At 44.3% G+C, this 71,851-nt stretch overlaps 2 protein-coding genes across 3 annotated transcripts; both read left to right on the top strand.

The window, feature by feature from the left end:
• Positions 1 to 15,138: 15,138 nt before the first annotated feature.
• On the top strand, positions 15,139 to 45,097 carry cox10 (cytochrome c oxidase assembly factor heme A:farnesyltransferase COX10). 2 transcript variants are annotated; one of them, XM_084567977.1, is made up of 7 exons: positions 15,139 to 15,241; positions 16,074 to 16,216; positions 16,355 to 16,721; positions 17,521 to 17,645; positions 36,876 to 36,946; positions 41,218 to 41,450; positions 44,010 to 45,097. In XM_084567977.1, exons 1-7 carry the CDS (start codon positions 15,211 to 15,213, stop codon positions 44,450 to 44,452), a joined length of 1,413 nt encoding a protein of 470 aa, XP_084424103.1. In that variant the 5' UTR covers positions 15,139 to 15,210; the 3' UTR covers positions 44,453 to 45,097. The 2 variants fall into 2 exon arrangements, with proteins under 2 accessions (XP_084424103.1, XP_084424102.1); XM_084567976.1 differs by lacking the exon at positions 15,139 to 15,241 and adding an exon at positions 15,266 to 15,398.
• Positions 45,098 to 49,024: 3,927 nt separating this feature from the next.
• Positions 49,025 to 68,202, top strand: hs3st3b1b (heparan sulfate (glucosamine) 3-O-sulfotransferase 3B1b). Its single transcript, XM_084567975.1, has 2 exons — positions 49,025 to 49,839; positions 64,101 to 68,202. The coding sequence occupies exons 1-2, from the start codon at positions 49,268 to 49,270 to the stop codon at positions 64,717 to 64,719; spliced, it is 1,191 nt and encodes a 396-aa protein (XP_084424101.1). The 5' UTR covers positions 49,025 to 49,267; the 3' UTR covers positions 64,720 to 68,202.
• The last annotated feature ends 3,649 nt before the right edge of the window (positions 68,203 to 71,851 follow it).

The following is a 71,851-nucleotide window of genomic DNA, read 5'->3' as shown; positions in this document are numbered from 1 at the left end:
ACATTCATTTCGTGTTGGCAATATATAGAAATGCTCTTGGCTCACGAGAATCCCGTGTTTTTTTGGTTTAATCAGCAACACTCAAGCCAGACTCAATAATAAAAGGATTAAAGGTGCATTAATTGAATATTTTGGCCTCTTTGAAGCAACTACAAATGTGTCACTGGCACCTTAAAGGGGAACTACCATTTTTTTACAACCTGGACCTTATTTCTGGCATAAAATACGATTGTTTACTCATCTACATAACTTTGTTGTTATTTGGAGTCGTTTGTCAGATATTTAGATCAGCGTATATCCATATAGTGGGAGTGACTGGGGCACCGAAACGCAGTCTCTAAACTCGTTCATTTCACCAATATTTTGTTATGATATGCTAGTGCTATTCCCCGTTGAGTCCGGAGTTACCTGTTATCATCATCTGGGGTCTGTAGATTGACCTGCTAACCTCTGACCTGGATGATGTCATCTCTGAGCACTGTTTGTTTACCTGTAATTTGCTACTCCTAGTTTTTTGCAATATGGCTGAATATTTTTTCCGATTCTGAGGTTGTGGACGACGACTTTGTTTATGATGGACGTCCTTACCGTTTTGAGCCAGAGTATACGGATGAGGAGCTCGTTGAAAGGAGGATGCGGAGGCAGAGAGAGGAACAGCTGGCCAAAGAACAACAAACCGCTGTACGTGAATAGATAACAGGTAACTCTGGACTCAACGGGGAATAGCACTAGTGTACCATAACAAAATATTGGTGAAATGAACGCGTTTCGCTACAGATAATGCGTTATTTAGAGGCTGCGTTTCGGTGCCCCATTCACTCCCACTATATGAATATACGCAGATGTAAATATCTTTCGAAGGACTCCAAATAACAACAAAGTTATATGGGTGAGTAAATGATCGTATTTTATGCCAGAAATAAGGTCCAGGTTGTAAATAACAGTAGTTCCCCTTTAACACCTTATTTACTCATCCAGCAAACACAAAGCAACCCCAGCGTTCATTCGCAGTCACATTTCTGGCCACTTGATGAAACATGATCCAACATTCACTCTCCTCGCAGCTCAGTCTGGTCTCCATCGACCCCTGAAGAAAAAGAAGAAGAATGCATTTGTTGAGACGGCAAATCTCCACCATGTTCCTAAAAATGGTCTCTGGCTTCACCCGTCTGCTGTCTGATACCGAGCAAAGAGCACGATGTTGCATTTTGGATGAGAACTAAATAAAACCGTGGCTGATTCAGCAGTGATACGGAAATGACAACGTTTGTGAAAACAAAAAGACACACTGAAAGACGCTGAAACATCAGAGATGAGTTGAACTTCATAGATGGGCAGAATTTTGAAAAAAATTGTTGCTAATCAATTTTGGCTTTGCTTGAGAGTATATGCAGTAAGGTGAGATTCTTTATTGTACATTCAGTGCATGCAACAGAACTCAGGTGCACTACCAGAAACAGCCTCAGTAAGTATAGCCAAATGAATAAATAGGCAAATAAATGCATTTAAAACACACACTCAGAGCCAATATAAGCATTAAGAATGACATGTTGTCTTAGGGAATAAGAGTAAATAGATAGATAGACAGCACTTAAGCCGAGCTTCACCAGATGAATGACTTTAAATGAGAGGGGGGGCCTAAACAACTAGAAAAGAATTCAAAGAGCCATTCTGGGCTTGTCAATATTTTACTTTAAAGCAGGTCTCCTCCCTTTAAGGCAATAAGACTTAATGAAAGCATGAAGGTACCAGCGTGGGAGGATGCTTCAGTACTGGCCAACTCCTTAAAACATTCTTACTTTAACATAACTGCCTCCCAGAATCCTCGCTGCCTTCTCTAAACCTCTCCAGCAAAGACTCCTCCGACGCCCTAATGATGAGAGCGAGTCTAGCGACGCTAGCTGGGATTCCAGCAGCAGTCAGAGAGTGTATTGCCCAATTTAAAAATGCTTATACACGCTCCGGCGGCACCCATTCGTGGACCATTCGCAGGGTTTGCCCTCGGTTGCACCGTGTATATGCATTTTCTCCACCCGGTCCTGCAGGTCCTCCAAAAATCTAAATACCTTAGTTTAAATTCTTCTTCTTTCTGTAATATGCATTGTCTAAATCTCCACGTTTCGTTCTCAAGGCTGCGAGGTGCAGCCTTGGGATTTTTGCTTTTAGCCTTGAATGTCGGCCAATAAACGCTTTGCTTATGGAAGAAACTCTCAAAAGGATCCAGCGATGGGAAGTGTCGGTATTTGTTGATGGGAGTGGAGTCTATAGTTTCCCCAAAATATGAATCTTCAGCAAGGAGAAAGGATGTTAATAGATATGCATATCATATCATATCGCAGTCATAATGAGAGACCCATGGGAAAAACAAATGAATGTGTTCCCATACATCTGTAGCTGGAGAGCCCTGATGGGCCATGTGTAATTAGAAACACTTGTCATGAAGACAGGGGGGAAGGGGCGGCGGAAGAAAGCCCCTGTCCTGTCTGACTGACAATCCTCGCTCTGAGCAGCAGAGGTCAAAACACACATCAACAAAATATGAGTGGTCGTTTCTGGCTTGCTCGTCCGCTCCCAGAGGGGTTGTGTGCTGGCCACTAAAGGTCCTGAGGGTGAAATTTCCCACGCGGCCCCGCCGTTCGGAGAGGAAATGAGTACGCGCCGTGCCTCGGCCTCGATGGTCTGGACGCGGACAAATCTAATTTGTCTCGTTAAACAGCCGTGGCGAATTCAGAATTTTATCAGCAAATGTAATTTCGTGGCAGGAAATACAGGTTTCTTAGATTAGAATTAAATCACTAAAGGCAGGTGCTATCAGGCCGCACGGACAATTTGATTTGGCGTATTTAAGCGGCGCGGCGGAGATTTAAGAGTTAAGAAGCTGACTGGGGCGCAACGGCGCACGCCGCCATAGATTCATGTTTCCAATTTTAGACGGCAAAAGCGTGACTCGGAATAGCAATCAGCGGCTCGTCGTTCTTCTTGTTTTGAGAGATTATGACGAATGTTCAGCATTATTCTTTCTCAGATCTAAAGGACGCGGACTGCGAAGCGGCCCAGTATCGCATGCGGGAACAAATGGGGGGATCCATTATAAATCCGCAGCCCCATTTTTATTCATTACGACGGGAGCGTGAGCCAGGGAGTCCGCAGGTGTTCTCAACCTGCCGGCGGAAGATTTGACGATCGGCAAAAAGAGCAACAGAAGCCCTAGATTATCAGAAGTGTCTGGATCCTGCAGGAGCCGGAGACAGTGTGCCAGTTGGGGAATTAAAACACTGGGACGCTGGGAAAGAAAGAAAAAAAAAAAAAAGATAGCTTCCCAACCTGGCTACCACATCTAGAGCACACGTGTTTCTCATCGAGGGGTCAAAGCATGTTTTCCATTTTAGTTTAAATCAAATTAGTCCTACAGAATTTACTGGCTCTTCAAAGTGAACAAGCTCCTAAGTCTGGAGCGATTTTGACTGCACAACACAGCTGCGCGCACACATTTCTATCATGTGCACGCGAGCAGGAGGTGCACTCTGCAAGTGTCTTCATGTGGCACGACGCACATTTACAATACAGCTTATATATGCTATTGTGTGCGCCGCCCTAATGTTCGTCTTGCGACTTGACGACGTGCTGAATTTTGGGAAGGCAGACACATTTCTTCTCTTGTCGCCATCTGGATTTGTGGACTTTCCCCCCTCTTTCTTTGCCTAATTCACAACTCGGAGACGGCATCCACTTGCGAGCGTTGTTTCTGCGGGCTGTGCTTGCAGTTAAATATATATTTACTGCACGGGAGACCGTCACAACAGCTCTCAAGTCCTATAAAGTATCTGTTTTTTTTTTTTTTTGAGCACGGAATGTCCATCCACTCCTCTCGTCTTCCTCCAGTTCAAGTCGCAGATGATGACTATTCCACCTGTTCGATTCGTTACGCCGTGGCTTATCGTTGCATTCAGTCATTCATTCATTCATTTTCTGTAACCACTTGTCCTGTGAAGGGTCGCAAGGGGTCTGGAGCCTATCCCAGCTGTCCTCGGGCGAGAGGCGGGGTACACCCTGGACAGGTCGCCAGTCCATCACAGGGCTAATGCAGAGAGACAGACAACCATTCACACTCACACCTACGGCCAAAAAAGACCTGACGAGCATGTCTTTGGACAATGGGACGAAGCCCGAGTACCCAGAGAGAACCCACACAGACGCAGGGAGAACATGCAAACTCCACACAAAAAGGCCTCAGATGAACTTGAACCCAGAACCTTCTTGCTGCGAGGCATCAGTGCTAACCACCACCCCACTGTGCCGCCCGCAAATAAACATATTAAACAATTTCCTAAGGATTTCTCTCAAATCTGCCTCGTCTGACTGGAGGCGGTCAGTTTAAGGGACGTTTGAGAAAAACAAGACGACAGCGTGTCTGTTTTCTGCAAAAACCTACGGGCGCTTGACTGATGCCGCGACATGTACACGCTACACGTCGCCGCCGGTGTGTTTTTCTCCCCCTTTCGCTGAAAGACCTGCTTGATATTCCCAAGCAGCAGAGTAAACATTTGGCATAAGGAAGCACTTGATTCAAGCAGGACGATTCAAGTCAGACACCGGATGGGAGAGGGGACACGAGAGAGGCCCCTTTTTGAAAGCAACCGGCCCCTAGGTCAAGTTTCAAACAACCCGCCCCATCATCCTCAAGCACACACACACACACTCGTCCGGTGTACTGGCACACTTCAAATGCGCAAACAAGCCAGCTCGCGCAAAAAAAATAACAAAACACGGAAAGCAGCGTGTAAAATGTCTTTAGTGCGGAGACGTGTTCCTCATAACGTCAGGCAATTGGTAGTTTATTGTGAAAACGAAGGAATTCGGGCTAATGAAAGCTTTAAAGGTCTGTAAACGAGGCGAGCTCAGTGGTCCCTTGACACTAAGGACCTTGAGGGAGATCGGCCGATGCGCCTCTTCTAATCGTGCAATGCTAGATGAAGGGTTACGCGCTGAAGTGCATGAAATCCAGAGTGGAGCAGAAATAGCGTCTGAAAGCAAAGCGGTGGCAAATTTGTTCAGTTTGTTTCCCTCAGATGAAGTGGCGCTGCTTTGCCCGAGGTTTAATTACTCACTTGGAACACAGGAAAACACATTTAACCGGTTTCATAAAAAACATCCTTTATGACAAATGAATTAATTGTAAACTGAATAATTCAGTTTAACCCGGTGATCAGAGGTGGAAATTTGTGACAAATGTCCAAATTATGTATGCCAAATACACCGATCATGCATAACATTATGACCACCTTCCTAATATTGTGTAGGTCTCCCTTGTGCATCCAAAACAGTTGTGACTCATCAGAGAATGGACATGGGCCTACTGAGGGTGTCCTGTGGTGTCTGGCAACAGAGTGTTATTAGTGGGGGCCTTTGGGTCCTATGTGTTGAGGGGAGGGGCCTCTGTGGATCATCCCACAGATACTTGATCAGTTTGGGATCTAGTGAATTTGAAGGCCAGGGCAACACCTCGTGCTGTTTTTCACGCTTTTTTTTTTTAGTTGTTCCTAAACTGTTTTTGTGTGTGTGCCTGTGTCAGGCTGAATCCCGCTGGTCATTGCTAGTTGGTGGGGGTGCCTGATCTGGTCTAGGTGGGTGCTACATGTCTAAGTAACATCCACATGAATGCCAGGTCCAAAAGTTTCCCAGCAGAACATTGTATTGTCACAAAATGGCTGACGTTATTTGTTTCTCCTGTCAGGTTTTAATGGCTGATCGGTGTAATAAGAAACAAATGTGGCTTGGAGACGCCTGCAGTTGTCTTCTTTGCCCATCTGGCTATGCAGCACTTACCTCAAAGTACGGTATAATCTTCCTGCTGCCTCTTATGAGCCGCAGGAAAAGTCTGTTTCGAGTTAAATCATCTTCATACAACCCTAGCAAACAAGATGCACCATCAGTGGCAGGTTGGAAGACAATAACACTCATTAGCTGACTGGGACTAGTGTTCTGCTAATAATCTGAATCTGAACAGCCCAGTCAGAATAAAAATACCTCATATGACCACGTCGGTCAGAGCAGACTGTCAGACTCTGGTTGGAATAAATCCATTATCTCTGAGCAAGACTGTCCAACCGGTGACGGGCTTCCAGGAGGGACAGAAACGTGGACGTAATGAAACGAGCGATTTCAAACAAGTGATTGAAAAGAAGAGCAAAACTGGAATCCATGTGGGCAGCAACCTCCATGTTTCTCTGGTGAATGAATTCTAAAGACAAAACTTCTATTTCCTCTTGTTATATTTCCAATAAAATTAAGGCTCTGCAGCGGGCTGAGCAGCTTACATCACACTCTGCTACGATCTGACTGATGTGATGTTTGGGACATGTAAACACACATCCGATCCTTTTATTTAGCGTCCACGTAAACTGTGAAGCCGGAATCTCTAATCAGGCGAAATGCTGTCCGTATAAACGCGGCCCGTCTCAGCCACTTGAAGGGAAGCAACTGTTTAGTCCTCCTTTCATTTGACAGACATGTCAACAGTTGAGTGGGGATCTCCACTCCAAAAATTCAAATCAGTCCGAAGGAATGTTGCGCATGTAAGTGCAGGCAACGTGAAACTGGAAATCAAAGAACCGAGACGTAAATCTGTTTCCAAGATGTCAAGCTAGTCTTCAGCGGCGCTGTCAGCCTTTAGATGGAAAGCGGATTGATGGCTGGTCTGCGTTTCCTCGGCTGAATAAAGATGCAGGTGAGCGCAGGCCCTGCGAGAAGATTCACGCCCCAGTTTATGTGAATTTGTTTAGTGGGAACGGCGTCCCGTCGGGGTGATGCCGCTGGGATTCATGCACACGGAACACTGAGCTTAAAGCTTCACGGAGCCGCAGCCGCAGAAACAGATCGCTGGATGGATTCAGACGCAGTCAAATTCTACATTTCTTCGATCTAAAGAAATAAATCAAATTTAGGTCTGATTGATTCTTTAAATGTGTTGCTATTGGTCGTAATTTTCAGGTCGCCCTCGACAGCGCTGTGTAATTATGAAATGGACTTGTCTGTCTCCTTTATAGCCCACCGAGAGCTGTCGTAAACGTGCGAGGTGTTCCACTGTAAATCTGGCAGGCTGCGGTGTGGTGTGCGGCTCGGCCATTTATTACAAACGGCAGAAGAGAAATTAGGAGGAGAGGGAGAGAGGGCACACCGTGAAAGCTGATTTCAACCACCTGTGCTCCCGACTCCCTTGAAAGTTCTCCCTCGGCGGCGGCGGCGGTGGCGCGCGCGGTGAGCAGATAATTCCCCGCTATGCAAATGTTTTTGGTCGGGGAAGAAATTATTGATCATAGATCAGAGAAATGTGGCGCCGTGCGGGAAATACAGAGGAGCGGCGGGCGAGGAGGGCCGGGGCAGGCCTAAATGAGAAAAGCGAAAATGAATTATGCAAGCCCCTCGCACGTCCACCTTTTCCTCATTATGTGGAGCCATCTGAGTGGTAATTAAATTCATGCACTGATAGGATTCCCTCGTTTTCTGCCACCGCGCTTTTCTTGTGCACTTTGTCATTCTGGCACTTTCCGAAGAGGGGAGGGGCGGCCGCGTTGCAGGGCATGAAGCCCAAGAAAAGAATCATAATTTACTTTCTTTACACTTTTAAAATGTAATTTCTTAATAGATTTGCCGCCGAAGAATGCAATCTGGAGTGTAATGCACTGGAATTATTTACTTTCTTCACAGGCGGATCACAAAGTATATAATGAAAGCCTCATTCCAATGCATTTAATGAGTTGTGGGTTATAATTAGTTCTGTTTAATTGGTTATAATTTAATTAATAGTAAATTTGATTGTGATTGCCGTAATTGAAGACCGTAATCCAATCTGGCTTCTCGCCTTCTCCATATGGGGGTTGGGGAAGTGATGAGCAGACCACCACTTGTGCGGTACAGCCGACCCAGGCTGTTACTACTGTAACGTGTGGAACAGCTCTGTCGCCGCAGATAAGGCAGGCATCCGGGAATGTTCCATTTTTTATTTTTTTTTTCTTGTGCCTTACAAGACCCCTCAGACCACAGCTGCCAAGGCTCTGTCATGGAAGCAGCCATGCACGCTGACCTGCAGCCAGGAAGGTCCTCCTCCGGCCTTGAGACGGATCACGTGGTCGCACAAGACTCGCTGGTTCCCGCTGAGAATAGAACATGTTCTCAGACAGCAAGCGGCGGTTCGTAGTCGTTGCAGAAAACCGCGTGACACGGAGTTGTGGAAGGTTAACTATGCAGAACGTTTAAGATAATTTATAGGATCGGGATAAAGTCACTACCAAGTTGAAACTGAAAAGATAGAGAGGAAATCTAACAAAGACGAGAACCAACCGATGACTCACATATTTAAAGCATTTCATGTTCATTATTATACATAACTGAGCATAAACAATAGCTTTATGATTACTTATTGATCTTTTTTATTACTTTCCTTTATGTAAATTTGAATTAAGTTTACAGAAAATTCCTGGTGTCTGGACTGGGATCACTTTTAATTCATGGTTTATGATTAGATCAATCAGGAATCAGCTTTTGAGCCAGTCAATGTGACTCGGGACAGACCGTCAATGGAAATGTGTGTTTTTATATGTCTGAAGAATGTCCGTTATTGAGTTTATGGTATATTTAATCTCTAATTGTATCCGTTATAGACAAAGATTTTCCAAACTTCACTCATATCTATTTAAATCAATGTATTTTTAATATGAGGAGTTTCAGAAAACAAGCCCCGTTGACCTAGGTCGTTCCTGTTATTCCCAACGATTCCCAGACTTCCAGCTTCAGCGGCAAATCTGCATCTGATGGTAAAAAATTGCATTAAAACCCAGCATTATTTCAGCGGGGAGGAAGAGACAGTCCATTTTGCAAATTGACTCCTTCAGGAGACTGCGGTCTTGCAATATCCTCGCCTCCCCCATGTACTCCTCTGCTGGGAGACGCGCACAAAGCCGGAAAGCGGGAAAGCGGGTCCCGCGAAGACGGGACTTGGATTTATGATGCGGAGGCAAGTGCGACTGAACAAGGGCCTATTCCCATCTGGGCTGGGAGCCACTGCTGCACTTGGAGATTTATGACAATGGATGACACAGCTGATTACTCTTGGTTACTGAAGAGAATTGGACGCGGACCAGCTTCGGGGATGTTCAGTGTGTTTGTGTTTATGAGAGTCGAACCGCGGGAACGCGAGATTTGTTTGCGGCCCGCGTCGGCCTTGATCTTCACCGAGTGTCCTCCACCGTTTCCCATGGACAACCAGGCAGCATTGACATGTAAAGTATTAAAGGGAGCAGGAGAATGAAGGGATAAATAAATAACACACCCAGACTAATGGAGAAAACACATTGAGTGTTGCGCGCGCTGTCTCGGGACGTGGAGAAATGTGGAGACTTTGCCGTGACCCCTTAAACCGCATGCACTGTGGACTTTTCCTTATTCCTCTTGACAAATTTGTGGGCTCGGAGTTACACTGTGGCCAAATCCTGGACTTTGAGAGTCAGGCCAAACCAAACAGAGGCCGCACAATGGCTGAGGAGTTGTTATGACCCCTCTGACCCTGTCTGGAGCACGCTTCTGGACAAAGTACACCAGCGAGCCGCGGTCTGTCACCTAGTCCGATGCCACGGGAAGTAGCTCTCCGCTTGCCAGGCACCTCAATCCCACCAAGATAATAAAGTCAAATGAAAGACTCGCTTTTGCTTTCGTTCTCGCCCGTTCGGTAAATCAGCGAGAGGCCAAGTTCAAGTGAAGACATTTGCTTGTTTTCCTTGTAGTTAATGCGATGTTCAGAAGCGTTCCTCCTCAACTCTGAGTTTATTATTAAACTTGGGTGACACATTTATTTTTGTCCCTTCAACGCCGGCCGCCCGTGCATGACAGTAAAGACAAAGGGCAGACGCGCACATTGCCTGACATCAACTTCGAATGAGTGTGGTTTTCTCACAAACCGCTCGCCCCTCCCAAAGCCTGCTGCTAGGCCTTTCGGGAGGCGTCGAGTCCATTCCTCGGGTCTCATTCCTCGTAGATTTTTTTGGGAGAAAGAGGTTGCTCTTTTCGTGATTGATGAGCCGTGGCCAATTAGAAGCTTAGCCCCGGAGGCCCACAAAGACACCCGTGATCTCAGACATAAACACCGGTGGCTTGAGAATACCTGTTGTCCGTGGAAAGAGATCGGGGCAGCTGGAGCGGGCGGCCTGCTCTTCTCTGGAGGTTTTGGATGCTTCGCCGGTTCAAAATACCCTAAAAAAAACAAGCAGCGGAGAATCTGTCCCACGGGGGAAATTCCATGGGTGATGTCAGTATTCCAGCGTGGTGCCATCCCAGTGGGGGTGTGGTGGTGAATGGCTGCTCTGTCTGACACCGTGTGGTTGACGAGCAACGGGGCGCCAGCCGAGGGCTCGTTAGACAAACTATGACAACAAAATGTTGCCCTTGAAAATCAATTATAAACAGCAGAGTGTCTCTGCATCTGTTTCTGCTTGGAGTTATGCAGCGCTGTCTGGCTCTTTGTGTTTTTTTTCAGTTTTTTTTTTTTTTCTGACTCCACTGCCGTTCATATGGTCATCCCTGTGGGATTAGTGATGGCACTAAAACCTCTGGGACAGTGCTTGTAAATCAGAGCAGATGAACTGAGGCGATGACAGGTCCAGGAGGCCTCTGTTATTTGACTAGGCCATTTATTGGGGCTTCATGGGAGGAGCGTGTGGCATTATAGGCTGTTAGTGTGCTCCCCTGTGTGAGATGCGTAAAACTGGAGTAAAAAAAAATTATTTGGCCGTTCCGTGAGTGCCATATGTAGGCAGCAGGCGGTTAGCGAGGAGTAACAGAACCCTTTCTTATTAACGTCTATTAATGACCTTTCAGCACTTTGCTTACACAACCCAGGGCCCACGCTACCTTCAATTGATTCAACATGTCACCCTTTCACCGCTAAGTGCCAAGGAGCTGTGTTTTTAATAGAACGCCGGGTAAATTCCTGGACCCTTGAAATTGCCAAAGAGACCCTTCTTCTTCCTGCTGCCTCGCTAACTTCAGAGCAAACCAGACGCCCAGAGATGCTAACACTCTGCTAGCCCATCAATCTTCCTGACAACTGCTCCCCACTTCAGAATTATTTGTGTTTCTTCTCCTCAAATGTAAATTATGAAAGCTAACAAAGGAATTTAAGTGTTCATCGTTTATTTTGTAAAGAGAAACCACACTCCCGTGTTTATGTGTTATTACTCTCATCAGTCATGCTTCACATACAGTGCAGTATTGTTCTGTAAATGTTTTTTTTCTTATTCCGGGTTCATTTACTGCAGCCATCCCCAGCCTAAACACGTTAAAAGCCTGCCATGATTTCCCTCCGACTTGCATTTTACGACCGCTCCGAATACACAAAAATTCCTGGAGCATAAGGTGGAGTGCAGCCTGCTGACATCAGCCTGCTTTCACCCTGATAAACTATGTCATCACCCTGACAAAGCCAGCCCAGATTCCTTTTGTTTCCCTGTTTCTCTCTTGAGAGGATGTTTACGGCTATTTCATTTTTTTTTTTTTTTTACAAAGAAGCAGTGAAAGCAGTGTGATATAAAGCCCTCATACCGAGACCACCACCAGAGCTTGAATAACAGTAAAGAGCCTTTTGAAAGACCTCTTTGGCTTGAGCAGACCTCACAAACTCCTCCTATTGTTTTCGCCATTGTTCCACTCCATTTTGCCCATCTGTTCTCCAGGTCCTGTCTTCTGGACTACCTTATGGGCAGAAGGCATTAAAGGCTTGTTTAGCTTTGTCTTTACTCATTGGAGTGCATCGTGCTATTATCTAAACTAGTGGAGCTTCCTGACTTCAAGAGCACAGGTCACAATCTTGTGTACAACTGTGTCAATCTCTCAGTATTTAACCAGAAATCCTTAATAACAAATAGTGTCTTCCACTTTAAACAGAGGATTCAGTGTTGGTGTAATAGTCAAAGTTTGAACAGTTTTGGGGCATGTTAACAAATATATGTTGGAATCATCGGAGATTCCAATATATATTTGTTAACATGCCCCAAAACATCCATCACAATAGAACTTTTTGACATGGGAAAAGTGTTTTTGCCCAACTTCATTGACAAGATTCAATTCATTCGTTGTGAGAAGAGGACGACTGAGACGGAGCTGCATTTCCAGCGTCCATATCAAATCTGGGTTTGTTCATCTTTTCAGACACCAGTTGTTTTGCTACCAAACCTCGTTGTAAGTGAAACCCATGAAAAGTAACTCGTCTAAAGTCGACTAATATGTGGTGTAAGTTGAGTCGACGTTGACTAGTCGATGACGTCACACAAAAACACAGTAGAAAGTAATACTTAACAATGAAATCTATGCTCTTGACCTGAATACAGATTGTAGGGTCTTACACAGGAAAGGAAGCTACGGAGGCTTTTCTGCAAGGTAACTGAAGCTTGAACACTGGCTACTGTCGGCCATAGCCCACTCTCGCTCGGCAAGTTCTCAGCTACAGCATAACTTCAGACTTTCGCGTGGTGCATTCACTGACATCAAGGAGAAAAAACAAGCTGCAAAACCACTAATAGAAAACAACAGAACTGAACATAAACACATGAGCTTATCAATACTGTGCACAGCAGATGTGTATAGCCTATATAAATCGGCACCATCAATAACGTGTTGTAAGATAGGATAATGTAGTAAAAAAAAAGCGGTATATTTCCAAAGCCTTTTCCATGTATAGCAGCTAAAGGTCTAATAACTTTGACAATGAAATTCATCAGCAAACAGTTGATGTGCAGCCTCCTTCTCTCTGTTGCCACAAGATGCTTAGTGAAGTTGTTAATTGACTGCTGTCGAGATGTTTTGGATTGTTCCTCTGCTAGCGTTAGCAGATGCCTTTGTAGATGAGTGTTTATTGCAGTAGTGCATTTCTTGTATTTTAGGACTGACTTACATTTTCTGCATGTCACTGTAGAACGGGCTTCATCTTTCGTGAAGCACTTCCTCACACTTGATGAACCACTGCTAGTTTGCTGCAACTACCCACTGGGCTCCTCACCTGTCTACTTGGAGGCGTCTGTGCTGTTATTGTCACGTGATCGGCGACTAGTCAACTTCCTGCTTAAACTGTCATGGTACAGGCGTAAAGTCCATCCCCTGCCTATTAGGCACTTATATTTTCTACCTATTGTCAAAGGTTTACACCGACCTGAAAATTCTCTCCAATCAAGCCAGTTGATTCCAGTTGAGACAACATGAGGTATTTTATTCTTATCTGGCTGATATTCAGTTTATTATTTGAATACTAGTATCCATGTAGCAACAGATGCTCAGGCACACACAACAAGAGATTACTTGGAATTAATTCCCTTAAGTCAATCAAATTCACACTCACTGGCAGTGGACAAACTATTCCTTGATGAAATAAACTAATATTATACCGTTGCCTGATTGAGCCTGCTTGTTAACAGCCCCTGATATTCTGTTGAGGATCATCAGCAGCCGTAACCAACAGATTGCTGCACAAAAGATTATGAGCTTTCTGAAACCGTGTTCCTGCAACCTTGGAGGAAAAAAAAAGAAAGAAGCAAATATAGAAAACCGAAACCGAATAACAGCACACAGAAATAAATAATATGGTGCAAAACCAAGCAATAAACCTCTATTTCAGCCCGCGCATCGAAACCAAACGTAAAGAGGTTGACCGGGTCAGTGTGGAATGAAATCTTGTAGAACAGAACTTAATGGTTATCTCCTGTAATAAAGGTGCTCTTATGCCTGATCTGGGATGGCCTTGTGTGTATTGTTGGCATTCATCAGGCCCCTGCATCTTGATGGCGTATGAAGATTAGACAGTGCAATCTTACACAGTGCAGGGAAGGAGGAGATGGCAGCAGAGTGGAATGAATGAGATGAATCAGGAGGATTGGATGCTCGGCTTGGATTGCAGCGGGATTTGAGTTCATAGACAACACCTGTGATTGTAAAAGCTATTTGCCTCAAGGGTCGTCATAAAACAGATCATACATGTCACACGATTCTGTGGAGACTAAATGGGGATCCTCACACAGTGCACATTTGCAAAATTAGATTGCCTTAAAATTTAATGGGATGCTTAGCGGCGAGGAGTGTTTTTCTTTATACTGAATATGATCTCTGCGATCACACCGCCATTATGTTTGTCATCCAGCTAATTAAACAGTGCGCAGAACAGACAATCATACCGTTCTGTTTTATTTGTTTGAATGAAACAAAGGGAAAGCAGTGGAGACGGTATTAATCAGAAGGCTTCCATCTCGCTGGCCGTGGTAGTCAGGGCCAACAACATGATTACATGCTCAAAAAACAGGGCAAACAAATGAGCAGGGTCAGTCAGAGAACACACACACAGACATCGAATTACATGGCAGTATTGAATAGAGTTAATCCAATTCGCACCTCATATTTATCGGCCACTGACGGTCGTTTTCTGATTATCTTCATTATGAGAAAATAAAAAACTTGTTTGTTATTTTAATTCAACACATTGCTTCAATTCCGCTGAATGTAAATCAAAGGAAAACTAAATGATAGAAAAATGACATTTCAGAAAACAACATATGATACACACTGTATTACATTTGTATACCCTTATCAGCCGTAACATTATGACCACTAACAGGTGAAGTGAGCAACACTGATTATCCTGTAGCATTTTTGACAGCTGCCTCTTTCAGCAGGACAACGCGCCCTGCCACAAACTGCAAGTGGTTTGAGGAACACAACAGGCACAAGGTGTTGTCTTGGCCTCCATATTCCCAAAATCTGGAAGCCCCACATTGCAACTTGCATCACTTAAATATCGGGGACTAAAAAGTAAAGTCAAACGACACCAGATGAAAAAATATTATAGCGTAATTTTGTTTAAAAAAAAAAACAAAAAACAAAAACACATTAAAATATATAAGTCTCTATAATGTTTATATAATACTACGTTATTAAATACCATTTTTTTCTAATGTAGGCTGTCTGGTAGTATGATAAAGAAATGTTATTTTATATTTTTTATTTGAAGTTTTAAATTTATTGTATTCAATTTATTTACTTACGTTACGGCGTCTGTCTGCAGCGGTGCGTCTGACGTTTCCTGCCCCGGAAGTGTTTCTCCTTACCCAACGAGGTCAAAATGGCGGCTCGCTGCATGTGAAGGGGTCGAAACGGGAGCCGGCTTTATGATTCGAGAACATGTATAAAGCGCCATGCTGCAGACTGTCAGGTAACACCAGAGAAAAGCAACATTTCGTGCAATGCGCTGTCACATTTCCAGGCAATTTCAATGCGCGCTTCACGAAAACGGCGCTTGAAGCTAAGGCAGGAGCTAGCTTACTAGCATAGCATGTTGCTATCCGGAAGCGGCAGGGAAAGCTTATTTGGTAAGAGGCTAGCTGTGACCTTAGGAAAGAAGTCAACTGCATCTGAATGCACTAAAATTAGCTCATAAACTATTGTAGCTTTATACTTTCACGTTTGAAAAACTCAACGAGGGATAGAAATAACTGTTAGCTACATGACAAGTTGGTAAAATAAGGACACTGTTGACAACACAGTGTTGTAGCATTTGTCTTTATCTTTAATGTTATGTGTTAAATATAAGAACACGGTACAGTGTAAGGTCAAAGTGGGAGTTAATATACTCTAGCTTCATGCTGCACTTGTTTTATTTAATTATTCTCAAATTATTAACTATGTGAAGTGTAAAACCTACGTGCGTGAGCAGACATGCTATATGGCTGTACGTCTAGCAACAACATCTAGAGGTGATATAGTATTGTTATTATTATGAAGGTTTCAGCTATTAGGCTTTGTTGTTATTTATTTAAACTGAGAAGGGAGGGACATACGTGAAATAAGTATTTACATCTCTTAAAAAAAACATGCTGCACGCTGTTTGTGGTGTTTTGTTGTTGTTTTGTCCTTTGCCGCCCACGTGCCATGCATGATTACATCTGTAATTCTCTTGGTTTGATCAGGTGCGTTATTGTTTTTCTGTTTAAAAATCAATAGCATTTATTTGAGGGATTAAACATTGTGTCTTGTTTTCCTTGTAGGTTATGTGGGCACCAGCGTGAAACAGAAATTGGCTCAAAATGTTTCTCGGTGTAACTACACTGCTCGCACCTTCATCCGGCTGCAGAGAAGAGAGCCGTCAAACTGGCTGACGTATCAGCATCTTAACTTCCTTAAACGCCAGGTATCTTCACTGTACACTTAAGTTGTCCTGATTGTGATTGTTGTTTTTTTTTGCAATACATTTCTTAATTAAATGTTATTATCATACCTGTTAAATATCACGATTTACCTTGTCCCCTTGTTTTTCTTTTTCGCCCAGTATGTTGCAAAGAACAGCAGTGATCTTCACCAGCGTGCCATCCCCAAACAGGCACCTGTGCTGACCGTCGTGGACGAGCGAGACGACAGCGTCGAAAGGCAAGTGGAGAGGATACCGACCATCAGTCATGTAGCCACAGACGCTGTTCCGCAGCCGGAGGACGTCACCGATAAGGCATCGAGGCCCGCCGCAGAAGATGTGGCAGGGCGCGAAAATGCTCTTTCGACTTCAGATGAGACTCCGCACGTCCATGTGGAGACGGAAGAGGCAAAGCAGGCACGTCTCGACAGACAGTGGAAGCCGCTGAATGTGGATAAGTCTGACTTACCGGATATCTATGCCAGACTTGCCAAAATCAAACTTACAGGTAGAGTACAAAATAACAGTACCTCTTGATTATGTCTTGTAATGCAGTGTGACTGAAATTAATTACAATATTAATTACCCAAACTGCATGCACAGTCATTTCTAAAACTAATTAGTAACTGTGTAAAAAGACAGAATGCTGTATACAGAGATAATTAATATATACCTGTTAGAACTGGGCAAGTAAGTGTTATTACATAGCAATGCAAAACAATTTATTGGGTAAAACAGAACTTCATGTCATCCATGCAGTGAGTGGTTCTTTGGAAACATTGCAGTGTTCTTACACATTAGTGTGCTCATTGTTGACTTACGTTAGGCCCATTGAGACAACATCTGCAGTATAATCTATGTTTAGCGTGATCAGTATTGCCCAAACAATCCTAGTTGTAGCTCCTAAATATGCAGCTTTCATTGGAGCTTTCGAACAGTTGGCAGTGGTAACACAGAAATAGTATTTAGCTGTGTTTGTGGCGTATTTAGTACATACTGATCAATAGTTAATATGATAAGGCACTCACTCTTGTTTATTGAACTGACTATGTCTTGTTGTGTGGAGTTACAGCTACTGTGATTCATTCATTTTCTAACAACCCACACACAGTTGGATTTGCACCAAAATAAATATAATTACTTTTCGAATTACAACAGTTTTCCTCTTGTTTTGCAGAGAATCAAACTACTGTAGGAAAAAGAAAGAAGCGTTCCATAAGCAGTGTTTACATGTTATGTGTAACTTTAAGAAGTAAAGTCAACTATAATGGGATTTCTCTTGCATTATTTCTGTTTGGTGATTTCAGCTCTGGTGGTCACGACCGCAGCAGCCGGCTTTGCAATGGCTCCAGTGCCCTTTGATCCCGTCATCTTCTTTGTGTCTTGCCTGGGAACAGGCCTTGCCTCATGTGCTGCCAATTCAATTAACCAGGTTTGTCATCTTTAAATTTAGGCCAAACAGGGCCATGCTTGTATGTCTCTGTACGCGCGAGTGTGTGTTTTCTAGGTGGCCTTTTACACAGCACATGTAATGGTAAAATATAAGAAGGTATGAATTACTCCAGGATTACACTTTGACATTATTAACCACGGCTAATTTACTGACTATACAAACATCCCATAAAGCAAAAAAAATAAAAAATCGAACATGTTGCCTGTGTAATTATCCAAAGAACTGACTTAAACAAACACTTTTTTATTTTTTTAATTACAAATATCTATTTGGAAAGAGAGCGAGTTAGCTGGAGGTTGGCCCTGTCGTGCATTATATATATATTTTTGTTGTTATACAAACAGACTTTTTTTTGTTGACATACACCAACAGCTTCCTCTTGGAGTTGATTATGTTCCAGATAAGGCTGATAGAGCCAGCACATCCTCTTTGTTTTTTTCTTTTTCTTTTTTTTTTTAACCTACTCTACATTCCTCTTTTGCTACGCATCTCAAAAATGCATTGAGCTGACTGTAATGCTGTCATTATTTCCTTGCTGAAAGGCCTTTTTGAAGCTATAAACAAAGGACAGCTAGTGCACTTAGACACTTAAAATGCCTAAAACAAGAAGGGCCTCCCTCTACTGTCTAGTGTTATGCATCGGAATTTGCTCCGTGACTCAGGAATATTAGTATAATGGGTGACCTCTCCCTCAGCCCTGGATTGAACTATGCTCAGTGATGTCTTTGGCCTGTAATTTGGCAAAAACCTTGATTACACTGCAGGTTCATGCCCTTGAGGCAGACCCCCACTCAAGCCTAACATCAACAATTGTGTTCCAGTTGCAGCTGTTTTTAAGTAGTCCAGTGCTCCATGAAGGTAAAAAGTCTTTCAAAACACTCACCATCTTGCGAACTTGCATTCTATCATTTGTGTTACATCTGTGGATAAGAATGCGCAAAACAGCTTTGTTTCTGTGGTCAAGCCTGAATTGCGTCAATCAGTCCATCACTGAGGTTAAAGCTGTATTGTGTCTGCTGTGGCCCCAGAACGGAGCTGGCTCCTCTGTCCACCTCTGCCTCACGCTGAGCAGGTGTGCAAATATCCTTCAGGTATTTGAAAAATGTCTCGTCGCTTTCCGTGCCGTAGAGGTGAGCCCAGACTCGAGCTCCCAAGAAGTTCAGAGCGCTGAGTGATGTAAGAGGCAGCAGCTCCTGTTCGTACCCCGGGTGTCCCTTTATCTCTGGGCCAACCTTCACATCAGTCCTGTCAGTCTTCGTTCTCTCCACTTACTCAGCCCTAGGTTAATTTACATTATAGCTTTGTATTTCAATGACACAACCTAGGGCAGAATCAAAAAGGAAAAACCCTGGCTCTTGGTGTGATGCTTTTCAGTCTGTAGTCTACAATATTATAAGAGTTTACTGTCTGCCTGAGCAGATCGATCATAAAACATCCTGAAAACACTTAATCATGTAAATGGACCATCCAGATAACAGAAACCCGTTGAAGGCTGCATGCCAAGATTGTGGACGTCTAGAAAGATTTTGGAGTTCATTTCTACGTTATACATGTGGATGAATGTGTCCTTCTGTAGAATGTGTGGAATTTGGGAAACGTTTCTCGTGGTTTCTGTAGATAAATACACATCAAACTGTAAAGAGATCCCGGTGGATTATTACTTCAACATTTCTGTCTGTTTTCACAAATGGCCTTGTGTATCTTATCCTGAAATTCATCAGTGCTTGCTCTGTTTGAGGTCAAGAAAACCTTTTTTGTGGCTAGCAGCTGGTATGTGAGCCTGATCCTTCGCACAAGTCAGATTCCCTTATCCCTTGTTCTTTTCAGGCACATTTTGCGTGTCATCATAGCCCTAATTAGAAAAGAGCTGGAGTTGGATTATTGTTTTGGAGAAATTAGCCACCTGTCTTCAAGTGAAGCTCACTTTGATGTAGTGTTTAAGACAAAGTCGTACCTGCAGGGCATTGCAGGGTGATTGAAATGATAACACTGTTAGGAAGATAAACTTGTTTGTAGTTGGTTGTGCTGGTCTTGTATGAAAAGTATGTTGTTGTTGCTTTGTTTGGAGGCGAATGTCTTTCTCTTCTATGTAATTATACACACAGAAGCACTCTGGATGTCGTGCGTAATAGGCGGTTTAGGCTTCTGCGTCAATTTGACTGCGTGGCTACGGCAACAGCCCAGACCCTACGCAGACCTTAACACCGTAGCCTGACCGCAAAGGCTGTGATTGGTCCACTTGGTAGTAGCGTGTTTCTGCTTTAGTATTTCTGTCTACTTCTGCATCTCCACAAATTTCAAATTGATGTTTTTGCATCAATAAAGATGGAAAACATCAAGAAAAGGTTAACTGAGGAAGTTCGGACATACAAGCATTTGTATGATTCGTCGTCTGCGAAATTTCGGCGAAGGTTTCAGTCGCCATTGTTGAAAGTGAAGCAGGAAGTAGAAACAAAAAGTCTAGCGTTTGGGTGGCGTTTTTACAGAGCGAGTATAAATGGCGTAGGCTACTTCCGTAGATTCCGGCATCTATTTCCCGCAGTACCTTAAATGGTCCTTGACACATAATTGCCTGTAGCTCTGCTACTGTTGTGGTAGTCGTCCCCTGTTTAAAATGGACTATTGAATTCTTCATTGTTAGTTGGGTCTTTTTGTCAGACACATCTTCTCCTGTGTGCAACTGATATGAACACTTTGGCCGTCCATTTGTTTTTCATCATCTAGAGATAACATGGGATGAATTGGAAAAAAGATCCCACCTTCAGATGTGCTGCCAGGGATTTTTTTCTTTTTACTCCTTTTCATCTTAAAAATATGAGCGCTTTACCATCAATGTGGTTAGGTGATCAAAGCTTGAAGCCTTTTACATGGAGAAAAAAAAAAATCAAACAAAAGCTTGACAAATAACTCAAAGCACCGAAAGACCCTAGTGGAGACCACTTCCTATGGATTCTGCTGCTCCACCCTAATCCCTTAATGTTCGACTTCTAAAGAGGCAGAGAAGTCTGCAGGTAGGTGATCACACAACTGTCAAATTACCTTGGGGAAGGAAGGAAAGTGTCTCGAGGGAGAGAAAAATGCTTTGGCTCTCGAAAGTGGCAGTCAGAAACTTCAGCTGAGCTGTCAAAAGCCAAGCCTGCTCTTTGTCCCATCGGGAAGTGCCTGTAGGGCAAACAGAAATGTTGTGGTTTCTTTTTAAAATGTTACTCTATTTAGGAAAACTGACGGAAGGGTGTAAGCACTAGGAGTCACGTAACAATGGCATGTCACTGTCTAGAGTTTCTTGCCACAGTCAAAAGGCTTAATGCTGTTGTGTTTGTCTTACAGTTGGGGAGCACAGTCGGGTCCCGCAGAAAGGGGTGTTATTATTTGAGCCTCCATTTCTAGTAGTTATCTTCCACTGAAAAACATTTCACTGCATTATGTTTTGTTTAAACCTTAAATCCTCTTATATGGTCACCAAAGCCTGTTTTGAAGTGTTCACTTGAAAAAGAGTTTTACTCTAAAGTGAACGTCTTCTGAGAGAAATGTCTCCGCTTGCTCAAAGTCTCACCAATGGTTTGACTACAGAGTTCCCTCTCAGAGCAGAGTTCCTGCGGAATTGAAGTGCTAGCTGCTCTAGTCTTCAGGACCCCTGGGCCCCACACCAGACATACTCTCTGCAGGTGTTCCACCCATCACATCACCACCTCCTAGTCTGGCCACTACTTCAGCTAATTGGATAATTGGGTCAGATGAGAATTTGAAGCTGGAGCCTGAAAGACCCCTGGGAGGTCTGAGGCCCCCAGCAGTGTAAATAAGAGCCGCCATGGTCTTTTTACTGTCAAATAAAAGCTGCTCAGACACTATTTTGACAGCATATGTCGCGAAAGCAACACCATGTCGGTCTGCGTGTTTGTTTGGATGAAAATTCAGGCTCGCTTGCTTTGTGGCTGACTAGTGTCATTTCTGCTTTCGTGACAAAGTGAGTTTTCTTTTGTGTCTGTGTCTCTTGTGTGGTGAGTTTTCTGAGGCTGGCACGCATAAGCGAGCCCCCACAAGCCCCCATCCCATCCACTCCGCTCCTACCACTTCAGGCTACACCCTTCTCTCTTGTCCTGTGCAGGCATGCATTATTTACCCTCCTGCATGCTTCCTTCACTAGGCATCTTGGTCAGGACCTTGGAGTATATGTGTACATGACTGAACATGGGCACAGGTTATGCAGCTTCTATGCATAATGAAAATGTATTAGATTTACTTTTACAAATGTTTGAAGAATTGGCTCTGAGGCTATGGCCGTGATGGCTGAATAACCAGTATCTGTAGCTGGTTCATTTTTCTAAATCTATCTTTCAAACAGCCTTACAATGGGAACTGGTTCGTACCAGCCATCATATAAAGGCTCTATATCTAGTGGAAGCTTATGCCATGAACTTTGAAAATTCTTAGAATCCAATGGCACAACAGGCTTTTGTTTCAAGCACATGTTATTACAATGCAGGCTTGTCATCACTGTTAAGATCTTAATCCCTGGACAACCGTTTGAATTGAATTGAAGTGGCAGTTGTCTTTGTAATAGTATTTATGAAAACATTTGGTTGTCAGATTGGTGTGCTGTCGCCTGTAATGTGATATGAGTCAAGCCTGCAAACTCCATCACATTGTTATTGTGCATATTGAATGCCTTGAGGCAAATTCAGTGTTGTCCATGAATCTGGATTTAATTTTTGTGAATACAAAATCTCAGGAATGTCTCAGACATTCACTTGGACTCAAGGATGAATTGATTAGATCTTGGGGTTCAAAAGTCAAGGTCAAGTCATTGTGATCTTGCAAAACAAGTTCTTGGCCAAAAATGACAGATTGTTGCAATCTTTCACGTATAGAAATGCCTTAAGGTTTTTTAAATTGCACAAAGTTTCACTTGGACTCAAGGATGAATCGATTTTGTTGCTCAAAGTTCATGATCACTGTGACCTTGCAGATTGTAAATCAAAATAATCATATAGCAATTCACACATATGCCTGAAAGGATAAAGATATGCAGTGATGTATTCAGAAAGTTCACTCATGATGTAATGCAAATTATTAAATTCCTTCAAATTCTTCACTTCATATATTGGCTGAGTCTGCGCAGACATTGCTGTGAACCGCAACATTAATTGTTTTGCTGCTTTAGACATACTGAAGGGTTTTCAGAGTGGTCGACAGCAAAGTAGGTGGCAGTAGTTTACCTCAAGCTGGGTTGGCGGCGCATTGCTGGGCCCCAACGGTCAAGGTTGCCACTGCAATTTTCCAGGATAGGGCTCCTCTTATTGAAGTTTGGGGTACCTCACATAACATGGTACCTCTTGAGAGGATCATTAGTTGTAACAAGACCTCGTAGCCACTAAAACCCCACCAACCATTGCACACTTCAAAGACAATAAAACCTTTCCACCAATGGATTTGTGTCTATTCCCTGCTGAGAAGCAGCAACAGAAAATATGGTTTCAAGTTGTTGCCGTAGAATAGCTCATACAACTGTGACCTTAGTCACTTTCACAACGCTGTTCGGGGTGGTACCATTGCACCGTTTTATTCTGTGTTTTTGTTTATCAAGACGAAATAGCGCACATTGTTATTGCACTTTTGAGCTAGCATGGCTGGACACGCCACACTAGACACCAAGGCTGTTGGTTTACTTGCTATTTAAAACACACTTGGATGGCATTGGTCCGGCTTTGTTTCAGTGTGAACGAGGTATGGTGGTATAAAGAGGGGCTCTGCTTGGTCTCATTATACTTCAGTGTCCGTATGAAAGGAGCTATTTCTGCCTTTTTTGTCATTTATTTTCATTCTGTTTACAAATTACCCTCAATCATACGTTCTCTGTCCACCTATTATGTTTTGAAGTGTTTATACTTTGTCCTTTGTCCAATTTATCCCTTATTTATTTAAGTTAAAGGTCAAACTCATCAGAGTTTTCCCCAAATGGGAGATTCAACATAAAAGGAGACAGCAGATTTCCTAGCAGCAGATGCTGATCTTAAGATCCTGTTTTCCACCAGCTTAGTTAAAACAAAAGAGCAAGCCGATCTTTGACACTGATAGTTTTTAAGCTTTTGTCTTGGTGGTCTCCATCGGGCTGTTAATTCAGTCTGTGAAAAGGGGATCGAAATACCCTTTCGATTGCCCTGCAAGATGGCACAAAAAGGACTCGATGGGTATCTCCCTTTCAGTGCCGGATTAAAATGAATATTTAACAAGACAGCCCTGTTTAATAGTTAATTTCTTTAAAGCCCTTTGTCTTTGTCAACTGTGGGGTGCCAGTCTGTTTCAGACTGTACAAATGGATCTCTTGTAGCCTCAGATGGGTGACAGATGCTTTTCTCTGATAATGTCATGAAAGGTACATCCCCCTATTACATGCCCCTAAGATAATGCCTGAAAGGAAGCACGAGCAAAAACTGTTGCCAGGCAGAGTGTTTGTTAGATCCAGATACAAGGATATTGATTATATTCTGGTCTTTAACCATGTTTATTTTATTTGTGTATTGTGTGTTTACCTTACCCTTAAATTCGAAGAATAGGGCATCAGTGGTGGTGCTGAATGACTCTTCTATTTCAATACCATATTTCACATTAACTGAAGGTTTTGGCCTAAAAGTTGCTGTATGTTTTTCAGAAGTATAATGCATTGACTTCGTACCAAAGGTGTAAAAACAGCTTTTTATGACGATGCTATTATGCATTTTGTATTGTTAAATCATAATAGAGATATTCATGTTTTACGGGCAGATCAAATTAGCTGAAGTCAGTGACAAAAGAATAGTACCTGTAGGGTGTTAATTTCAAACAGGACAACAGGACAACCCTCCTACTGACTTGAATCCTTGAAGCACCTGCTCACTTCTGTAGTATAACCTGAAGCAAGAGCTTTGTCCAATAGGCTTTTCTTCAATTCAACCATCTGCTTGCATTAAATTAATTATTACATGATGTAATATTCAGAACAAAAGGTCATTTTTTTAAAGGCTTAAGTTTGTGCCACAAATAGCAAATGTTCCTACCCATGACAGGTGAACTATTGAGGTGCTCACAACAGCAAAATCCCATGTTGTTATTATTCAACCACCAGGTATTCTTTTTGATCCTAATATATTAAGCGTAACCCTAGCGAATTAGTACAGAACATCCTTACTTCAAAGAGGCAGGAAGAATTAGAGGAAGACATTGACTTTTATTTGACTTGTCAGTAACATGTTGTCATCTTTTGTGAAGGGCACGCTCGGATGACGCACTAATACTCACCTCCAAAGCGTCTCTCTGAGCTTTCAATGCCACAGCTTGTTGGTTCAAACACACCTCACCACAAAAGAGCTGACTTCAGAGGGGATGAACGTTACTGACTGACGGGCAGGTGGCACACCTCCTCTCCACTTCCCTGATTAGCCTTTAGGTTTTGACAAAACACCCTGATTATGGGCTTCAGTGACCAACAAGGCGAGATGTAGACACGAATGAGACTTGAGTCAGAGAGGGAGAAACGCCCACCGTAGCAGTGTCTGGCACCGTTGAACCTTTCTACACTACTCACACATACATACTTTTGCTCGCTTCTGGCAGTGGCTGACCACAGACAAGCTGAGTAAATGTTTTTACATCAACCAGGACACTCAATCTAATGTGTTTAATTTCTTTGCTACTATAACTGATTGCGGCATTTTGAGCAGGTTAAAAATGGAATCTGGATATTAATGATCTGGAAGTTTTGTGGATTGCGCGCCTGTTTAATAGATTAATGTCAAAGCCTTAGCCCAAATGTTTGCTTCTTTTGTTTAGTTGAGCAGCCCAGAATTACACATTATGACAAAAAGAAAGTTAAAGTGTCATGATGGGAAAAAAGCAACGGCTTTGCAATGATGCGGAACGTCTTTTGTAGAGCAGATGTTAGGCAGATGAGTGCGTACTGTGCTTCATGGTACTGTATTGCATTAAAATCTGCAACATGGAATGACCTGCTGTTTTTAATGTTGAGCTGGAACTTGATAGTCACCTCACACTCTGATTTTTTTGTCCTGGTTTCTTCAGTTTATTTGCTGGAGGGAGAATTGTACATGTGAATTAACTTGACGCCATTACGTTTCTAAATCTTAGGGGGTTGTTTTTTGCATGGCATCCTTTGATTAATAATTATTATTAAGGAAAAGATGTATTTAGAGCATGTATTGAAGACATCACATTTATGTATTTGCGTACATTTTTAAGTGTTCTCACCTTGAAACTCAAGTTTGCCCTCTCTATTAGAGGGTAACTTAGCCAAAGGCAAGTAGGAACACTCTTTGTAATGCTGAGATCCATGGATAATTGACAAAAGCAGCCCTGTTTATGGCGTGCCCGTGAGCCAACACTGCATGCTAATTTGATTCAAACCGAGAATAAGCTTTTGGGGCAAGGGCATCATTGCCGGAAAACAAAATGGTTACCGACACGCACTAAGTCTTTCCCTAAGCTTTGGGTGTGCCTTACATTCTCAGAATTGAGAAATGTTTATGTATTTAGCACAAAATCAGACGGTGATTTGAATGGTTTCATACGCCCCTCCAGCCTTTAGGTAAAAGGCTGATCTTCATTACATTGTACCTCAGCTAAGAAAAGTCTTCACGGATCCTTTTTTTTTTTTTTTTTTTTTGACTGTAACAAGGTGCTCCGATTCAGCTGAGAATTATTAAGACATCATTTTAAAACCAGGAACCCTACATTTCGGCTAGCTGTCATTTCACACCACTCCATACTTTGTGTAATTGCTTCCGTACTTCACCTTCTGCACATATTATTTGAGATGTAAAAAGGTTAATTTCCTGCCTGGTCTCTATTGACTATTATTCAGACTACTGTATATTTTGGGAAACCTTAACTACCACCCAAGTCCTCAGTCCTTCATTATGTTATCACAAAGCACATCCTGAAAGGCTGGAAAAGGCCACAGCTGATATTTACCATATGAAAAAGGTTGTTTTGTACGACCATGGATGGCCTTTTAGTTTGGTTCACAATAGTCTCATTTAAGAGGCAGAAATATGCCTGAGAGCTATATTGTCATTACAGTGAAACATGCCAGAACTGTTAAATGTTCAGGTGCGAAATATCCTGAAATTATTTGATGTTTTGGAAAGCTTTTCAAGATGCTGTTTTTCTTGGTATTTCTCTCACAACTTTCTGCATAAATCTGCTGATCATTCTAGAGGTGAACTTTTAACAAATTCTTTTCCCAGAGTATTTTTTCCATCTGTGTTACATTGATATACTTAGAACTAAAAATATGGCATACACCGATCAGGCATAACATTATGACCACCTTCCTAATATTGTGTAGGTCTCCCTTGTGCCTCCAAAACAGTTGTGACTCATCAGAGAATGGACATGGGTCTTCTGAGGGTGTCCTGGGGTGTCTGGCAGCACAGTGTTGTTAGTGGGGGGCCTTTGTGGATCCGGCTCGTTCCAGTGCATCCCACAGATACTTGATCCGTTTGGGATCTAGGGAATTTGGAGGCCAGGTCGACGCCTTGCGCTGTTTTTCATGATTTTTGAGTTGTTCCTAAAGCGTTTTTAGTGTGTGGCTGCTGCCATCAAGGAGTGTTGGTGGACTGGTGGAGTTCATCCTCCACCAGTCATGCCTCTCTCACCTGAGGAAGCCGTACTGCTCCGTTGGGCGTGTGCCCCTGTCTGGTGCTATATGATGACATGGCAGTCTGTCAGCCTCTGTCATGTAGTAACTGTTGATTACCGTTTACAAGACAGATCAAAGTGTGTGTCTCTGGGTGTGTGTAACACGTATTTGCTCAGGCTCTGACGCCCTTAACTCCACTTACCCCCTTCTACTCCTTATATGAGACGGCGCTCTTTGCTTTGTAGGTCACCCCACCTCGGGATCACAAAGGGATTGTAAAATTACACATGCTTTCCTTTGCTGTTTACGTCTACAGCATAATGTTACTTTACCCCTACGTGCTTTCCTCTTAATAACTGTTTGGTGTCTTTACCTAGGCTTGCTTTCATGCCAGATTTGAAATTGTTGCGTTGTCAACCCACAAAGAAAACTGTCATGTCTAAGTGTAGTTGCGTAACGTGAAACTGCTTTGAACTGTCGTCCGGCTTTGTTGTTTCAGGCATTCTGTTAATTAGTGGTTAAAGGTAAACTGCATTTTTTCCTTCTCATGGACATCTGGTCACGTCATGAAAGACCTTACATGATCACCAGGATTCAATTCAGCAAAGATGGAGTTGACTCATCCTCTGTGGCATTATCTGCCTGCCTACATGCTTTCAACAAAACAGCTCTGGATACACAAGAGTAGAGGCTGTTTTACACGGAACACCGTTAATGTCACCGTACAGTCAGCCATTCAAGCAGAAGGACGAAGGACGTAACCACCGCTGCGTTCCCATTCATTTAACACCCACACAACTGTAATCAGTTTGAGAATGATAGACATCAGAGTGCAGGTTGTGTGTGTGTGTGTTGGAACGCCTTTGTCTATTTTACCCAGATCCTGGGGATTAAAGATTTTTTTCTATGTGCGTGGACTGGTAATGGTACCATGCGGTGGTGGGGTGGTGTAGCCTGTTCTATATTCTCGTTTTTCTCCACGTTCTTCTCCTCTGATAATTATTTATCAAAGAGGCTAGATGAGTAGAGGAAAGGGTGGCTCCAATTTTCCCCAGCCCACAGTTTTAATGGCAATTTACCACATAGACGTTGCTTCCTTTCTATAACTAGTGTGTTATTAGGATTTTATAAACACAGTTATTTATACTTGGTATCATAATATTACTGATACTTGATTTAATGGGGCTAAGTATCAGTGTTTATGGCGTATTAATTGTTGGTCTTTAGGAGGGAAACATGATTAAAGGTTGACTTTGGCTCTTGCAGATTTCTCAACTGTTTATGAGATCTACCAATGATAGGCTGAAGGTCGTACACACAGCTGGTATGGGATCTCCAGATGTGTTAAGAGCATTGAGTAAGCAACAGAAAACACAGAGCTCCAGACTAAATTTTCTGAATGGTGACACAAGTACAGTACATGGAGTTTGTCTGTTCTCATAGCATTAACTGTGGGGTTTTTGATCCTTTAAACTTTTACATTCAAACAACATTCCCTAGCCAGCAGTGCGAGCACTTGTGTACACTGGAAGCTGTGTTTCGCCACATCCTGACAAGAAGAATTTCTATCACTTTCAAAGAACAGATGGTTGACATCTCACTTATAGAACCCATCGTGATGCTAACTGGTTGCCTTTCCACTTGAGGGGATGTCATCGAGGTAGGCGAGGAGACACGGAGGATATGGGAGAGAGAGAAGGGATAGGTCTCGGGGGCAAAGCCCTGCCAGTGGAGGACGACAGACTCTGACAGGAACTTTGTTACACTGTTTACACAGTCTCCTTCTATTTGCTGCAGCAAACAAGATTGTCACTCATGGATAAATTATTTAGTCCAGCTGCTTCTTTCTTAGTTTACTGTCAGCGCTTTGTGTATCTGCAGTGTTCCGCCTCCAAATAAACACAGATCTGTTTTTTCCCTTATTTTGGTTCTTGACATTCAAAGAATTTCATACTTGAATGCAAAAACTGTGTATCTCATCCAACTATGGATCAAGCTGGTGCTTTTAACGCCCTGTAAGAAGTAATCCAGTTTTAATCACTTTACTTATTGCATAACATGGAGGCAAAGCCTGCACATCTATACAGGAACTCTCATTTGTGCACATACTGCTCATAGGCAGAATATTTGCTCCCCTACCTTGTCCAGGGACCAACCCACCGACTTGAGTCGCATATGTCATATCAGACATTTACGGAACAGATAAGTGAGGAGAAAGGAAGTGAGAACAAAGTTGCTGATTGAACAATCTCAGGCTTTTATCACTCAGTGTTTAGCCCAGGAACAACCTTACCTTCGCAAGAAAAGCTGGCAGTATGAGACTTGTGACCCATGTCCCGACATGTCAAGGAGATCACTGCAAAATAGAGATAAAAAGAGAACAAGAATCAAATCAGGAAAATGGCATAATTGCTTTACTTTTAGTTTACGACAATGGTGAAAGAATAGAACATAATTATTTGTCATAGATAGTGGAATCACCATCTATTGTGTTTCATAGAAGAAGAAATAACATTGTCCTGTGTACAGTTGTGAGTAAAGGGGCAGACACACCAAAACAACACTAAAAAACTACCAGCAGCAAACATCAACTGTGGCAATTCCTCACGCCAACGCGTGTCTGGACCAAAACTTGGACTTAAACAAGGCGCAAAGCAATAACTCATCTTACCAGCTGGTGGCTGTAGTCTGTATCTGTCATTCAAAATGAGACGCCAGAACCAGTCCCGTTAGCTTGGAAGCTAATAAGCTACGAAGACCTCATTTGGTCTAGTTTATTCATGCTATTTGTTCATGTCAAAATATTTGAGTGTTCAGATGAGATGAAGAAAAACAAGAAGATCCCTCTGTGCTCCCTTTGTCATTTTGTTTACCTGTTGTCACTCGTCCCCCGTTTTGCGAAGCTGAACAGCCAATCAGAGCGATTATCCAGCTAAATCTTATCACAGATGCTGCTCCGACATTAGCGTTAAGAATACCAACAATGCAGGTCATTGGTTCTTTTTTTGTGAGTTGACTCATTGAAAAGTTTCTGACCTTCCTCCAGAACTCGAACTGTATGTCCGTATAAGGTAATGCTATGGTGAGGTAGTGAGGAAAATACAGCCTCTACACACTGAACTAGACTTCACAAAGTGTTGTCTTCTTCTGAGGTTCTGCTCATTTTGAACTGAAAGCCTTGTTGAATGAGCCTGTCTAGATGAAGGGGTTGATTTCTGCCATGGGTCACTGCTGCAAATACAAATCTGCCGGAGGTGCTGATGGCTGCCGTCATGTTTAAAAGAACAGTGAGGGCCTTCATACGCGTCCGTTCCTTATCACGCCTAATTTCTAAGGTTGCATTTCTTCCAAACCTCCAGGACAAGCCATATCAGGGCCGTATAGAAACTGACACACACACACACACACACATTCGCACCCTTTCCAGTCTCCTTGTGGTCAGGGCACAGCTGCAGATAAAAAAAAAAATCTAAACATTCACATTCTCTTAAACACACACAGCCCTGCGCATGCCTCTATTTCAACTGCAACCAAACCGTTGAGAGGCTTTCAAACTGCATGTCACGTCAGTCACACCCTCGTAGTTATTTGCAAATGCCCACTGATGGCGGAAAGGACTGTTTATTTCTTTTTAAACAAGTGACCACACACACACACACACACACACACACACACACACACACACACACAGCCGAGGTCTACGGTGTGTGTTTAGCTTTCACTGATATGTTTTCCCACAGTTTGCGAGACTGAATAGAAAGCGGTCAAGTGTGTGCACATTTAATGGTAATCAGAGACTGCAGTGAAATGCCCTCATTAGTGCGAACGTTAACTTATCAGGCGGAGACTAAAGATATGGCTGGCCAGCTTTCCGAAGGAATTCGCCTTGTTTGCGCAGTTGATATGTTTACACTGGAGTGAAAATGAATGTCTCAGCCAGGATGTCCCAATGTCTACTGCAGTGGCTGCTGAACCCAAGCCATTTTCTGCAGATATTTGAAACTCGAACCGTTTCGCCAAAGGATATCCCCATACGTCTGAAGTTTAAAGATTCTCCATTGTTTAACATTCTCGTTGCATGACGCATATTTTGTCTAAGGTGGCACATTTACCCATCAGGCCTTAGTGCTAGGCCAGCTTTCTGTGACTTTAAATACACATACCCTGTTATAAAATATCTCCTTTTTTGATCTTAAATATTTCCTGTCATCCCCACTGTCCCTCAACAAGGCTGGCGTGTAACCCGAGTCCTCCTTCACACTAGGAGGCACTGTGGCCTGGTCACGATGCGGCGTAAGCGATGAAAATAGTGATGTTATATGACACGCAAGGAATGCGAGATGAGCTATGGCATCACTTCTAAACCTAAAGCACAGTTTCTCCCCAGGGCACCAGCCCAGCAACTTAAGACAGTCTCCTGCGCAGAATAGAAATGGATAACATTTATCCGTAGTTGTTCACCGAAAAACTTTTCTTCACGTTATTTATGGAGCCAAAGCAGCAGCTGTCAAATCCTCCTTTGATCAGAGGAGCTAGATGAAAAGCATCACAGATGAATAATTCTCTACTCTCAGCACTTTTATATATATATATATATTTTTTTTTTCAAGCCTCATTCTCTTTATGTTCCAAAACTCCATCTCCCTCCATGGCCCAGACACTTAATATAGCATACCTCACCCCTCTGCAATAAGATTTCCCAGATCCTGCCCATATCTTCACAAGCAATGGGACTGATTATCGGCAGGGCAGAGGTAATGCAGCTCTGCTCAGCATTAATTGGCTGATTAACATGAGGACAGTTTAGCACTTCACTGTCCCACACTCAGCCCATTAATCAAGAGAGTGGCTGTGCCAGCTGAACCGCTGCCAACATCTCTACACAGACCACTAAAAAGAGAGAGCTCGAAGAAGTGTGGGCACAGCGCACAGCTGAAAGGCAGACGTGATCCACTCGTTGGCCAGACAGAGTACTGCAGTCTCTAAAGTGGTGCCTTGGGAGAACGACAGCAGATTATGGTGTGTAGAAGCAGGATAATGCAGTTCTGGTATGTAGCTGAAGAAGTACGGGTTGTTTCAGCTTGGCTAGTTAAATGGGTTTGAGTCAGTCCACACACACACACACACACATACATGATATTCTGTGCAAACATAGAAACTAGAACGGCTCAAAAGATATTTTGGTCAGAAGTTATTTGATTTAGTTTTTTCCCAATTGGCAAACAGTTCGAGTTTTTCACTCCTAATCATACGAGTATGTCCGCTAACATTTCATCACGTTAAAAGATTACAGAGGACAAGAGAGGAGCCCCAGACACATCTGCCGGCTGTCAGTATACAGCATTCCTGACACAGACGCAAGTTTTTATCTTTCACCTCCACTTTAGATAGTGTGATCTAAATATTGCTGTTTTCTCAGTGACAGAAATGAAGTGATGGAGATGCCCTCAGTGCTCTTTCTCCACTTACTTTAAGGCTGAAATCCAGTTTCTTTTAAACCCAACATCCTCATCCTCATTCTGTCCTGCCTGATCCATTTCACCTTAGTGTTTTTAGCATAAACAAGAAGCCTGCATTTATATTTTTAGATGGTAGTTGGCGACAGAGTTGTTAGTTGTGATAATTGAAATCTGTTCTCCAGCTCCACACGTACAGCTGAATCCATAACCATCACTACTTGTGTACTATTTATATCAGCTGAGAACAGATTGAACTTTTCTCTTATTTGCCATTTTTCTGACTCTATTCTCATAGCTTGACACCTCTGCTCTCTCCACACACACACAACACGTACTTGTTCATTGTAACAGCACTTTGGAGGTGTTTAACAGATGCTTTAGGTAAGAGCTGTAAAATCACAGCATTGCTCACATAGCTCGAAGACAATTCATTTGGCTCGGTAGACATTTTTCCGAAAGCAGCGCTACGACAGAAACACCTTGCAAGAACCTCGATCAGCCGTGCCATCGTTTTTCTGTGTTGTGACTAGTCAGGCTGCATGCCTTGTCTGTTTTGCTCCATTTCTTTTCTTTCGTTCGACTTCAAAACTCTAAACGTCGGCCAGAACGATTGAATTGACTTCTGAGAAAGGGCCTAATCTATGTAAATCTTTGGCTGCTTGTTTGTCAAGTGGCTGATCAGAGACGGTTCACAGTTGGTGTTGAAGGGGGGGCTTTGAGAGCTCTTGTGCTTCTTTTTTTTTTTAAGTAGACTTGGCTCACATGCACTGGAGCGGCACCCAACCCCTGTGGACGTTTGAGTCCGCCATTCAACCCCAATGTGCAAACAGGTGACATTCTGACAAGCGATGACTTGTGATGGTTGGGTTTGGCCCGTGCACCTGGGTTTGCCTCGGCCGAGTGAGAGAGAGAGACACTGTTTAAACCGGCTGATGTTTCTACGAGCCAAAGCCTTGCAGCTGCTTCGCCGTGTCTGTTCCCTGTGTCTGTGTTTAGGTCCACTCTTGCCTCTTGAATAAACAGTGCGTAGTTACTGTATCGCTCGTCTGATCATAATCAAAAAAAAAAAAAAAAAAAACATGGGATAGGTGTTTTTTAGGTCACCAGGTGTTTCGAGAAGTAGGAGCGCAATCAAGATTTAAGTTTTCTTTAGGTGTTGTTCCGTCTTAATTAAGCAGCTACACAGCTCAACCTGAAAACTATGAAATGAAAAGATAAATCTTTTACTATTTTGTAATTACAGCCATCAAACAGATACTCTGCGGGTTAGCGGCACCACAAATTGTCTTCTTTAGCATCTACACAAGAATAGGAAATGTCTCGCCGCATCCTGTTATCAATCCAGTCCTGGTGGTTGGCAGAGGATCACGTCCTGTGATCTTTGATAGCTCGGAGGATCTGGTAGCTGAACGCCCCCGCTCCTTTGCTTCTCACTTTGGTCTCGCCTGTTTTCCGTCCTCATCTGGCTTATAATTGTCCCTACAGTTATTTTTTTTTGTGTGTGTGTGTGTGTTTGTGTTCATAATTGAAAACAGCAGTCATCTCTCCATAACTTCCGGTGCATCTTAAAATCTGAGGCATAATGCGCCGTATCATGATGAGAATATAGAAGAAGTGAGGCATTAACACTCCTTGCAAAATCATTTCAGACACATTACTATTCCAAGCAGAATTTATTTATATATCAGCATGTCGGATGTGGGCATTTGGGGTTATTTACTTTTAGATTTAGTAGCGACACTCATAAATAAATGCCAACTAACTACGGCTGCCGTAACCGTCGACAACCTCCAGTCGATTACACCGTCAGCTCATCTCGCCTCAGTGCAGGTGAAAACCCGTTAATTCAGAGTCATTTCAGCTCTCGGACCTACCTGCAGCGGCCCACGTGCATGCGCGCCAAACGCAAATGGCCCGATCATTTTAAACCCATCACCGTAACACATGGCAGTGTTGGGCGGAAATAATGACATGGGCTGGGAAAGCCACTGATGCGAACCAGATGAGGCAGCCCGACTTAAAAGGCAGTGAGGGAGGAACAAGAAACGGGACTGGACAAACTGAAACGACAACACACCACATGCACAAAATAAGTGCGTTCACATTAAATCATCTCCATCTCCGCGCAACTGGCTCGTTAAAACAAAGACAAAACTGTGGATACTTCAGATATTTTCTCACTCTAGGAAATTCGTCTTTGCACCATCTTTTATTTAATGTACAGGTGTGCTACAATGCACAGTGGTCTGTTTTGCACATATATGTTGTTTTTTTTTTTTGAACGTGTGGGATGATGTTACTGGAAACTAAGTGGATCCTTTTTATGTGAGCAGTGTTGCAGCGAGCTTGGCCCTGGGCCTGCCTCAGCCCTGGTTCACCACTGCTCTGCTCTAGCCTGGCCACAAAGTGCATTTCTCTCTCTCTCATGCGGCCCCTGACCTCCTGACGCATTTCCTGACCCAGGAAATAGAATTAACACCTCGGCCTGGGCCTTGGGGTCCGACAGCCGCATACACAGCTGCGCATTAGCCTAGCCCGGTCTAGAGCCAGCGCGGCCAGTAGTGCGCCGATTCAGCTGAACCCAAGATGGAAACGAGAAGGCAGAGGGTTTTCACATCTTGTTCTGTGGTTGATTTTGATGTATTGGTGTGTTTGAAGAGTTTGAGCAGTAGCCATAACCTAATAAGGAAATATTTAGCCTTTTGTACCCTGATCTGAAAGGTTTTCTTTACCTCCCCAAACAAGCTGAGTATTATCGGATATTTTCCTCAATAATTTTCCTAAAAATGAAAATCTTTACATTCTTTACGTGCAGTCCATTGGATTTTTTTTTAATAATATGATGGTGCTCTGAAGTCATAGGTGCAGCAACTCTGGGAACTGTGGATTATCAGTTTAATAGATGTTTTATGGGAACCATATATCAGAAGAGATGAATCTTAATATTCCACAGTGTAAGTGCTTTATCTGTTTTCTTCATTAGCCGAAGGCTTTTATCAACCAGGCAAATACACACATCCACGTGCATTCGCTCACACACACACTCACTCACAGATTAGCCAGTTCCTGCGTTTAAGCACCCCATATGTTTGCATTTTAGTCACACATTGCCAATCTCATGGGAGCACTTTGAAGCATACTCCTCCAGAGCAGATCATAAAACAGGAGTATAAGTAGTTTTTCACATAGTTGTATCCCAGAGCACCACCACTACCGCCTCCCACCCGACAGCTCGCTGCCTCCACCTTCCACCTCTAGTTCATTTACTCTCAAAGTGCAGAATGAGCATTCGGTTCCGAGATTTGCTGCGACCATTCGTAAAGGTGATGGAAGTTTCCACACAAGGATGCACCCCTCATTTAGTGCTGCTAGGTCCTTTAAATAAATGTACCTAGCTGACTGACAATTCTGTTAAAATGAACTAGTGCAACATTAGAGTTTAGAGGCTCAGTAAAGTTTCTGTAACCATAAATCTGTGAGTTTCTCGATCGCAGACCAACCTTTGCTCCTCAACATTTCTGAAAACTCATTTGAATTCACTAAACCACATCACTACCGTCTCAGTTGCCGTGTAGGAGGTGTGCAAGAAATGCACAAAAGCACACGCTAAAACTGAATTCATAGTGTTGTCTGAATTCTAATTTAACAGTCAAACTGATCGATATTCAGGACGGCGCAAGGGTGTGGTGGTTAGCACCTATGCCTCACAGCAAGAAGGTTCTGGGTTCGAAACCATCGGCCGACTGGGGCCTTCGTGTGTGGAGTTAGCATGTTCTCCCTAAGTCTGCGTGGGTTCTGTATGGGTACCTCTGCTTCCTCCCACAATCCAAAGACATGCTCGTTAGGTTAATTCATGATTCTAAACTATCGTCCTGTGACCTGTCCAGGGTGTACCCTGCCTCTCGCCCAATGACAGCTGGGATAGACTCCAGCCCCCCCTCTGGAGGACAAGCAGTTACAGAAAATTAATGATCAATATTCAGCATGGCCAACAGTAATGCAAGATATGGTGTATTTCCTCCTTGTCTGTTCTTTGTTAATTTGTGTCATTTATCTGGAAACGATTTGTGTCATCGTGTTTCCTGCATTAACCCACTTGTTGCTCTGTCTCCACAGTACTTCGAGGTGCCCTTTGACTCCAACATGAACCGTACCAAGAACCGTCCACTTGTCAGAGGGCAGATCAGGTACAGTTTTAATTCTTGCTTATTCTCTCATCTTTATGATTAACTTTGCATAGGTACTCATCTCCTTTTTTTTTTTTTTATTCATTGTCATTCAATAAAGCCTAGTGCATGTACATGAGGAGGGAAAGACAACAGCTCAGCGTGAGTTGAGGTTGCATTTAGTACAAAAACAACACTACGTGACAGCTACTCGGCCACCCCGGCTATCTTTCGTACGTTTCATGCTGGGAGAATGACAGAGTGTGCTGCTGTTCTCTTGCTCACTGACCTGATCCTTACCTCGTGCTTTCAGAGGGATATTTATTTTCCTGGAGTGAAACATGACCTCGCAGCCTGTGATGTCAAAGCCTATGTGAATCTCCAGTCAATATTATAATGTGCACTACATCTTAAATTAAACAGTAGCACCGAGCACACCTCCCATATTGGTTTACACCCCTCAGCTCTAGCTTTAGTTTATGGCGCCGGAGCATCCCGATAGTTGTGTATGTAGAGGAGCAGAAATGCATGCCAGCAGTGATGGTCTTCAGCTTTACACCTGTCAGGTGTAAGTTGATCGCGTCAACAGGTTGGAGAGGAGGGGCGACGAGGTCGAGGTTAGGGTGTAGTTTAACTGACCACCCATAATTTGCTACCTCTACCGTTTAGATGTGAGATAACCTCTGCATTGGTGCTCAGTGAACTCTGTGCATTGCCATGCTCCTGCAGGTCTTACTCTGTGACTGGAGCTGCTCGCCTGTACCTGTCCCTTTTGTGAAACTGCCGCCCTTATGCACCAGGCAGGTGCGCAAATATTCACTGGCACGTGAAGCAGAAATAAACAAACCAACCGCACAACCTCCAATCCGCTGTCAGTGCCAGGAAACAGCCGTCGTTGCGTTTCACACTTACAGGAAGAACAAAAACAAACAACCTGTTGACATGAGAGGACGAAGCGCCTTCCACTGTTAGTCCAGCACACAGGCAGCTAGCTAAACAGAATACCTGTGTTGCCTGCTCATATACAGCAGCCACATAGGCATTTTATGACCGAACTAACCGTTATTGCCGTACGCGGACTTTGACCCGCAGCTATCTCGTCCCAGTTTCCGCGCTGTTTAAAAGCGAACGCTCCTGCTGCCGAGGTGGTTGTTGGAAATATCCCCTTCGCGTCTAAACACTGCCCCTTTCTCCTCCAGCTTTTAGCTCGTCTCTGACAAGAGGACAGGAGGCGTCTGTCTGTCTGTCTCCGAGACACGTAGAAACACTCCATCTCTTGCTCTTTGTTTCTCCCCTTCTCCTCCTTCACACATACAATCTTGTGTGAAGACAGAGAGCAGATGGGAAGCTGGACTGTCTTGTCAAACAAGCCATCAGAAGGCCACATTTTACACATTCTCCGTGTTGTCTTCGCGACGTGGCTCTGTATTAGCCAGATTATGTTCCTCGGCTTTGTCTGTGGGATTTGGTCTGCTGAATATGATGTCAGCGTTGGAAAATAGCTCAAGTCCTGTCATGTATGTACACAATAGCGTGTCATCTTTTTTGGATGGCACATTCCACCTTCCTTTGTTTTGGTCCTGTTGAGTTGGAGGCTTGTTTTGATGCTGAAATACTACAGGCTTGGCTAGAAAAGGAGCACAGTAGTACTAACAGACCTTGTAGTATGTTTAAACTTGGGGTGGCCAAAAAAAATAAATAAATCATGTTTTAAATGTGATAACGGTAAGAATTTTTCTAGAGCTTCAGTCACCCTTAGTTCTTGTTCCATCCTGAGCGTTCCTGTCACATTTTTCTTTTTCGTGAGTTTCTTTGCTTCTTTTTTTTTTTGTCAACTGCAGCACAAATTAGAAAGGCAAACAGCTTTTGATGGATGTCTGTTTTTGTGTGAGTCTTCGTGGCAAGGGATTAATCCATCAGTCTTTCGGAGAGTCTGCCTTTGTATTTACTCTGCTCCTTTCTGGCTGTCAAGACCGAAAAAAAAAAAAAAGAAAATATCTACGTTTGTGGAAATAGTCTTAATGCGTACAATGTTAAGTCTTAGCAGGCTTCAATCATTTGACGTCTGTTCTCAGTCTTAAGCTTGTCGTATAATTTCGCAGCAGATCTAAGCAGAGCTCATTGCCTACGTGCGTTATCTATGCAGGAGGCCGACTCTGCTGCGAGCGTTTATACCTGAGTGCTGGAGTGTCAGCATTGTTCTGTAATAACGCTGTATTGAGTTTCTTTGTGTACTTCGCACAATGATGACTTTAGATTGCACGTAGCACTTTGCCGCTGAGCGCTTAGTCATATCTCGCTGTGACGTTTGCATTTTGCACGTTTTTATTTTTACGTCCTGTGTGTTTTGTCAATGCCGTTGCTCTCTGTGCCTTTTTAGTCGCCCATCGGGGATAAATAAAGTGTTTTTGAGTTGAATTGAATTGGAACTGAGGAGCTCATGCTAGAACTAATAATTGTCTGACAACAGTTAGATTAACTGAAGTCACTGCGAAACAGAAAATAGAGAAGACATCTGAGCAGATGGTGTGGAGAATGGTGAAAGTTTTGTGCTTGGCCGACCGCTGAGTGCCATGGAAATGCATTTTGGACCAATCACGGTTGTTGCGGCCTGCGTTGGCACAACATGCAGCTACGTTTCCTGGGAAATGCATATCGGGCTGCGATACGGGTGGGAATTGAAAACCGGTTCCAACTTGGACGTTTCACGATCCTCTGGAACTGCCTACCTCCGACGTTATCGATTCCTCTAAACGATTCTCCTGCTAACGGCATCGCGGCGCACTCTGCGACTGCGATAGGCTTTAACGTGGAAACATTCAGAGGAAGACGCTGTCTAATTAGCTGATTTCAGTGCAGGGCTAAATGCAATCAGTGCGAGGCTGTGGTTTCATGCAAACATTCTTTCCCATTAATGACCGAGACTATGGCGAGCTCTCAAAACAAATCGGAAATAGTTGTACATTTCTCATTTAAAATAAATAACGTTGTGGTGAAAGTGAAACTTCCTAGGTCTTTATAGTTGTGTCGGAGTCGGATGTGTTCACATCCATGCATCTACCACATCCAGTGTGTTGGCATATGTTCTTCTCATTTTCATCTCATGCATCTATATCGTGTTCTGATAATAACGCAACTGGTTTGGTGCTGACAACCGTGTAGAACTACTTTTTGTCCACACTGACTGATCAGGAATTGATCAAACGGCCAATAGCATTGATATTTATAAAATCTAATCAATATCCATCCCTAGGCTATGATGTAGGGTGAGTCTATAGCTTCGTACCAGTCCATGAAGCAGCCGTGGGTCCAGTCAAGCCTCTACATTGTAATATTGTTTCCACAGTTGACTTTTCCCTCTCAGATCTGAAGTGGATTCATCGTGTTTCTTCAAGCTAATAACCATATCCCTTGCGCTTTACATTTGAATCCCTAGCCTTGGGTGTGGTCTAACCAGATGGCCGCATTTGGGTCTTTCTCTGTTGACATTACCCACCTGACGTTATGACTGCGGCTGCGTCAGGCTGCGAGCACAGGACGGCAAACCCACCCGGGGCCACGTGACGTGCTCCCTACCCTGACCCCCGCTGAGCCAGCCCACCGCCAGACTGTCAACAGCCCAAAGCCAGCCTGCACGGCCCCATCTCAGCCCACATAAAACAGTCATAACACCACTAATCACATTAATGCACCAATCTCCCAGCACGGCCACACCACCAAAATAAAAGCCCTGTTTGCTTTTTGAAGAAAGGGCCTGCGTTTGGTCAAGATTTTAATCTACCCTCTCTTTAATTTATGGAGCATTTACTGGTGAATTTGAACCAGACCTTGCCAACGCTGCTTTCAGTTAAAGATGAGGGGAGGAGGAGGAGGAGGAGGAAGTCTTCATCCGGCTAAAAGCCCGAGCCACGGTGGTTTTCCTCAGCTAGTTTTGATCTCTGGCGTGTGCACATGCTCTTCATCTTGCAGGGCTACTTTTATCCCCGACAAACTCTTATCAGATGACTTTCCTTCAGGCCTCCCGTTCTGAGACTCAGCCATGCGCGGCCGCTCACTGCCCGCCCCGACGGGGTCTGTGCTGAGCATGTGGAGCTATCATCGTCTTATCTGGTGTCTGCACAAGCGCACAAAACTTTATCTTCCCGCACTTCCCATGGTGGGGATCGGCTTTTGCCTGAGTCTGTATCTGTGCAGTGTAACTTTCCATTTATGTATGCACAGAAAACAGTCTGTAACTTATCTTTTATAAACAACTAATATATCCGTTTCCCTCCCTCCCTTCCTTCCATCAGTCCCCTTCATGCTGTGTCCTTTGCTGTGGCCTGTGGAGTTCCTGGAGTCGCCCTCCTCACCTTGGTGGTAAACCCCTTGACAGGCTTCCTGGGCGCCCTCAACATCTTCCTGTACACCTGTTGCTACACGCCGCTCAAGAGACTCAGCATCACCAACACCTGGGTGGGAGCAGTGGTGGGTGCGATTCCTCCTGTGATGGGCTGGACCGCTGCCACCGGTTGCCTGGGGCCAGGTACGACTCTCTAACTGTGATAGGTGCTATTGAAGAACTCGTATGTGTCCAGGTGACAAGTCATTTGACAGAAGATGATTTAGTTTCTGGACATCTTGAAGTGGTTTATTAAGCACAGATGCTTTATATTCACTGCATGGAGCTCCACTTGCGTAGATTTACTGCTTCCCTCTGTCTTATATCATTATAAATCAACGCTGTTTGCACCGTCTGAAGGATAAAAGGTCATTTGTAATCATCTCTAGTGAAATTAATGTAACCGAATGATCAGTTAGAGGAATTATCAAGAGATCGGTTGCAGCCGTAGTGCAGGCAGACACCAATATTCCGCCGCGGTATCACGATTCATTTGATCTTGAGTGTCACTATTCTCACATTTCAATTGTTCCACTGTGACGAGACACAAAGCATATTATTGCAAACTCAGTGCTCCTACTATTTCCAGTCTGGAATCTCAATGTGGGACAAAGAGCTGTGTGCAGAGTTCAGCGAGAACTGTGTGCGCTCTCATTTTTATCCAAATGCCATAAAATTCACATATATCAGCGTCTCAGAAGTAAATATTTCATCATTTTCTTTTGGTTTTAGACCAAAACCAGTAATTTAACAACATCCTCTTAAATTTTGGAGATATTTTATGTAACTTTATGGACTAAACAATGAATATTTCCTTCAAGAAGACATTATAACACACATAATTGTTTGTTGCAGCTGTAATTGACAGCTGCTGTTAGTGCTCAATGCAGAGTCAAATAAATGTCATTTTTAGATAGTTGGTAAGACGGAAACAAAATAAAAATTGCTGCTGAATCCCTGACAAGTGCTTATATTTATACCAATCAGCCATAACATTATGACCTAATATTGTTTAGGTCTCCCTTGTGCCTCCAAGACAGTTGTGACTCATCAGGGAATGGACATGGGCCTTCTGAGGGTGTCCTGTGGTGTCTGGCAATAGGATGTTGTTAGTGGGGGGCCTTTGGGTCCTATGGCTTGAGGGGAGGGGCCTCTGTGGATCATCCTACAGATACTTGATCAGTTTGGGATCTAGTGAATTTGGAGGCCAGATCAACACCTTGTGCTGCTGTTCATGTTTTTTTGAGTTGTTCCTAAACTGTTTTTGTGTTGCTGCATCCTGCCATCAAGAAGTGTCATTGTTATAGGGTGGGGGTGCCTGGTTTGGTCTAGGTGGTTGCTACATGTCTAAGTAACATCCACACAAATTAATGCCAGGTCCAAAAGTTTCCCAGCAGAACATTGTACTGTCGCAAGATGGTCAATGTTATTTACTTCTCCTGCCAGTGGTTTTAATGTTGTGGCTGATCAGGTTAGGTTCCATATTGGCCTTAAATTCTTAAGATTAAAACAGGTAGTGTATACTTCCTTCAGTTTCCACTGGTTTCAATAGGTCCGCTGAATTCATGACACCAAATTCCATTCATAAAGCTTTAAAAAGAACTAAACTGTGTACTTTGGGTGTGGACAGACTGTGAGTAATGAAATCATTATTCTTTATGAATACGATAAAGGCATCAGTATAGTTAGTGTTTCACTGGTTAGACAGCTATTGTTTCAGTCATGTCTTCATACCAGAGCCGTGACACACTGTTTACATACAGCTTTTCACATCTGCGCGTGTCCCTCTCTCTGACGTGAGCTCTTTCCGTGTCGAGTTGCACTGACTCACTCTTGATTAGCACTTGTATAGAACACAAAGGTCCTCAGGTCTGTTTATTGTCCTTCCGCAGGATGTAAAACACAAGCCACCGTCGCTGAAACAAAGTGCTGCTGGAAGAGGGTCAGAGAAAATGTCTTGTCCTCCTGTCAGTCTGGATGCTTGTTCTTCTGGTCTGGCTCAGACGTGACACTAAATATTACCGAACAGAAAAAAAATACTTAGAGAGAAGTTGTCCTCAGGGGAGGGAAAGCAGAACCACTACAGAGGGTTGGCAGGATTTTGGGATAGTTGAGGTTTGTATGGGATGCCACAATTCAAAACTGCAGAGAAAAATGCTGTGAAAGGTTAAAATCTGATTAGAACGAGTTTTTCAAGGCTTGAATGATGTTTGAAAAGAAAAGAACTCTCTATAAATATTATATGTGAGTGTTCCCTGTTTTTACAGCGCTTCTCCAACACATGTTCAGTTTCTGATCTGTCACTGTCCTGGTGTATTTGCAAGGAACTTCTGCTAATAGTTTTGTAAAAGAACAGAACTTTTTGAAGATTTGGTGGATGTGCATTTGCGATCTTGACACAAAAACATATTCTCTTCTTCTTTTGTTAGCCATTTAATAGTAGTTTTTATCTTGGGGCATGGATTTTACATTTTTAATTCTGAACGAAACAATTTGTTTTGAAAGAAACCGCTTTTTATTTCTTAGACATGTGATTTTATACCAGACGTGCTGTGTATATATTTACAGTTCACAGCAAAAAACCTTTGTCATGACTCTAATCGGGTCTGTGTGTGTGATTTAAACAAGCTGCACATTACTTCCTCTGATCATTAATCCCTTCCCTCCTCATTCTTTTATCTCTCCCTCCGTCTCGCCCCCTAGGTGCTTTGTTGCTGGGTGGCTTCCTGTACAGCTGGCAGTTCCCCCACTTCAATGCCCTCAGCTGGAACTTGAGGGAAGACTACTCCCGCGGCGGATATCGCATGATGTCCGTCACCCACCCGGCCATGTGCAAGCGGGTGGCCCTGCGCCACAGCCTGGGCCTCATCGCCCTGTCCACCCTGGCGCCCGCGCTGGACGTCACCACCTGGACCTTCCCCCTCGTCTCGTTGCCCATCAACCTGTACATCAGCTACCTGGCCTTCCGCTTCTACCACAAGGGGGACCGCAACAACGCTCGGAAGCTGTTCTTCTGCAGCCTCTGGCATCTCCCCATGCTGCTGCTGCTGGCGCTGACGTGCAAGAAGCGGGGCGGGAGTCAGGAGGACGCCGCCGCCGCTCTACCTCCAGCTTCTTTACCACTCACACTTCCATCCACCTCGTAGATAGACAGATGTCCCAACGCCACCGAGACGCTTGCCACAGTGCTCGTTCTGTGTCTCCAGATAGAGGTCGGGGCCGATGGACACATTATTTCCGGCTGTGTTTAATTTTAAACCACTGGTGCTCAGCGCATTATCAGGAAATGAGATGGAAATGATGTGGATCAAAAAAATTGCTGAATTACAGAAAACACACTGAATCATTACATCAGGTTGTAATCATTTGAATGTGTGTACTGTATATATTCTGTATTTATTTATATAGGGGCCCGCCAGTTCCTCTCTTCTGTTGTACGTGACTGATTTTCAATGACCTTGTACAGTGTAAATTGCAATCCACACAGGCCTCTATTAGCAATATCATATAATCAACAGAGTTAAGTGGGATATGCAGTGTACGACAAATAGGACAAATATAAACTGAAGCAGCTACGACAGAGCACTTGGTTTGTTGACTGTTGCTCGACTTTCACTCGATCCCTGTTACTTGACGGTTAAAAAGCCTCATTTCACCTCTCGGAAAAGAAATTCGTCAACACGATGCTTTAATTCAACATGGTTCTCCTGCACCAAAACAAAGGTAATACGTTGCCCCTCCGTGTGAAACGAGGGTAAACCTTTTCCAACAATAAACACGTCGTGATTGTACTTCTGTCTCTTGTGTCGTCATTCGCTCATTGAGCCGGCGCTTAAAACTCGCGCTTGATTTGCTGTGTGCTTTAGGTCGTTATGGAAGACCTCGTTAGGCGATGCTGACTCGGCACGGGCGTAATACACGGAATTAAGTTTCAGTTATAGCCTTAGTGGATATGCTCGCTTTAAGAACAAACCGCCATCCCTCCAATAAGCTCCAGTTAGCGGGCCACCTCTGCACCTGTCAGTCAGCATGTGCTCCCCTTCCTTAGTTTTTTTGGTATTTGGTTACGTTTCCATCACAGCGCTCGCAGAAACAAGCACTCCCTCTTCCCCTACACGCTGCCATCCTCCCTCCATAAAAGCTTTGTGTGTGTGTGTGTGTGTGTGGGTGTAGGGGCCTTGGATTTAGCCAAGGCCGGGAGACCTGAAACGGCTCGACATCCTCGTAAAGCGTCTGACCGGATACGGAGTTTCATATCAGAGGGAGAAAGTGGAGCGATTGAGCCAGCTGTTACAGTTCAGAGAGAAAAAGGAGGAAAAAAAAAAAAAGTAGGTTGGGGGAGAACACGCACAACCTGTGTGGAGATTGAATGTCATTACCGACCTCCAAGGCTCAAAGTGATGGCCTGTCGTGGTTTACTACATCCGCTCCTATAGAGGTACAACGGTGACCGTGGTCCTGTCTGGTGCCATCTGCCATCAGAGCTGCTTCCCCCTTCTCTTTTTCTGGAGTTTTGAGTGATTTCAGCAAGCTTTAGCGGCATTCCCTTAAACTACAAAATATGTTTTTGAACTTCTGATTTAAAGTTAGTCCTTTGAAATGATCATGATTATCTGAAAGCCTTGGGAAAGTTTTTTCTCAGATGTTTAAAAAGTGATAAAACTTCATTTAATGCCAGCAAGATGGGATTTTTATTTATTTATTAAAGGTTCGAATTACTTAAAAATTAGGTTTTACTGTTCTGTAATTTCAACGGACGTGTGACCCTCTCTGATCAGGATGTTTTCACCTTCATTTCTCTGCTTGGGCCGCAAACTTAAGCAACGATGTCATTAAACACCGTAGGTCCCTGCTTTTGCCTTCTGCCCAGTGCACTGGTCTCTCTAGTGCACATCCCTACAGGTGGTGGCTCTGAATCCTGTGCAAAGGTGCAGCAGCTCCTTCTAGGACTAATCTGGAGACCAGTCGTGCCTGATCAAATAGATGCAAAACCTATAATGTTGAAACCTCCATTTTCATTTTATTTAGGTAAGTACATTTTGATTTCTGCAATAAAAATAAACTATTTTGCAAAGCAGATTATTTTTATAATTAGGATGTTAAAAAATGCATAACTTCCTGACTACCAGGAAAAAAATACTGTCCAATAACTTTTTTTTTTTTTTTTAATTCCCCAATACTGCAAACTTATTTTTTTTTTTAAAAAAGAAAAAGTTTTTATTTTTAAGATATCATATAACTGACGGATGACATTTCCTTTAAGGAGAAAGAGAAAGGACCCAAAGCCCCACCCCTCCACATTTGGCATCATTGAAAAGCCCTAAATGTCCTCTGTAGATAGCAATAGGAGTTAATTCAGTAGTATGCAGTGGATGGGAGATATTCAGGTTTACAAATGTCCTCCACTCCAGGACTACTGGTGTTCTGATGAGGAGGATCTTAATTTGAATTTTAGTTGACTTAGTAACCAAGGATACAACATGTTCCCGGTAGTAATAACATCTCCTATGAAAGAGCAGCTGACCACTACATTATGAGACATTTTGAACTTCAGATTTATTACATTTACTGTAATGCAGAGTGAAGAAAAACATCAAAAAGTATTTCACGAGTCCCTTACTCCGCTCCTTTCCCCCATCCCTCATCGCTGATATCACCCCAGAGTCAATAAAGTGAAAGATATGCATCTGTAAACAGGAGACCGTCCCCCAAAACAGCCGTGTTGCTGCTGTCAGCCCCCATGTCCAGCGAGCTCTAATGTCCACACCCAGACTCGCATCAGAGAGGGAATAAACACTGTACATCAGCTCCGATTCCAGGACTCTCCAGGCTGAGCGGTGAAGTCTCAGAGAGACGGGTGACCTCTGGCCTCTCCTCGGGGTTTTACTTGCTGCAAAATACAATCCGAGTCGCTGCAGAAATCCTAAAGGACTGAAACTATACAGGCAGCTCGGTTCAACTCCACCCACGAGTCCTTGCAGAGGAGTAAAAAGTGAACTTTTAGCGCGGTAAACACAAGCAACAGATCCTTTCTCGGGAGGAAAAATGACACACAAGAGGGATTACGGCGCATTGGCCGCAGCTTGATGACATGGAATTAATTCCCTCATAATGACTCAGAGCGTTATTTCTGCCTTGATTGTTGCAGGCAAGACTGCCAAGGTGAGCCGTGCACGCTCACCTGCAATAAAGCGTGCGTAACACGTGCGGGGGGAGCTTGCGTGCCCGTGCCATCGGCTCGTTCGTTTTAAAACGAGGGGAAATAGTGCAGGTCTGTTCTGCTGAGGCTGCCGAGGTTTAAGTTTACGGATCTGTTGTGAGTCATCTCCAAAACTTTCTTCTTCTTCTTCTCTCTCTCTCCCTAAATTAGAAATTAAGTGCTTCTAATGTTGGAGGTTATTACTCTAATGGGTTGCTAAGCTTTGCATCACACATTTGGGGGGGAAAAAAGTTGATTTAATTTAGGTGTGCCTGTGTTTAGAAGATAACTGAATTACAATTAAAAAAAAAAAATATGCACATTTATTTTGTATCCATCTACCTTGCGTGGCGTCTTTCAAAATAAAAGACCCTGGAGGTTTTTGTTAAGCTACGAAGCAAAAATATTAAATGCCACAGGATGTTGATGATGTTTCCTATAACGTGTTCCCTGTTAAACACACTTCTCGACATACTTTTAAAGGATTCCTTTCAGTCTCGAATTGAGCATTAAAAAAAAAAAAAGTTGACATATAAAGTCGATTCATTCGAATAATATCAAGTGCAGTAGAAATTCGCTGTGCATGGAAATGGCTTTAACCCGTCGAATTAGTGAATCCAACTTTTAAAAGTTTACAGTGTTCAGTGTTGTCTGTACTTTCACAAATAACGTAAAGTTTTATTTGTAAAAAAAAAGTCTATTATGCGTAAAGACACAGTTAAATGTAAAAAAATGTAAAATATTAGCCTAGAAGCAAGGCTATATTATTAATATTATTATTATTATAATAAGTATTTGTATTGTTATTATTAGTAGTAGTAGTATATTCGTTTTAATTATTTAATTATTTTTCTTATTAATAAACATATATTTTTTTAGTTTTCACGTGCACAAAATTAATCGATTAATTAAGTAATTAATTGATAAACTAAAACAATATACTGTAATAGTTTACTGACTTTGTTTTTTGCTTCCTGTTGAGGACTTTAGTTTATAGCGTTAGCTGACATGAGGGACCTCTCCACTGGTTCTCATTCTTTACTCAAAGTATGTCATTTCACAAAGTCCTTCTGTTCATTTAGACACAACTTAAAAAAGTATTTCCGTGACTTTTTTTTTCTTTCATGGATTCTAATAAAATTCTATTTAAAATAAATAAATAAATAAAAAGATTATGTTGTTTATTTTATATTAGCGATTTCTAAGAAATGGCCTCAAACTCGTCCGACCGACGCGTCTCCGCCGTTACTCGACAAACTTCGGTTAATTGAACGTAGAAAGTTTTTCCAAACTCTCAGCAGCGTCCCTCACACACGCTTCATTTCCATACCGAGGATCCCACGGCCGCGCCCGCCCACTCCCCCCCTCCTGATTGGTCCGCTTCTGTCAACAAACCCTGGCATATTAACCCTCCGTGCGGCTATTGGCTGCTGAGGCTGCCACTCTCTCGGGTGCCTCTATAAGGTCCTCCGCTCCACCATCACATTTAACATACTCTGAAATGAGGCTGCGGCGCGGCGCGTCTCTCGCAGCTCAACACTTTCCCAAATTTTAACCACAATTATGACCAGAAATTGCCTCTCCTTCCTGGATGTATCCGTCTCTTCGATTGCATCCGGGCTAGCTTTTGTTTTGTGAGGTTTGTTTATTTTTTAGTTTTAAGGTGAGCATGTGCTTAATTTTGCGAGGATTGCAGAGGTGCCACCGGGAGTGAGTTGGGCAAATATGCGCCGCTGGGATATGATTCTCACCCGAAAGGCTTATGGAATATAGCCTGGTTTGCCACAGCCTGCATGCCTTCTGGTCCAGCCCCGTGAAGAAGAAACTCATTCTGCTCAGCATCATGTTTTTAATCTGGGTTTACATGCTGTACTCATGCGTGGGCTACTGCTCCAGCATGCCAAGTTTGGTGGCGGAGAGTTACCGGGGCTCGGCGGTGGCCAAGAGGACAGAGAGCAGCAGCAGGACGGACCTGGTGTCCAGGCTGCTGGCGAAACCGCAGCCGTGGGAGGATATAGAGAGCGACTACGAGGAGCCGTCCATCAGGACCGCCGCGTCCAGAGACCTGCTCAATAACGAGCTGGACACGGACAGAGCCGAGGACTGGGAGGAGATGCGCGGGGAGCAGCAGAGAGCCCCGGAGCCCAGCGCCATGTCCAGCTTCTCCAACGGCTCCGGGAGCAAGAAGCTGCCGCAGGCGATCATCATCGGGGTGAAGAAAGGAGGGACCCGGGCTCTGCTGGAGTTCCTCCGGGTTCACCCGGACATCAGAGCCGTGGGAGCGGAGCCGCACTTCTTCGACCGCAACTATGACAACGGACTGGAGTGGTACAGGTAAAAGGGCTCATCCTCATTTTTATTTTTATTTTTGAATGCGGCTGAATATTCCTAGAAACAAAATGCAACAACTTGCGATATTTGCTTTTGTGGCTTTAATTTATGGAGGAATTGCAAAGCAGTGCTGCAGAACACTGACTCTGATATTGACCAATAAGACCAAATGAAACCAAATGTATTTTTTTTTAAATACATTTTGCAGTTTTATTGACCCAGAGAACTTTACAATTATTTATTTTCCGGCCATATTAACACGGTTATAGCTTAACCACCTCATTAACTCCAATTCGTTTTTTTTTTACAAGCACTCCGATTTGGACCTAATAAAGCAGCGTACTATAATATAATAATTATCCAACGAGTTTGGAGTTTATTTCCCAATTAAACCTGTTAAACTGAACAAACAGAGAGAGAGAGAGAGAGAGAGCCTTGTTTTGTGACCTCTGCTTTGTTCTTTACGTCCTCTGGGCCGTTGCCTGGCACAGATCGACTCTTTATTTTTTAATTAACCGTCTAATTCAGAGGTTTGATAGCCGACTGATTTTATCGCGTGTGTAATTTTGCTTCGGTGGAACCGACAGATTACGGAGCTGGTTGGGTTTTTACGCACGGGCTGGCGCCGTTTCCGCGACGCGCAGTGATCTCTGTTGGACACAGAGGAACACTGCACCTCCTCCGTTGCGCGTCTCCTGGCTCGTCCGTCCGAGTTTGAATCCAGTTGGTTTTGTGGTAATTTTACGACTGAAAAATGTAAGTTTTCATACATTAAACGTCGCGTGTTATACCCAGGCTGTGCTCACGCGATCTCCCGGTCAGCTACGGATCCATTTGAGTGAGCGATTGGATGACAAAAAAAAAAAAATCACATTTAACTGCTTGCCATAAGCGGCTTAACGTGGCACAGTTTGCGCAAATCTGCACGATTCCCCTACGTTAAAATCCACATCTAAAAACAATTTGAACCAATTTTGAGAATTGAAAGACGAGAATACAAAGTGTTTTTGTCTCGCATAACATTGAACCTAATAGAGTTTAAAGCTCTCAGAGCGTTAATGCAGTTCGGACCATTCTTATGTCAATGGGCTCCACGGGCCTAAAAGCCTAAGGTGCAAGAAAAGGGAAGATCTACAAGACAAAAGTGGGGATTTTTTTAAAATTTCCTTTTAGAACAACACGTCTTTAGTGGTCCACAAACTAACACTGTCCTTGTCATTTGCATCACAAAGTGCTAATATAACGAGCTGTTAAGCTTAATGACTGTATAGGGCTGCTTGTCAGGTCACAACACCGTAAAAACTAAATGGAAATGGTTGATTGAGTTTTTGCAAACCTGCCTCCATGTTTTGGTGCGATTTTATTGAATAAAATGACCTTTTATTATTTATTTATTCATATAATGAGGGTGAAGTTATGGGTGGTAAATTGCAGATGGTATAATCAATTTATTGATTGGCTACTTGGACTTAAAATTCCTTATTTTTTTTGTTGTTTTTTAACAAAACAGACTAGTTATTACTGCCATTTTCTACTCGTTTTAAAATATCCTCATGTGGTTAATTCTGAGGTTGTTGTCACAAAGTTTCATCTGCACATAAAAAAGGGAGAATGAATTAATGCCTTTGGCCCATGCTCTTGGTCTACACGTTTAAATATGCAGAACGGGGAAGGAGAGGCCCAGCGATTTTGGGCATGACGACGAGGAGGGGGGAAAAAAAAAAGAGAGAGATGAATGGGACCCAAGTGTTGGCAACTTTCAAAATAATGACACCGCTCCTTGATTTGTGCGATGCTTCGTGTGCTCGCTTTGATAGAAACTTCGGTTTTAAAGCAGCCAGATTTACTGGTCGGGGTTCGGAGGGAGGCTGTTATTCAACCCACCTACAGTGTTTCCAGCTCCTCTGCACGGGGAATTGTGGAGAAGCGACGTCTGCTCAATTTGAGGCCATGAAACTTAATACTTTGAAATCATGTAAGGAAGTCCTGACTGGAGGGTTTCTTATGCAGAATGGAAGCCCTCTTTTTCTTCGTGTGTGATTTTCGCATTAGAACCGAACGGTCTACAGTTCTTCTTGGGGATATCTAAAATCCATTTTTATCTGCTTTTTCTTTTTTTATCTCTAATAAAACTTTGGGGTTGTGGAGCGGTGAAATCTGTCCTGACACACTTTTATGGAAGAGCTGCGTCAAGAAATGTATGTTTCAGTGAAACAGCTGGCGTAGGCAGTCCCAGTAGCGGAGGGAAAAAAGTTTTTAGTGCTTCTTTTTCTCGAGGAAATCATACTTCATTCATCACTCCTAACTGTCCCGTTAGGACTAGACACTGGAGAAGATTTGAGGGAGAGCGCTGGCACGTTGCAGACGAGTGCAAAAAAAAAAAGAAAAAAAAAGTGGCATGGCATTGAAATAAATTCTGTTGGAATACGATCCGATCACTCACGGACACGGCCCCGTTTGCGTCCGAGTTGTGTAACTCACCTCTCCTTGTTTGTTGGTTTGCACAATCCCCACTGTTGTAACCAGCTTGCACCATCTTCGCTCTGCCCCAACGGACACGCACATTTAAAGTTGGAATTCCACCAAGTAAATGCAGCCACAGAGAGACAGAGAGACAGACAGACGGACAGGGAGCTAGGGAGAAAGGCCCGAAAGGCAAGCGGCGGACTGAGAGAGCTTTTCCAAAAACGAAAGGAGGTGGCGATAACAAGCCTCATTGTGGGATTTGTGATGTTCTCTGACAGTTTTTATTTGTGCCGAAGACAAACACATGATTCATGCTTTTGACCGAGGGGTCCTTGTATCAGGAGGTACACATTTTCACAGTGAGGTCATGCATGAACTGGCCCCAAGGAACACGCGCACACACACACATAGAAAGAGAGAGTCAGTGTGACCAAATGTGAACAGGAACATTGGTTCATTATTTTCTGTCTGCACCTGTTTCGTGGCGTGAAAGTGCAACTGGTGTTTTCTGATAATAAAAGAAATAAGTGAAGAGTTTAACGGCCGGTTCAGGGTGGGAGCATTTTTTTGTTTGATCCTAGGTTGTTTATGACATTAAACAACAAAATATTAACTGTAAAAGCTTGACGAAGCTAGAGATTGGTTGTTTTGTTGAACATTCACAGTGCTTTGGCTTCTTTGTGTCTTCAAAAGCGTTAAATTAAACTATTTATTATTTATAAGCCTGAAGTCGTGAGTCATTTCGAAGTATCCTGGAACTCGACCTCCTCGCGCGCTTGCCTCCGTTTCCTGGAGGTATTTTATTTACTCCTAACTCTTGTTGACCGTGGCCCTCGTCCCGTCCTGTCAGTCTGCGGTGCATGTTGCTCCCTTCATATTCCGTTTAGCCGTATTGGCCATGAAGGGGCTTTGATATGTAATTACTGTACTGTGGTTTTGCTGTCGTGTCGTGGGCCCCGGTCTTAGCTCACTGTCAGGGCCGGGCAGCGTTGACGCCGGCGCTCCTCCCTCCGAGTGGCTTTAGCATTAAAACAAGAGGCCGCGCACATGCTGGGGAGAGTGTGGTCGCAGAATTTATGGCCATATGGCGGAGCGTGTTTGTGATATGTGACGGAGCTTGCCGATCGTCTGCTCTTCTCTGCAGTTTTAAAAGTTCAGTGTGTGACTTTCAGAGAAGTGTTGCTTCACAGTGATCAAGCACGTACGTTGGAGACCACACACTTCAACCTTCAGTCCTTCTGCGATGTGCTTTCTAATCAAAGGCTAAGCAGTGGGGTTGAGTCGGTGCCATCCCTGAGCAGGATGTCCCTCCGATCAACCTTTGTATCTCGTCTGTGGTAGAACAGCGTGGAGGTAAACGGAGTCAGAAAGCAGTAAAAGCTACTTAAGCTCCCACAAAAGGACAAGTGGAGCATTGTTGAAAAGGGGGCTCCCTCGTTCCACTATCAGACTCTAGATGTTTGCGGAAGTCTGCGCTGTTGGAAAGCCGTTATCTGTCGCCGCCCACCGCTGCTAGCTCTCCAGCCAGACCGCGGCTCCCGTCCATGTCAGAGACGGTTCCGGGTGGGTGCACGTCCTTTTATCTGCTCATCGCAGGGGTGCTCCTGTTTCCACGTAGGTGACCCATCCATTCTCTGTCGCCACTGACCTCGCCCCGCTTCCTTCCCCTCAATGGCCAAAGAGGCCACCTGGTTCTATAGAGCGCCAGTGAAAAGGCGTCAAAGCCAACAAACGCCGATGTTTGCATACATGGCATGTTTTTTTTGTAGAGCGTTATTCAAGAAATGCACGCGGTGTGGCCGCGAGGAGACTCGGCTGTGAAACCGCAAATAATGTTCAAGACTGACGCGCCCAGACACAAATGTCGCCACGGCCCGGCTCCTCTGGGATGGCCGGTATTGATTGGTCAGGCCTGATTGGAGGTAATGTGTGGAGATGGGTTAAGGGTCTTTGACTGGGGGTCAGACCAACGTCTGCTTGCTGACAGGGTCTGTGTGCTGACCATCTGCAGAGCTACAGAAAGCTGCTGGAAGCTACAAGTCCCACTGGGGATTTTATGGCCTTTTCTTTGAGCGAAACAAAAAGCACGGCAGCGCAATCTTTAGACCTGCAGAGTGGTGTTTGTTTCTATTTTTCTAAAACTGCGTTTTAGTTTAAGTCGCTCTTGTCCGTCTACAGTTGCTGAATTTTGGATGATTAGAAACGTTGGCTCTCTGATTGTTTCCTGATTCCTGGAACTCCTGGAACTCCTCGTCTCCTCGGGGGACCGAGCCCCCGCCCAACCAACCGTACAGCTGACAGCAGGTTCACATCCTCCGCTCCAATCCTCAACGTGGCCAACATGAAAAAAAACAAGAAACTGTCGATCCTCCGCGTTGGCTGAACTTCCACCTTTAGTTCCCAAATGAGGATTATTTGTTAATTTCACCGTGTCTCCCCTCAGTACCCACCGGTTCCTCCCTTATGAAACCCTTTTCTCCATTCTCCAGCTGTGCACTTGTGCTGCTGATGTGTAACAATAGTGTCACATGTCACGCTCGGTGAGTCCAACCCTGGGCGGGGCTCGCTGCGGGCCTCGCTGACCACCAGTGGGCCCTCTCCCAGAGAAGCCTTTGGTCAGCGTTAGGAGGCCTTCTCTCCTTGCTGCCTAAGCTGGCATGGCCCATTCGGGAATACACAGTGACTGGGGGGTGGAGAAACAGAGAAAAGGCGGCTTTCATCCCCAAATTACCACCGGTTAATAGTGAAAGGGGAGACCTGTGGAGAGGGGGAGTGGCGGCGCTGTGCTGTTGCGGCCTGCCTCCCCCCCGTCCTCCTCCCGCTGGTGTCCAGTGAACTCGACCATTGGAGACAATATGGCCGCCGCAGAAAAGAACCTCCTGCCGAAAGCAGAGGATAAAAGAGGAGCCTGACAGGAAGTCGCTGTCATACATTCACACACTCCCGAACTCGCCGGGATGATGCAAACAGAAAAGCTAAAGAAAGAGCTCGGAGTATTGTTTGTGCTCAGTCAGAGGACTCGTGACTGCTGGCATGTGTTCGTTTACATTCCCCTCCGAGGATGGAGTCGGGAGTAATTCGAGATTGGCAACAATGAAAAAGAGAATTCTAATGAGGGAGTTGTCGGAGGAAGAAAGGAGGTGTAGAAATCGGAAAGCGGCGCACAAACCCTCCCTCTGTGCTACGTGTGAATTAGGCCCTTTTTTAATGAGGTGATAATTTGGATGTTGTTACACATGTCAGAACAGAACCAGACATCCTCCCTCCAGAGTTATTGGTCATTCATTGCTGTTAAATAAACACTCTTTGGCACATTAAAAAGGGCTCCCCTCGAGGCTGGGCCAAACAAACACACGATATGGTTTTTGTTAATTATTCACTGTTGCTCTTGTTAAAGATAAGTCCTCGCTGCTTCGCGGGGGAAAGATAGTCGCGGGGAGGTGTCGGAGGGAAGGGGAGAAACTGATGACAGAAAACCTGTAAAGCGTCACTTGTCCCAGGTATTAAGTCCCAGAGGTAGCCATTAAGGTGCTGGAGAGCGCCTGTCTCTGGGAGAGAGGAGGACACACACACACACACACGGAGGGAGAAAGAGGACGATGGAGGTCTCCTGAGGTTTCCATTAGCCTGGCAGTAAAAGAGCAGAGCTCATTAGGAGCCCGGAGTTGTCTCTCTCCACCGCGGCTGCTCGACACTAGTCACTCTCTCCATTTAGATGTACTCCCACTGCTGTTGGGCTCTCTCTCATAAGGGCTGCAGGAACACTTCAGCTCAGCTCGGAGACAACCTGGCCAAACTGCGCTCAGTGCCAATTATTTTCCTCCATGTGCAGTTTTTCTCTGCCTTGTTTAACCGAGATCATCAGCAAAGCGCTGGAAACTGCAACTTGTACTTTTGGGAGGCAGCGGCCACTCCGCTGCTACCGGTTACTAATTAAACTGCCTTTACATTTTTACACCAAAAAAGAAAAAGAGCTAGGTTGTAGGATTACGAACAAATTGGGTGGCTTTATATTCATTGCCTTTTCATAAATTACTGTGATTTATGTGAAGAAAAAATCTGGCAAAGGTTTTTAATCGGCTCCAAATCAGAAAGGGTAAACCAGACCTGAGACTTCCAAAGATTTGCTGTTCTTCAAAAAAGAAATCTAGACGCTGCATTTTGTGCCTTTCGAATCCTGGCTCCAGCGACTCATAAATGCTAAGTGAACGTATCGATAACATGTTTTTCTGCCTAAATATTGGATTCTGTCGCACAATATCCCCTTGTAATTTTATCGTCGGGCGCTGGAAGCGCTTGGTTGAGGTCGGGGAAAAATATTGCGGTCTGGAATGATGCGGTAAGAAAGTCCACATTGACTCAAAACAACATGTTTATTTACATTTAGCCCCAACCACAACCCCCCCCCCCCCCCCCCCCCAGAAAAAAACGTAGAAGTACTTTTGTTGCCTAAACCAAACCACCACACCGCCGTCTCTAGCTTAAATGTTGAGTGGTTTGTGTGCCCACCCTCCACCCCGAGTACCTCCTTCCGATAAGTTTCGTAAACGTGCTGCTAGCCGGCGATTGTGTTGCACGCGACTGGTGAAAGAGTTTAGACTGTTGTTGAGTTTTTCTTATAGGAGGCCGGAGATGAAGTGTAGGCTCGCCTGCTGCTGCCAGTCTTTCCGTTTCTCAAAGGTTGATTGCGATGACTGTTGGTATCATTACGCAATAAAGCTAATTATACGTTAGCTTGGGAGGCAGGCCGCCTTCAGGAATTTGTAAACCATTAACCTGCAGCTGCAGCTCGAGTAATGGAGGCTAAAATAATAGGCCAGGCGCACAGGAAGATGGTTTTTCGGTCGCGGTGAGTGACATACAGTGGAGAGGAAATCCCCTCTTCCTCGCGCACGCTTTGTTGTTCACCTGTCTTCAAAAAGGTGTGCAGGCAGTTACGGATGACAGCCAATTCAAACAGGATGCAAAGCAGCTAGCTCGCTCCCCGTGTGTGTGCGAGCGACCGTGTGTGTGTGCGCGCGCGCGTCTAGGGAGTGGGGGGTGGTGGCATGTATGTTCTTCTTGAGTCTGTTTCATCTTTTATTCATCTTTGCAGTAGCTAGATCAAGGAGTCATGTGCCTCTTGGTGCATGTCAAGTGTCAGGAAATCAGTCAGAATGGCTGATTCCGCCTGCACACCTTCACAACAACACCCGGAGATGCGCGCACACACACACCGAGCCTTCACCTGCAGCCTTCTTCATCGCTGTTGGCCGTGTTGTTTTTTTTTTTTTTTTTTATCCTTTCACAGTTCATCAGTTTATTTCGTCCCCGTCTGTCAGCCAGTCGCACCCCGATACTGATGGAGTGCTGGAATGTGTAGCCACCTCCGGGCTAACACCTTCAGCAAACACCCTAAGCAAACACACTGATTAGAGAGGATTACGAGCGCTAAACAAATTCTGGGTAATATCTCCAAGTGGCGGCTTTCAAAGTGTGCGTGTTTGTGGTGCACACAATGAGTAGCGTGATCGCCGTGGCAGCGTCAGGTGACTCGTATCGCGTGTCGAACGAAGCGGCGCGATGTTGCGCTAAGTGTCGCCGAAACGACGGGATCTTTCACCTCTTTTAGGGGCGGACAAATGAACCTTCTTGAGCAACCTCTTTTGAGAGGCTGAGGAAAAACAGGACAGCACTTCTGACAGCATGCTGTTGCACATTCATGAGGAGGAGGAGGAGGAGGAGGAGGAGGCATTGCTACTTCCTTCCTTCTCTCCTCCGTTCCCTTTCACCAACTCCTCTGTTTTATTTATGCCACATGGTGGGCTCCCTCGCTCCACTGCAGGGTTATTAACGCTCTGTAATTCCAGGCAGCCGTCTATGGCCGCAGGCCGATGTGGTTCCAGGCCTGAAAAATATTTGCGGCTCCACACATTCCTGTCTTGTTTTTTAAAAGGTGCCAAAGAGCAACAAATACGCTCAAAAACTGATTTTTTTTTTGAGCAGGAAAAAAAAATAATTCTTGCTCGTCGCGCCTCAGCGATGCCCATCACAAGGCGGCCGCGATGGTATCAGTATGTCTCAACCTCACGCAGTATTTTCAGGCAATAAGTGAAGTAAAATGCTGTTGGAGGGCCTGACATGCAGTCCATGCGGTGGTTAGTTTTCTATTTATTTATTCCACGGTACTAGTTTCTGATGTTGCCTCCAAAACCAGACTGGCCCTGAGCCCAAACCCAGCCTGTGACCGCAAGGGCCTGACTCCCCGGCTCTCCCTCTTTCTGCCTTTCCCTCCCTTGTTGATGCACATCGTCTCCGTCGTCGTTCGCTCTCCCTCTCCTTACACAGCGTTCGCGCGCCCGCCCGGACCGTAAGAGGCGATGTGAAACGGCGTGAAGCGCGACTCCCTGATTCCAGTGTGAAATGATGGATGGGTGCGCTGCGTCGGTCGGGTTAGCCGTCTTGTTTGCCCGGAGGGTCAGTAGATTCCCAGGCTGCTCTGACATAGCGCAGCTTCCCGGCGAAGTTCAGGGTCTGGGGGCTGCATTCATCATCATCATGATCAGAGGAGGAGGAGGACTGCAGCTCCAGAGGTTGAGTGTCAAAGTGCAAGAGACAAGACGAGGGCTCCTACCAGTTCGGCCGATGTGGCTTACATGACACACGATAGCTGCTTCATTATACTCCTTAGACCTTAGATCTTGTTGTGCAGACTTTAGCCATTAAGACTCCAACTTCTATATCCAAAACCTACTTCTAGTTCGCAAAGAGTTTGAGAAATACTTCCTCCTTCAGGATTATATCAGTGCCCATGGGTGCTATTGTCGGAGAGGCGGTAGGATTCTTGATTTAGTCGAGCAACAGAGATAGAGGAGAAAATAGCCTGCAGTAGCTCCACTCACACTGACGGGCACTTTTGACAACGGTAATCTGGGGGAGGAATTTAGCTTCCAAACTGCTCTCCTCCTTCTGGGTGCAACGATACGCAGCAACCCATGCAGGTCTCAGTGTGTGTGTGTGTGTGTGTGATACTAGCCCGGCCTGCATTATTAATCAGTTTAGTGGACAGATGATTTGGAAGGGCTTCCACTCGGCCACCTCCCTCGGTTTCCGGTGACACCGTTATTTAGTGACGCCTGTTAATACGAAAGCCTCGGCCTGATCGGGCAGATAAAGCCGAAGCATCACTTAAGGTTCGTCATTTGCGACATTCTTTTTATGGATTAAGTTACAACGCAGACATGGAGAGAATGCAAGGTATGATTTTTTTTTTTTCTTTTTGAAACCATAGACGCATAAGCTATCGATATACACATGCGCTCCTGGAAGATCTCAGTTTTAAGCAGGGGTCTCTGGATCTTCTCAGCCAGGAAGTGAACTGTCAGAAAGCTCTAAGTGGCCACATACTGACACCTGGACTCCTCTCCAAGTGCTTGAAAGGGAGACCAGACGAAGCTTCCTTCTGCAACTTCAGTCAAATCTCTTCTCCCCCTTTGCCTCGGCGTGTCCCGGCTGACAGCGCCATAAACCGTCTTCTTTATTCTTTTAATTTACAGCCAAAGCCGTGCTCTGTGGTTGAATGTAATGTCAGACTCCAGGCGTAGGGGTGTATTATTTCAAAATGGTTTCTGTGTGCGCTCAAATGCTGCTCTGAAAGCATTCAGCGGGGATGAACGTCTACCTCTCTAAGGAGTGGGTGTTATATGAACGTGTTGCTCATTGCAGTTCAGTTTTATAGTGTATATCTTGATTCTTGATCCAAAGATTCATGCATATCTGCTTGTATCACCTTCCTAAAAACACCTGCAAGAGCAATTTTCATACCACGCATCATCTGAAATATAAGATGAATGCATTTTTTTTGCTGTTGAATACTCCTCGAGGATGAAAGGATCAGATTCAGAACTGATCTGCGAACAAGTGGTCCTCGAGATCCTTATCGTCCGACGACGAGGAGTAAAGATGTTCCTTTGTGTTTCCTGAAAATGCTTGTTCGGCCGCCGCACTGGTTCACGAGACGTGCGCGGGTAAAGAGGCCCTTGAAAAGAAAGGAAGCCTTTCAGTGCTCCTTCAGCCTTGTTTCCTCCCTCTCCCCGATTCCCACTTGTGAAGTGTCACTTTGCTATCGGACTTCAAAACCCCCGATTGCCGGGAGGGGGTCGAGTGAGCCTCGCGGATCGGTGGTTAAAGGATGTGAAGTGGAGTCGGCTTTGACGGAAAGAAAACTTTAGGTGAAGTGGGCTCCAGAAGTAGGCCTATCTCGGTTTATTCAGACAGCAGGTTAATCGAGACTATGCCCGGAGCTATTTAGAGCGCTGTTCAGTGTACGCTGTTGTTTTGGGTGCCGTTACCTCCCACGGGAAGATAACACTCGCTCAAGGGTCTTCAAACCATAGAAACTGCCTCGGCTCTAAAGGAGTAGCAGGAGCAAAAGCCACACCCTTCCTTCGCTGGTGGATACTCGGCGCCCTCAGATTTGTGTCTATGCAAACACACAAACCCTAATTTGGGATTCAAATGCTTTCAACATCCAGACATGTGAGACAATTGAGAAGCCTTTGTATCGAATATAAAATCGACAGACGCGCGCAGCAAAAAAAAAAGCAAATGGCTTTTTTTCTCCTTTTTTTTTTGTCTAAGAGCAAAGTAGTCATTTTGCCAGTGATGCTGCGACGCATGCAGCTCGACGGCAGCCCCTTATCATCAAATCAAACGTGACAGGAGGGAGGCAGAGGCATCAGACAGAAATAACCCTTTTTTCCTGACTGCCGTTTAGCTTCCTCCGGGATTGGGGGGGGGGGTCGGTTATTTAAAAGCACAGGCCAAAGGGCCACTCCGCGGGCCGGCGTTTGATGCTGCCGTGTGACAGCGGCTTCTGCTTTCCGTCTTATCGCCGTTTTTGGCATGGCTTTCAACTTTGATATAATCTCAGCGGACGAAGGTGCAGAGAGGCAACACGGGGAAAAAAATTAATAAAAAAGTAGCAGCCAACAAAAATGTAGGTTTGTGTTGTTGTTTTTTAAATCAGGGAGTCTGTGGCGCTGTCTGAAGAGGAGAGGGCGGTGTTTGCAGGAGCAATTTTGGCACACTTTCCACTTAAGAGCTCTCCAAAAGGATTCTCTCACTCGAGGGGCTGAGAGGGACGGAGAAGTGCTCCACTCAGCCCCCAATAAGCACCCATGCCTTCCTCCTCCTCCTCCTCCTCCACCTCCTCTATCTGCCCTCTCTCTTCCACCCTGCCCCCCCCAACCCCGTCCCCGCCCCTGTGCCCTGACCACTGCCCTGCTCACCCCTCCGCCCAGGGACAATGGCTCACTTTCAAAGAAAAGCAGGAAAAAAGAGGAGCCCGGTGTCACAGAATTGCCTGTTTGCTGACGGAATCTTTGAAAGCAGCACCTCATAAATCAAAAAAGAGCATAATAGCCATTGTTTTCTCCGAGAGCTACTTGTCCCACTGAAATTCCCCCCCCCCTCCACTCTCCTTCCCTCTTTTCTCCCTTCCTGCCTCTTTGGCAGCGAAAGTGGGCAAAGTCAGAGGTGGAGGAGATTTTTTATTATCAGGGGTGGGAGGTCTCTTCTTGTGGATTTGGCGCTTTTTAGGTTCTTCCTCGCCACTTTTTCTTTCTCCATCGCTGTCTGACCATCTCCTTGTTTTCCGCTCCTGCAACCCCCAACACTCAACGTTGTTTTTTTTTGTTTTTTTTCCCCTCGTCCCTGAGCTTGGATCAGCATAATCTATCACTATGCACATTGTAACTCAGGCCTCTCCTCCCTATCTCCACGCCGCATTGTCATGTTGAAATCGGATTAGATGGGGAGCCATTTGCCTCTTCTGTTTGGCTCCGGACTCTTTTTTTTTTTTTTTTTTTTTTTTTGTGTGTGTGTGTGTGTGTGTGTGTGTGTGTCAGCGCAAGGAGCGATGAAAAAGCTCGCGGGCAGTGTAACCATTGTGCGCGGAGAGAATGAGGAATAGCTCGCAGTTTAAGTCGAGCGTGTGTTGGTTTATATTCCTTGAAGACGTTCAAGAGGCGCTGTGTAAACAGTTTGAGAGTCGCGGCGCATGCTCGTGTTTGCATTTACTCCCGAAACGGTTTCTGGGATCTGTCACGCTCTTGCGTTACAAAAAAAAACAACAAAAAAAAAACATGCGTGTATCTGTTTTGATTTCAATCGGCCATTAATGAGCTTTTGGAAACGCCGGATTTGCTTCCCCCCGCCCCTTCCCACTCACCGTTTTGCTCAATTCACCCCTGTGATGCGTCAGCAATCAAGATGATATTATCATAATTAGATCACTGACGCTTGCTTTAGGATTACACAAATCTGCCAGCACCATCTCCATAAGGCACTTTATTGGTTACCTGACGTTACCCTTGGTATATTTCTCTTGTCTCCCCGCGAGTTCCTCTTTTCATGGGGAAATTCTTGCACACAAATATGACGAAGAGCTGATGTTGCATGAATTAAGCATGAGCTAGATGGACATGAACTAGATTCCTAGCTTTTAGGAATATATTTCTGCAGAGTAGCTGCAGCTAAAGGAGAGGCATTGTGCACCACGGAGGCTACAGAATCTGTCCCAACATTGCAGTTTTTATTTGAGAGTTTAAACAATCTGCGTAGGATTACAAAGCAAGTGAATGGGATCTACGACGACAGTTACACACAATGGCATATCAGTGCTTTAACCTTAACAACAATGGTAAGCTTCAGGGTACAACAGGAATCTTATCTGTGAGAGTGTGTTCCCCCTGATAGATCAGCGTCCTCACTTATCTCCCCCGTCCTTTTGTTTTTTCCGCCTTTGATCGCTTTAAACTGCCTATTCGCCATCGGTGTGACTGTGAGCGTTCGCGGCCCACAATTTGAACCCCTTCCATCCACACACTTGATCCAGCGTACATCACGCGGGGCTAGTTCCCTTCCCCGGCGCGCGAGGCCCGGGAGGGAAAGGTGATCCGCGTCCCAATGTCAGTCAAAACCGCTCTTATCGCCTCCGCCATAATCTCGACTCTGCGGTCGGCCGCCAGTTCTGAAACCCGACGCTGGGAGAGCGGTGCGCGTTCGCTTTTCCTTCAAAACCGGTTGTTCTCAAGTGCCCCTTGATTATATGTCTGCGTGTAACGTATCTGCATGAAGCCCTGTCAACCAGCCTTCACCCAAAACCAAAGGCGCTCTTGTCAAAAAACAGATTCTCTTTCTGAAACAAGCCTCATCATCTTTCAGTGCTGTTGCAAAATAGTTTTTTTTTTTTGTGCCTCTGATTGGGGGTAGGGCGCAGTGGCAGAGCTACGCCTGAGTCAGCAAGACAAGAGTGGGTGCCCCCGCCCCCAGGTTGGACCATTTGGGAGGTTTCAGGAAAAGGGACGACGCATCGGATAATGTAATCCGGAAATGCAGAAATGCACTTAAGTGGTGGTCAAAAAATATCCACAGAATTGTTATGGTGTAACGAAGGAAGCTCATCTAGAAAGGCGGGAGGATTTAGGAGCAGAGGTGACGAAACCCATCTCCTAACATGGCCGAACTGAGTCATGTTTAAAAATTCCTGTAACCGTTTCCTCGTGTTTGATTACGCAGCAAATAAGGGGTCTCTGCTTTTTGTCACAAGTGAGATATCCTATGATTGAGTGAGCTTGTTGGTGTTGGAGAGCTGCCTGCACTAATAGGTTTTCAAGCCCTATAATAAGGCTAAACAGGCTCAGTGAGTCATTGATTGCAGAACGCGGTGCACTCCATCAACTTGATTACATTATGCAAGACCTTACTCCACGTTACCCTTCTCCTAACCTTCTGTTTGAACCCTTTTTCTCCTGCAGGGAGCTGATGCCTAAGACCCTGGAGGGCCAGATCACCATGGAGAAAACCCCCAGCTACTTTGTGACCAGAGAAGCTCCGGCGCGAATCTCCGCCATGTCCCGGGACACCAAGTTAATCGTCGTGGTGAGGGACCCCGTCACTAGAGCTATCTCGGACTACACCCAGACGCTGTCGAAGAAGCCAGACATTCCCTCTTTTGAGAGCCTCACGTTCAAAAACAGGACTACGGGGCTCATCGACACGTCGTGGAGCGCCATCCAGATCGGCATCTACGCCAAGCACCTGGACAACTGGCTGCAGTACTTCCCCATGGACCAGATCCTGTTCGTGAGCGGCGAGCGCTTGATCAGCGACCCGGCTGGAGAGCTGGGCCGCGTGCAGGACTTCTTGGGGCTCAAGAGGATCATCACGGACAAACACTTTTACTTCAACCAGACCAAGGGATTCCCGTGCCTCAAGAAAGCGGAAGGCAGCAGCAAGCCCCACTGCCTGGGAAAAACCAAAGGACGAACCCACCCGAACATTGATCCCGAGGTGGTGCAGAGGCTACGGGACTTCTACAGGCCCTTCAACATGAAGTTCTACCAGATGACAGGACATAACTTTGGTTGGGATTGATATTAAAATCACAAAAGACATTTTCTTTTTTTAAATTTGTTGATGAGTTTTGTTGTTTTTTTTTCTTTCTGTAATTCTACGGCAAGATGTGGAGATATTGCTATATATATGTAAAATGTACAGAAATCTATTTTATAATAATTTATTTTTATTTCTAAGCAATTAATTCACTAAGCTGCCTAACCATATTTGTACATAACATCTGACCCACGTGTTGTTTTTAACATTCCTCATTTTAAACTTGCTCCTCCCTCGTGGTCCTGTAAACTCAGTGGATTTACTGGTGCTTCATAATGCAGAAAATCAGCGACGACTGAAGTAGAAACTGGGGTGGGGGGAAATGTAAAAGCACCATATTACGGGTACAGAGTGCTCACAGGGCGGTGGAGAACATCTACCCATGCGCGTCCTCATTTATATATGCATCACACTTTCATCCTGTTTAAGCCCTTTTCCGAGTGTGATTCTTTTCTGAGGTGTTTCACTTCCTTTACAATCCAGCTTTCCTCCACTGGCGCTGGCCTAAGCCGCGGCTCTCATGTCCCATTCCACTCAATAACAGGTAGATCAATAGGCCTAATTGATCCTCATTGTGTCACTCATGCTTAAAGTATACAGCTGCCCTTTCACTTCTTAGTGCTCCTGCTGCCTGCTCTAATGAATGACCCATCCATCAAACGTTGAATCCTATCCGGGGCCACATAAGGGCCCATGTTAACATTATGCTAATCGGGTAAAGGTAACTGGCAGATCGATCGAGCCTCCGCTCTCTAACTCTCCATTAGAAGCAGCGTTGGCTCGTAGCCAGGCCCTTGCCCTATACGCTCGGTTCAAAGGTCGCACAAAGTCTCAATCAAATTTCCTTGAGAGGCATTTGATTTGTTGAGGAGAGCGGACCTGGAGCGCGGCAGGTCGGGGCGAGTGCGTGCCTTGTTCTCATGGTAAGATGGGCAACCTTTGCGTCGAGGCAGCGGAAGGCCGTATCTGGGCCAGAAATCGGGACGTAAAGATTGAAAAGATGACAGGCGAACGGTTTCGCCTCACTTGAAATGGCGCTTCTTCAAACGGACGTCCGCCAAGGCCCCCTAGCCTCAGATCTCAGCCCGGAGAGATCAAAGGAACAGGAAAGGTTTTTGTGAAGCACTCGCGGCGCAGCAAGAATTGCCTCAGGCAGGGTTTCCGTCTAACCTCCGGCGTCATCACAAAACCTCATGTGCCATCGTCCATGGCTTATGTACTTTATGCCTTATTCACCCCCGTCATCCTCACAACTCACCTCTCTACACACAACAGATCTTAACTCTCTACTTGTTGCCAAAAAAAGCTTTGCATGCATATCATATTTCACACGGCTTAGTTGCTATCGTACCACCCCCCCCACCCCCCCGCCATTGCTTCGTAGGTTTTGTCTTTCTACTTGAATTCTTGATATGCAAGAGGGAGAAAATGTGTAGCCTATCATTCTTTGATGTGATGTCTTTGCAGCAAATGGCACGCTATTACAAGGGCAAGGGGGAGGGCGCTCGGGGGGGTACATGCTATGCTACAGTACGCTATGCTATGCATGCTCAGTGTGGTGGCCATTATGAAAATGCAGGCGTAATGGGAGGGGGCTGTTAGCGTCCTCTTGCGAGGGGTTTGACTGAATGTACACAACCTATCCTCATGCAGAGAAGTCCCTCGAATCAGTTGTGAAAGTCAGATTGCCACTTGGTGAAAATTTGATTGTCGTTTTTGAAGAAAATGTTGTGCCTCTATAACTATCGAATCCAACGCAGTTAGCCTGCTCCTGTCATTAGAAGAGATAATGACGAATTCGGTGGAATTTCCAGTGGAAACCAGCTGCACGGTGTAGCCTCAAACCAGTGGTTGTTAGCGGGGGGAGATGGAGGCTTGTTACACTGTATTTTTCTTTTTCTTCTTCTTTCGCTATCCTTTACTTTAACTCTGTCCGAGCAACGAAACAAACCCAGAGAGAATCTGCGCGCAGAAAGCCTTCACCCCCCTCCCCCCACCTCTCCTGCAACGTGCAATGTTCGATTATAAAAGAAAAACAAGAAAAAGCATTTATGGTGACCTCTCGACATTTTCAACTGCATTTGAGTTCTGGTTAAGTTCACGTAACTGAGGGAGCACCTGAAGAAAAAAAAAAAAAAAACTATATATATATTAAAAATATACACTTGCACTCATGGGTTTCATCCATGTTGCTGCATCGGCTATGGTTGAGTTTTATTCAACCTGTTGGGAGTTCTAAAAAAATAAAATAAAAATAATAATAATGTTTTAGAGATGTTTGTCTTATCCACATATAATATGTATCTAGGCTAGCAGATCTGTATGTACAAAAACGAAGAGGACATGTAAATCGAGTATTTTGTGGTATGTACATCAAAGGAATTAATTTTACACGATGCAAGAGCAAAATGGAACAGATGTTTCTAGATGATTAAATACTGAACATTCATAATGTTTCTTTGTATGAAGAAATAAATAAAAAAGTATATATTTTACCAAACCCTCCCGTGCTTGACTTTTATTGGTTCTCTCCGAGGGTCCTTGTTATTTAAACGGCAAACTGTACACTTGAAATTAGAACTCTGGTGCCAGTAAGGTTTGATTTTATGAATGGAAAATCTCTCATAAAAGACGTAAAGCGAGTTAAGAAGGGTATTAAGTCAACTTTAAAGTCAGTTCTCACAGTTGCTCTTCGACCTTTAATGCGTCTTCTCTTTGCTGTCTAGACCGGAGGATGACATTTTTTTTCCCCTCTGGGTTCAAAGTTAAAGGACTTGTTTTGAACAAATTAAAACCTAAAAAATGTCCTTCCTTCTTTCTTGTGGTGGCGAGACATGTACATAGTTTTAACCTTCGGTAGTTTGGTAAATGCTCTCTCTGATATTTTTGGCCTCTGCTCCAACATCTGGGAGAGACGCGACATGACGGAAGATCTACTCCGATTCTTTCCTTAAGTAACAAATAATTTTAAGTAATATTGCACTGCACGTAAAATCATGCCTAAGGAATATAAGCAGCCTCTTAGCAGCAAATTGTAGTTCAGCAATTGAAGTAAGTGTACTGATTGGTCCGTCTTTGAACTACTTTACATACAATTGTAAGTACAGGGACAGCAGGTAGTTAACATGAGAGGAAAGCAGAAAAAACCTGATATCCTTAAAGGGGAATTACCGTTTTTTACAACCTGGACCTTATTTCTGGCATAAAACACGATCGTTCACTCACTCATATAACTTTGGTGTCATTTGGAGTCGCTCGGACGATATTTAGATCCGCGTATATCCATATAGTGGGAGTGACTGGGGCATTAAAACGCAGCCTCTAAATAACGCATTATCTGCCGCGTTTGTTATGATACGCTAGTGCTAATCCCTGTTGAGTCTGGAGTTACCTAAAGCGTATCATAACAAAATATTGGTGAAATGAGAGTTACGCGGCAGATAATGCGTTATTTAGAGGCTGCTTTTCGGTCCAGGTTGTAAGGTTTTGTTTCTGCAGCTGAAAAAAAGCACGATCCCCAGCTGAAAAAAAGCACGATCCCCAGAACAAGGTGACAACCAAAAGCAAGTGGTCAGCTGACCTGAGCGACCTAAATGGGATGTGTGGTTGTGGGAGAGATAAGAACAGATATGTCGGAGCCAGACCATTCAGTGACTGATATGCAAACGCTTTAATCTTAAAATTACGTATAAAATTAGGTCCAAGGCAAATGTGTTCTTGTTTGCGTGTTCTTGTTCAAAGCTGCAGCATTCTGCAGCAAGTGCAGGCGTGCGAGAGAGGCCTGGCTAACACCAGCAAAGAGGTGCTAACTACAGTAGTTAAGACAGAATTAAATAAAAACATGTATGATCCTTTAGGTAAAAGCCTCAGCTGGGGGAAAAAAAACAACTTTAATAGCATTTATTTATCCGTTTATTCAATTTTAAATCACTGTCCATGATCACACCCAGGTCTTTAACAGTGGGTTTTAACATATGGGAGCAGGGAACTCGGGTCTATTTGAGGAGCTTCACAGGTCCAAATATCACGACCTCGGCTTTACTTTCATTGGAATTTAGAAAATGTAAGGCCATCCAATCTTTAAGGCCCCCGAGGCAGTCCAGGAGCGGTTTTAGGAGGTTGCCGCCAAATCCGTTTTTGAACGCAAATTGTAAAGTTGATGATAAAGTTGAGTCGATCGTTGGCGAGACACTGGTCTGAAATAAAACCATGTGGCAGGTTTAGAGGGGAGAATTCCCCATAGACAACTGGAATGTAGACCTGACTGCGCGTTAATTTCGGTTATGTTACCCAATGTGTAATGTCTTAACTTTAAAAGGCGTGAAATAAATCTTGTGGAGAAGGAAGTACAATATTTTCTTATGGGGCCAAAGCATAAAATGGAAATACTACGTGCTCCTTCTTTCACTTTTACTGTTGTTTTTCTTCGATTTGATGCTATTTCTAAAACAGAAATGTCGCTGCTGAATTTTCAATCACGCGAGTTTCACAAATGAAATCAAGTGTAGGCGAAGTGGCCCTTTAAACTGAATGAGGCCCCGGTTTAGAGGCACAACTGGCGCTCCAGGTGAAATATATCAAACGCACCTTTCCCTGCTAATGCTGCACTCCATTAGGAAGCTAACCCTGGGGGTTCAGAGGGCCTTCAGTCTCGTCGGCCGTGGCTCACACAGGTGCACCTCGAAACCTGGAAGTTTTCTGGCCACGAGGATGTTGCGCACTCAGGATTTAATCAGCAGAAAAAAAGTCTGGGATCTCTGTTTTAGTTCACCAAGGTAGGATAAGCTCTGCTGCTTGTGCTAACACGCATGTTCTCGGTTGTTGTTTTTTGGCTCTGCTGAGCTGGTATTTGTGCGCTGGCCTGTCTAACTTTCAATACTTTGATGTTTGAGCGCAGCAGTGTCATCGTGGCTCATTGTTAATCTGTGACACGCTCCCTTGCGGTTGTTGCTTTAGTTTCGCAGGTCTGCAAACATATGTGTTCAGCTGCACTTCCCTGCAGACGGACGTTTCACAAATATCCAATCAGTTATAACTCCTCACGCATTCCTGCCTGCGGACCGCCTGTTCTGAACCGCACCTGCCTGCTTCAAACATCGAATTGCTCTAATTTTAAAGCACACGGTAACTCTGCTGCACCGTTAATGTACTGGATTCATCCATCCTGGCTCAACACATATCATATTCCAGCGGTTTCCAACATGCGAGATGACGAGGACGATAAGGAAGCGCAAAAATATCTCATGTTTTCTAATTCAGCATGAGGAGCTTCACTAGGATTCTCTGCAGTGCTGAGCTTGGTGCATTCACGCTGGGGTTTTGATGAGGCCGTCGGCTTTGTACTGCACATTCTGCCTACATAGAACTAACAAAAAAAAAAAAAAAAAAACGTAGTGGAAATAAAGTCATTAAACATACATGTTCCTCAAAGGCAAGCATGCATTCACATGTGCTTTTGTGCATCATCCGTAAACTGAATAATTTAGGATGTGGAGTTTAATAGGAATTGTAAACCTAATGCAGTGGAAAGACCTGTATGCAGAAACAACCTGCAACAATCTTGGTAATTAGCTTTAAAACTATTAACGTTTCAGTGCCCTGCAAATACACACTTTTGGGTCTGTATGCTTCAGTTTAAGTATGTTGGTGAACCATCCTGAGTAAACTATGTAGGCTGGCATTCTGTGCACTAGTTGCTAGTTTTTTCAGTTTCCTGCTCAGCGTGGCACTGTGGTTATGGGAGTGGGGGGTCCGTGCGGTTTCAGGTGACCCATATCTGTGTGGGAGGTTTGGCTGCTGGTGGCGGCGGCTGTGCGCCTGCTTATCGGAAATGCCCTCTCTCCTCGCCCACACCCTCGCCTGCCTGTAAAAGCGGCCAGTGTTTCCTCCCGGCTCATAATGAGATACACCTCCAGAGCTGTTTATTTACGAGGCTTCCGAGACACCTCTGTGTATTAACAGGCCTCTCATTCACGATATCGGAGGTGATGTGTTTACAGACCTGTCCGCGGGCGGGGACGTTGACGTCCGTGGCGGATTGTAGGCTTTCTTGGTGCTGCGGATTTGGGCGAGTCGTACGCTTTTACATATTCCGGCAGATGAACGTCACACTGAGGTTTATCACAAAATGATGTAGTTTATGGCTCTATAGTACCCAGAGAAATACAGCTGGTATCTGATTTACAAGAATAAGTTGGAACCACGTTTTGTGCTTTATTTATGCTCTTTAACCTGCAGCTAGACCAGTCAGATAATATTGGGTAGCAATCAGAATACCTGCAAAATAAGAGGAGCCCAGTTAAAGTAGTGCGTATTTGGACTGATGTATATTTTTAAAGTTAAAATTAGCTCTGAATCACTGTTTTCTCTCTGCGGTCTCAGGGGTGTAGATGCTCTATATATGACTGACACATCGTGCAGGTTGTTTGTGCGTTGCTCCTGTTTGGATGCCTCAACAAAGGCAACAAAGGAACCTCGATGCGACACACGACGGAAACTTCAAATTCAAGTGAGGTTAATGTTTTTGTGAAGTAATCAAAATGCAGCGGTCTGAATTCACCTTGCCGCGGCAGATTCAGTTGGAATACAACACTGTTTTTCTTTTTTCTTTTCTTTTTTTTTTTAATGCAATTAAACCTCCCGTACTAATTTGTATTTGCAGAACACGCCAAGTAGGCCTGTTCATGCTTTCCAGCCCCGAAGGAACATGTGGGCTGTAATGAGTGGAACATAGAAATCCCCACAGTATGCATGCATGCTGTGATGTAGTGTCAAATAAAAAAAAAAAAAAAAAAAAGGTGGGTAAACTATGTATTTCCTGTCAGGCGCAGACATTATCCTGAGGGAATAAGAACGTAAATATATAGCAAGAGGGGGGGAAAAAAAGGGGAGACCAGGAGGGTTTCCACATTACTTTTGATATTTGCAGATATTTGTAGAAAGTAGTTTAAATTAGTGGATTTGGAATTGCATATATGCATCTGAGGCTAAAACACGCCGTGTCTGACCTGACATAAACAGTGTATGTATGCCAACATGCCAGCTGTGTTTCCAAGAGGCGAAAGGGTGAAGTCTGCCAAAGCAGACAATGACGATGTCCAAACAAGGGCACAGC

This window comes from Chelon labrosus (genome assembly GCF_963514085.1).
Source record: "Chelon labrosus genome assembly, chromosome: 19".
In the NCBI taxonomy this organism is placed as follows: domain Eukaryota; kingdom Metazoa; phylum Chordata; class Actinopteri; order Mugiliformes; family Mugilidae; genus Chelon; species Chelon labrosus.
The sequence above is the reverse complement of the archived record's forward strand: the minus strand, read 5'-3'. Positions and strand labels throughout refer to the sequence as shown.

What these genes read in the sequence shown, in the direction of transcription:
- cox10 (XM_084567976.1), top strand. Translation starts at nt 15,362, where the DNA reads ATGTTGCTATCCGGAAGCGGCAGGGAAAGCTTATTTG. An exon ending in CTGCCAATTCAATTAACCAG is followed by an intron (nt 17,646 to 36,875) that starts GTTTGTCATCTT and finishes CTGTCTCCACAG; the next exon opens with TACTTCGAGGTGCCCTTTGA. An exon ending in CACCGGTTGCCTGGGGCCAG is followed by an intron (nt 41,451 to 44,009) that starts GTACGACTCTCT and finishes CTCGCCCCCTAG; the next exon opens with GTGCTTTGTTGCTGGGTGGC.
- hs3st3b1b (XM_084567975.1), top strand. Translation starts at nt 49,268, where the DNA reads ATGGAATATAGCCTGGTTTGCCACAGCCTGCATGCCTTCTGGTCCAGC. An exon ending in AACGGACTGGAGTGGTACAG is followed by an intron (nt 49,840 to 64,100) that starts GTAAAAGGGCTC and finishes TTTCTCCTGCAG; the next exon opens with GGAGCTGATGCCTAAGACCC.